This window comes from Lathyrus oleraceus, chromosome 1 (genome assembly GCF_024323335.1).
Source record: "Lathyrus oleraceus cultivar Zhongwan6 chromosome 1, CAAS_Psat_ZW6_1.0, whole genome shotgun sequence".
Lineage (NCBI taxonomy): Eukaryota > Viridiplantae > Streptophyta > Magnoliopsida > Fabales > Fabaceae > Lathyrus > Lathyrus oleraceus.
This window is the reverse complement of record NC_066579.1, coordinates 144,534,414-144,606,502: the sequence shown is the minus strand read 5'-3', so window position 1 is coordinate 144,606,502 and position 72,089 is coordinate 144,534,414. Positions and strand designations below refer to the sequence as shown.

General features: G+C 38.9%; 1 protein-coding gene and 2 long non-coding RNA genes across 4 annotated transcripts; all 3 read left to right on the top strand.

Moving 5' to 3' along the window:
- Window positions 1-10,668: 10,668 nt before the first annotated feature.
- On the top strand, window positions 10,669-11,523 carry LOC127096246 (uncharacterized). The gene has a single exon (XM_051034843.1). The coding sequence runs from the start codon at window positions 10,669-10,671 to the stop codon at window positions 11,521-11,523; it is 855 nt and encodes a 284-aa protein (XP_050890800.1).
- A 45,912-nt stretch (window positions 11,524-57,435) lies between these two features.
- On the top strand, window positions 57,436-69,976 carry LOC127122794 (uncharacterized). Of its 2 annotated transcripts, none has more exons than XR_007803545.1 (4): window positions 57,436-57,508; window positions 57,611-57,876; window positions 68,969-69,511; window positions 69,670-69,976. It is a non-coding gene; the product is annotated as an uncharacterized LOC127122794 (long non-coding RNA). The 2 variants fall into 2 exon arrangements; XR_007803546.1 differs by having other exon boundaries at window positions 57,611-57,901.
- LOC127122803 (uncharacterized) lies at window positions 57,990-58,987 on the top strand. The gene is made up of 2 exons (XR_007803547.1): window positions 57,990-58,522; window positions 58,681-58,987. It is a non-coding gene; the product is annotated as an uncharacterized LOC127122803 (long non-coding RNA).
- Window positions 69,977-72,089: the final 2,113 nt, after the last annotated feature.

The following is a 72,089-nucleotide window of genomic DNA, read 5'->3' as shown; positions in this document are numbered from 1 at the left end:
TGCGATTACAAACACCATTAAAGTCCAGTTCACCGTATGACACCCATCTTAAAGTTATCTCAAGCATCATCAGTGAGAATATTCAAAGTTCCAGTGATGTGCTGAAGCCAAAGATAATGCAGCAAGGACCCGAAGCTTCAAAGCCTGAAAGAAAGGAAGTGTGAAAGCTCGCATGGTCAGTCGTGCACTTAGCGGATTGTTTGAGTGACAAAAGTATTATAAATGTATAAGCATAACTCCAACGTTACTAAGGCAACTCATAAACTCACCTAAAAATGTTTTTTTGGGTCGGCCAAAGGCCTAAATAGCTTAAGTCCAACTCAACTCAAATCCACTACACTTGACCCAAGCTATAAAAGCCAATTCACACGGAAAGTAATGTACATTTTCTGATCTCCAAGGTTTACTATAATAATCTTGAATCTTGAATCTTGAATTGAATTGGGTGTTGGAGTTCTAACCATGCATGTATGCCCCACGTCGCTGCATTGGAGATCAACATTACCGATTCAGGATTCCTCACCACCTACTTCAACTATTTTTGATTCCAGTACGAAACAGTGGCGCCGTCTATGGGAATAAATTTCTGATTCCGGAAAAATTCCATGACCATATCATTCTCTATTTGGAATAAGATCTCCATCGAAAGCATATGAGGTAACAACACTACCTGAGTCAATCATGTCCAAGAGATGCATTCCATCCTTTGGTTTAGTTTCCACTAGTTATCACCGAGTAACGAATTCCAGAGTTCTGAGGTGTCCAATGCCTATCCGTCATCAGATTACTTTTGATAACGATAGATCCTAACATTCCTAAAAGTTAAGATCGATTGGAGTTAGGGTTTCCAGATCGTGAAAAGATCAATGGAAATTCAAACTTTGATTTTCCTCGGGTTCTAGCAGTCACCATTGCTAATCAAAACCTCATAGGATTCTTTGTTGATGATGAAAGCTCTTGCAACATCCTCTATACAACACTTTGGAGTTTTTAGGCCTCCAACAAATAGATCTGAATCCATATTACAAAGGAGATCTATTGGCTTTCAATGATTTAGTAATTCTCCCTTGGAGAATAAGATATCTGCCGCTGGCGAATGGATGAGAAATGCGTGATAGAAAGGTAATCCTTAACTTCCATAAACTGCGTAAGAACACTTTACAAGGTATGCTAGGAAGGTCCTTCTTAGGAAATCTAGACGTTGTAACGTCCCCTGTCCACCTGAATGTAGCCTACCGTGATAGAGAATGAAGGACAACCCTTATTAGTTCTGACACGGAAGAGGCAAAGCGGATCCAAAAGCTCGTTTAGAGGAACATTTTCGCGTCGGCATCAGGATTCAAAGGAAATCTAGGGTATACCAACATGTTATACCTAGACGTGTGTGCGGATGAAGTTAGGCCCACCCTGAATGGTGAATTTGAGTATATTTAGCTCAGTGATAATTCTTCTCGATCAATGAAGATAAGTTTCAGGCTTCCCTTAGAAGTAAAGACTACCCTAATTGAATGTCTCCAAGAAAACTCATACTTTTTCTATATCTCCTTGCATGAGATGCCTGACATCGACCCCAACGTGGCATGCCATCAATTGAATATGGATGCAGGCACCCATTATATATCCCACATTAGAGGAGACAATCCCCAGAGAAAGCCGAAGCTAGTGCTAGCACGGTGAAAGGCCTAATGGATGCCAAATTCATTTTTAAGGAAAAGTACACAAAATGGCTATCCAATTTCGTCTTGGTGAAGAAGGAATCAGTAAAATGAAGGAAGTGTGTTGACTACACTGACCTTAATAAGGCTTGTCCAAAGGATTATTACCATCTCCTGAACATTGATAAGCTCGTGGACAATTTGGTTGGGTATCAGTTGCCATCCTTCATGGATGTTTACTCGAGGTATAATTAGATACCTATGTTTGAATCGGATACCTATGCTTACTCGAGGTACAATCAACCATGAACATTGTTCATGACTGAGCATGCCAATTACCAATACAATGTCATACCCTTTGGGTTAAAGAATCTGAGTGCAACGTATTAGAGGATGATGAACAAAATCTTTTAAGAATAAATAGGGGAAACTCTAGAGGTGTACATGGATGACATGATTGTGAAATCTAGTATATAGGAGCTTCATGCTTAGCACCTCTAATGCGTATTTAAGAGGGTTCGACAATATAACATGAGACTCAACCCATAGAAGTGGACCTTCAGGGTAAAAGTTAGAAAGTTCTTAGGCTTCTATCTGATTGAGCGAGGGATCAAAGAAAACCTCGACAATGTGAAACATTGGTTCATATGAATTAGTTGACATCGAAGAAGGAGGTCCAACAATTGAACACTGTGTTAACTGCCCTGAACATGGTCATTTCGAAATCTACCCATCATGCTTTTCCCTTTTACAAGTTATTTATAAACAAGGTGGACTTTGGGTGGACACCAGATTGCAAGGATGCATTCAAATCTTTGAAGAAAACCCCACCCAGTCCCCAATTCTTACTCTACCACTTTTGGGGGAATCATTGTGCTTATATGTAGCGACCACAAAAGAAGCATGAATTCCTTCTTTATCAGAGAGTTAGACTCTGGCCAGAGCCCTATATATTTTATGTCAAAACCATTATCCGGGGCGGATACGTGGTACCAGAAGCTCGAGAAAGCATCTTTGGTGTTAATAAAGGCCTCATGGAAACTTAAAAGGTAGTTCCTTTCATATTCCATTATCATTCGAACAAATTTACCACTGAAGCAAGTGCTTTGTCGGCCTGACCTGGCCAGACGTCTGACGAAGTGGGTCGTAGAGTTGTCTGACTTTGAAGTGTCTTTCAAGGCAAGGAAATTGCTAAAGGCTCATCTGTTCACTAACTTCCTATCCAAAATGACCCTGACACCTCACGAGCCTGGTTATACTTAGGTGGTATTCACAGATGGGTCGTCGAATAGCCGAAGAAGTGGAGCAAGTGTAATTTTGGAGAACAACTCCCGTATGGTGGTAGAGGTTTCTTTGAGATCCGAGTTCCCAATCACCAACAACCAAGTTGAATATGAAGCACTAATTGTAAGGATCACCTTGTCTGAGGAAATGGGAGTCAATGGTATCAAGCTGAGAAAATACTCTCAATTGGTCATCTCTCAAAAAAGAAAAGCGACCATGCCAATGACCCGTTACTACAATGGTACCTCCAGCTAGCCATCAAAAAATTGGAAAAATTTAAGACGTTCGAGATTGATCATGTTCCACGAGAAAATGATGGCGGTGTATTATCCCAACTAGCTAGTACAAGGAGTCTGGGGATTAATCATTCATTCTTCCAAGAGACAAGGAAAGCACCAAGCATTAAACCCTAGGCAGGTGATGGAAATCGTCAATAGTATTGTCCTACCCTCCTGGATGACCCCGATTCAAAGGTACATTAAGGTGGAAGACCTTCCATCAAAGTCTTCTGAGGCGACCCTGGTAAAGAGAAAAGGTTACTGAATAAACCATGATCGGGGGAAAACTATATAAAAGAGGCCTATACATTATAAGGTTTTATGTCAACGAATTTGAGCCTTCCATCCTTCAATGTGTTATGAACCAAATCCATGAAAAGTATACATTATGAGGTTTTATGTCCAAGGAAATTATGAAATTTACGAAAACCTTTTTTCTTTCTTTGTTCTAACGATAAAGTTTTTAATCACTTAGGAATTACTATCTGGTCATTGGAAACCAACAAATCAAAAATCTCGTCACACTTAGTTACATCAAATGTTTAAGTATTTGTGATGAATTTTTCATTTTTTGGTTCTATGGGATTTTTCCCATTCGAAGGCTTCAATAATTTACATGTATATGGAGGCCAAGGCTTAAATTTGCCATATTGACCTTATTCTCTTCTAAATAGTCGCCATCTATGTCGGATAAACTATCTCTTTCATCTATCTCGACATAAGCAACTTTTTCTTTTTTATGGTACTTACTCGATCTGGATTTTTCAGCTTCAGGCGCTCGACCTGTCATACCTTATCTACTAGATGAGCCATGTCCCTAAGTTACTGGGTGTCTAATTTTTTCGTGATAGAATAATCTAGGCCAGCAACAGCCATTTCGACTAGCTCATGCTCAGGGACTTGTGTAAAGCATCTTGCTTTGAGAAGTCTAATCCTGTTCAGATAATCTTTTATCTACTCAGGCATTTTACGCCTAACGATGGTCAACTCCTTAAGGCTAATTTTTGATTGGCCCATATAGAACTGATCGTGGAACACTCTCTCTAATTGATTCCAAGTATGTATGGAATTATGGGGATGTGCGGTGAACCATGTAAAAGCGTTTTTTGTTAGAGAATTTGAAAAATATTTCATTTTCAATTTTTCATTATTGGCTATATCCTCTGCCTCAACCTGATATCTAGCCACATGTTTGACTGTCGACTCATTAGTTTCACCAGAAAAGTTAGTGAATTTGGGAACTTTCCATCCCCTAGGGAGTTCAGTTTGTTGAGCATATTCTGACAATATGGATATATAAGTAGGCCTATGAAGGCCAATATTAAGGCCAATATTGAGGCCATTTTGGGCCAAAATCTTCTCGACCACGTTTGTTATATTATATTATCCTGCAAGATTGTTCTGTTGGATATTTCTAAGTACCTGGTGAAATTCTGGTATTAGATATGAGATGTCGAAGGTAATGTCACGACACTAATATCTGAGTTATGCAAACAGGATAAAGATAAAGAATAGTAATGCAAGAGACACAAGCAATTGTTAACCCAGTTCGGTCAAACTCACCTACATCTGGGGGCTACCAAGCCAGGAAGAAAATTCACTAAAATAGAATCAGTTCAAAGACTCTCCGTACACTTCAACAAGTTACAGTCTTTCTCACCTAATCTCTACCCGTGCAATTTCTACCTAAGCATTCTTAGATATGAGAACCCACTCACTTCCCTACAATCACACCTGTGATCTTAAACAACAATCCCTTGAGAAAAGAAAACACTTTTCAATAACACGCTCTTGATTTTACTTCACAGTTTCAATCAAGAAGGCACACTCTTGATCTTGCTTCACAACTTTGATCAAGAAGACACACACTTGATCTTGCTTCACAGCTTTGATCAAGTAGACACACACTCTTGCTTAACAGCTTTAGGGTGACAAATTACAACCACAAATCAGTCCAATTCAATCATCAAAAGATGACTTGAATGGCTTACAAGTCTCACGACTAAAGAGACACAAACCCTAGCTCTCTCTCTATATTTCGCTCAGTATTGGTTGTGTGTTCAAACAGGTTTTCTAAGTCCCTTTTTATAGAAGCATCCAGCTGGGCTTGGACATCTTGAAAACCCTAAATCTATTTTCCAATCAAATCTTTTTATAACAGCTGGTTAGATCTCCTTGGAAAATAAGTAAATATGGTTGTAATCCATGATTGAATGCGCCAGCTAATCAGATCTTCAATCATACAAAGATTGTCATTAATTGTGCAATCACAAAACACCAGACATTCACACTGAATATTCTATGTACAGGATGTCATGACATCGGGTCTGACATCCTGAAAAAATCCTGCATAATCCAATAATTCCTTTTATAACTCCCAGCAGGTACAACCATATCAGATGCCATGACCTTGTGTATTTCATCTGAAACAATCCTGCATGAACATGTCTTTCATTTAAGCTCCAGCAGGTACATCCAATATCAGAAGCCATGGCATTGTATGTGACATTCTGAAACAATCCTGCATGAACATGTTCTTGAACTCCAGCAGGAACATAGGATATCTCATGTTAAGACATCACACATAACATCTTGTGAACATTCTTTGTTTTACCAAAATTGCTGCCAACACTTAGAATCAACACCTGGTCACATCCTAGTTTTTGGGTACATAAACTATCTCAGGCCCATTTTGGACTTGGTTCCTCTCGACCATCTCTGGAAGAGGTTGCTTGAATGGAACCTGGTTAACCACTAGAGGCACCACTAGCACAGGCGGCGCCCCAAAAAAGTCTGCAATCCTGCCCATTTGATGGGCTAACTGCTGGTTACTTTGGGTGGTATTTTGAATCAAAAGGTTAAACATCGTGCCTATTGCTGTGTCAACATATTTACCATTTCAAGATTACTTTCATCCATTTGATGCCTCAAGGTTGCTAAATAATTAGTAGTAAACATAAGCATAAGCAATATCGAAATCCCCCATGTGGTTGCTGATTCCGACCAAGATCGCTTACGGCATACCTTGACGCCAGATATGGATTAAAAGGTGACGCTATTGTTCCATCATTATCTTGAAATGTAGAACCATGGGTGTGTAAACCCGCCATCATGGAAGTTTTCATGCCATAAGGGTAGTCCATAGTCACTAAAGGTATAGTAAAACTTGGGAAATATGTGGGGTTATTTTCCCTAATAACTGTCGCAATTGGCCAGAGGGATACTGGTATGCTTGTTACTTGTGTCAAAGTAGCCACCACCCATGGCATCGACACCGGATGTAAAATAAGGCATGCAACTCCGATGGTATTCATCCTCGCTTTCGTATTAACGGTTATGGTAACTAGAGGTTATGAATATGGAGTGTCATTTCGACCTAGAGACGTGTTCTTTGGGTTAGCCATTGGTACTAAAATCTTGTCACTCCTTAAACGAGTGTGATCGCGGGCATTAAAAATTTTCCCACTCTTCAAACGCATACGTTAATGTACATTGAAAATGGTAATAACAGAGTAAACACTATGAGGGTCTTTTACAAATAAAAACAAATTTCCAAAAATAAAGTTCAAGAAAAACAAGTTTTAAAGAAAAAACAAAATTTCACAAAAACATGTGAGTCCCACTGGGCTTGACAATTTGTTCACAGGTGTTTTTAGCGAATAATCACAAGTTTGAAAGTCTTTGAGATTAACTAGAAAAATATAGAGATCGGTTTTGTGTGAAAAATGTGACTCTAACGTATGCGCAAGACGTAAGCAAAATTTTCGGATTGTAGACAGTGCGTGAATAGAATTTAAAGAAAATGACGTTTGAATTGAAGTAAAAAGAACTTGAAATAAACAACATTAAATAAGAATGCACTAAACGATAAGAAAAGTAAAGTTGTTTCAATTAAATAAACATAAAGGTATAGAAATAAAGAGGGACACAGACTCACACAATTCCACACAAACTATTTCGCTCTCTAGCTTGGGTAGTCCAATTCTATAGAGATTTTTTTGTGAAAACTTGCAAACCTTTTGGTATAACACATGAGTCTTCTATAAATACTACCTAGGAATAATTATCTTCGACAATTCTGACGCTATAGACACTGACACATCACTTGAATGCATGCAACTCCTTACTCCATGTTTTGCCACGTTGTTATGGCTTTGAAAACTGCTGAAGCCATTATCCCATGTTCTCTAACTCCTTAAAGGCTAGCAACAGTTCCATTGATAAATATAATTACTGAGTGCGTAAAGCTCTCTTCATCTCTGGTTTCCTCAATCTTCTAAGTATCCAAAATCTGTCGGAGAGTCTTCTCTTGACACAATGTCGAATACCCTCATAGGTCTACTCTTGAGACTCTTTCAACTCATTTTTAAATATATCTCTTTGAGGTTTCCCAAACTAACATCTTAAGATGCCATTCGAGAGCATCTGGTCGACATGCCATCATTGTCGAACCATGTTTATCATTTGTTACACTTAGAATTTCACCATATGCAAACATTGACTTGATTTTCCTCTTAGACAGAAAATCCCAGGTCAACACATGGCCCAATATCATGTGCCATAGTTATGTCTTTGAAACAGGTTTTGTGGAGGCAAAATCTGCTGATCCACTTACAACCTCAACCTCAAGGGTATATAAGCCTTGTTTCTTCAAGCCTCTCAAGACTTCCGTCGAATCCTTCATGACTCTTAGCTTACCTTGATATCCCTTGAACATATATCCTTTCTTGTCGAATTCATTAAGAGAAATCAAATTTCTCTTAAGGCCAGGTACATACCTGACATCAGTCAATAACCTTATTGACTCATCATAGAGCTTGAATCTCACATATCCAATTCCTGGAATTTTGCAGGTTTTGTTGTTTCCCAGCAGCACTGATCCACCATCTTGATCACATAATTCCTAAAACACATCTTTTTTTGGAGTCATGTGCCAAGTGAAACCTGAATTCATGATCCATTCCTTGCAAGAATTGATGCTCGAGACTACCAGGAGATCAGATGGTTCAAAGTTATATTGAACAATGGTTTTGTTTCCATTATCCTTACCTTCATGATTATTCAGGCGTTCAGGGTACACATTTCTTATGTGACCCTCCTTCTTTCATTGGTAACACCTAATTCCAAGAGTATCACCACCATAAGACTTTTGCTGACCTTTACCCTTCTTCTTCTCAAACCTGCCATCTTTCTTAAAGAATTTCCCTTTAACATACAAACCTTCACCAAGAGACGATGTCTTATGCTCCTTTCCTTTGTTCAAATCCTTAGAGTACAAGGTTGACTGGACTTCTTCAAAGGTTAGGGAATCTCTTCCATACAAGATAGTTTCTTTGAAATGAGCATGAGACTTAGGTAAAGAACACAACAATAACAACACTTAATCTTCATCATCGATACTAACCTCGATATTATCCAGATCAAGAATCAGCTTATTGAACGTATCCAACTGATATGTCAAGACTCTACCTTCACTCATCTTGAATGAATACAAAGCCTGCTTCAGGTACAGACGATTTACAAGGGATTTTGTCATGTACAACCCTTCGAGTTTTCTCTACACACCCGTTGTCTTCTTCTCTTTCACGACCTGTCGGAGAACCTTATAACCAAGGCTCGGTATGATGAAACTATGGGCTTTCTCGATCATCGTCGTCTTCTCTTTCTCCGTTAGGGAAACATCCATCTTCTCTGATCCTTTCAACGCTTATATCAAACCCCGCTGAACCGGTAAGGCTTGCATCTTCAAGCACCACAAACTGAAATCATCAACACCGATGAATTTCTCAATCTCATACTTCGTTGACGACATCTTGTCCACATTCACCACACTAATTTGTTATGATAAATGCCGCACCAGGAACGAATACAACTATGAGAAATATTGAATTTTTTGAACAAACACAAGAAACCTTTTTAGGTTTACGAAAGAGAGAGAAAAAGGAGAGAAGAAGAACAATAATTGGTTAAAACCTTTTTTCTATTCACTTTTTCAATTAGGGCAAAATGTTACAAGTGAATAACAACAATCAACACTTAACCCTCTCTCAACAACTTGAAAGAGCATCCTATTTATACACTACAAGCTAACTTAAACACTAAGCTAACTTAACCAACAAGATAACTTATACAACTGCATGCTAGAACTTGCTTCGATTATAACACACACATATTCGACTCCTGCATGCTTGAACATACTTCGACTACAACATGCACAAACCTTATCAAAACATGAAAATATCATTGTCGAGATTAAAGTTCGATCCAAAATACCACATACTCCATGATTTTTTTTTTTAATTTGTACTCACTTATCATACTTTTTTTTATACATTGTTTCTATCAAATCACTTTATGTAAATATTTGAGAAGATATAGAAACTAATCTATAAAAATGATATATTGATATGATTCAATGTATGTGTGCAAAGTTTTATATTAGTATAATAATTAATCTAAAAAGATATGTGAGATATGAAATAGTTTTTTAAAAATTTAATTAATCTTCAACTTAAACAAAAATAGATGGGCCAAAATATAATTTTGTTTTAATAGAAAGGCAAAAATACATTAAGCATATTTCGCTATATATTCTATTTATATGGAGTATTATCCATCATTCACATTTCTTGGTATCAAGCTCCGTTAATATAGTACTTGCAGTTTGTGTTTCATAAAGACCAAAAATGTATTCATAATTCTTGCATTCCTTAATTATGAGTATTTTTTATTTAAAAAAAATATTCTTATATATAAACCTTATTTAAAATATTACATATATTTTATTTAAATATGAATCTAATTAATATATCTATACAGACAAAATAATTGATTAATAGTTATAAGTAAAATGTACACGTTAATCACACAATTAATTTTATTATTTCACATGATATATATTTTTATTTTTTTTATCACAATTCTCTGATTTTTAGAGGAGAAAGGCTTTAGAAATATAAGTAAAGTTTTGTTAAAAATTGTTTGTCATAATACTTTTATATAGAGAGGTTATAAATACTTGCTATGCATTCAATAGGTAAGTTTTTTTCAACATCTAAATAAATATTATATGTCGTAATTTTTGATAGAATACATGTAAAAAAAGTTTTAATATATAATTATTAATCATTATTATATAAAACAATAATGAATTGATTAGGAATTAAAATCTGTAATATTAAAATCTGATTTAATGGCAAATCTTTTTGGGAGAAAATACTTTATTCAATTCTTCCTAAAATCATAACTTTTCCTCTTCCATATTTCAAGGTTTTTTTTTATATAAACGTTTCAAAGTTTATAACCCTTTTAGCTTGTATATTTGTTTTTCAACTTTAGGTAAATGTTTTCGTTATATAATTTTTTTTTCTTCATTTCTTCCATTGATTAGGTCTTTCTTTTGAGGTTTTGTTTAATTTCGAATTTTACTGTTACTTAATTTTCAGATGAAGATGAAAAGATCAAGTTCTGTGTCTAGTGATGAAGATAACTATGAGATGAAAATGAATGAAATCCTCGTTCAAGAATTAAAGCACAAGTGCAATATTTGTGGCAAAGCATATAGCAACGGAAAAGCATTGGGTGGTCACCGAAGATCTCACTTTATTAAGAAGAAAGTTAATCATCATTCACAAAAGGTGAAAACTCCTCTCTCAATTCAAGTTAGTAATAATAGAGCTAATTGTTTCTTTGATAATGATAAGTATGGTGAAGAAGAAATTGATGAGAAAAAAAAATTTAGTTGTTATATTTGCGATAGGAAGTTTTGGACAAACAATGCTTTGTATGGTCATATGAGATCTCATCCCGATAGGGTTTTTAAAGGAGTTAGTCCGCCTTCTACAAATAATTCTAATTCATCTGTTCGACAAAACAAAGAAGATGAGGATGAACAAGGTGACGATGATTGCTCTTTGCCGAGATGGCAAAAGAGAGATAAAAGAGGTAGAAAATGTATTGGCAGGGCCGAGGCGGCTGTCAATCTTCTACTTCTTCGATCTGATAAGTACTATTCTATTTTATCCAGTGATGAGTCAAAAACTCCTGAATTCTTAGTTTCTTGTCATAAAGAAGAATTGAAAAAGCCTGAGATGAAAAAGATTAAAATCTTTATAGGATCTTCATCGAAGATTGGAAACAAAAATAATGAGAATGATAATGAGATAGTTGAATCTGACGATTCGAAGTTAAAGAAAGGCAAAAGTTTATCTCGATCCTATGTTGACGAAGAGAAAGAAAGTAACCATTATGAAGAACAACATATATTGGATTTTGATTTGAATGAGCCATATGTTATGGAGGATTAAGAAAATTATTAAGAAAATTGTTAAGATGAATAATATCTATGTTTTCTTTTGGTATTCAACAGATGAATGTTGATTTTTGGACTGATTCAGCATGCTTGCTTTTCCTGCATTTTTTTTAATTTGAAAATTATATATTTGTTTGTTTCTTTTTCAAGTATTTAATTTAATCACTTTTTGAATCCTTTTATTAATTTCTTAGTTTCTGTATGCTATTTAACCTTGTATTTGGTATGTTCTTAAGTCTTTTGCAGAAAACCCTAGACTAATAAAATCATGGAATTACATATTGTTTATGATCTCAACCTTAAATTATGTATTTTTAGATAGGAGGATCCACATTAATTATTGTTGTATCCCAGTTATATATATATATATATATATATATATATATATATATATATATATATATATATATATATATATATATATATATATATATATATTGTATAAAGTTTCATAATATTAAGAGCTCATTCTTAAAATATAAAATTTTATTCTTATTGGAATTAAATGACATTTTTCAAATAAGTTAGGCTAATTTTAAACTTTTATTTTTTATAAGGTTGTTTGCAGCATTTGATTTTGAAAAATATGATATGGTGAGGAGATAATACTGTTTAACATTAGTAGCTTTCCATTGTGAAGTCCATAATATTTTTATAATGATTCGTAGAGTTGTGAGTATGGTGAAGTATAAGATGAATTCTTTATTGCAAAAGTAGCCATATCCAGTATTAGAAATAGAAGTACTTTAATCAATGGAAACTTTCAGATTAAGTGACTTAGAATTTTGTTATTAGTTCAGTAGTGGTCATTCATGTAAGTATCAAAAGACTTGGCACTGTCTAGTTGAGAAGTTAATTGATGGAGTGGAGGAATTGGTATTGGCTTATTGGAGATGAAGCTGGTTTGGTGAGACGAGGATGCAGTAGATTAGGGAAGTCAAGACACATAAAGTGAAACTCCTCAACAAATGAGAGATGTCACAAGATTTAGGGGTGAATCACACTCCAAAATGCTTGAAATGAAATTCATTTCACAAATTAATATGAAAAAGGAAAGGATAAGGGCCTGTTTGAAACACTTTCCAATTTTAGTTCTTAAAATTTTAAAAAACTATTTTTAAGAAGAAAATTAACAAAAAATTTGTTTGATAAAGTAATTTTTAAAAACTGTTTTAAAAATATGAAAATGAAAAAACTTGTTTGATAATCTAATCTTTTAAAATCACATTAATGTTATTAATGAAAATTATAAATTTTTTTATGTTTTTTCTTCAAATTTTATAATACTAAAAACCAAAAAGTGAGAAGCAAAACACAATTAAACTGTTTCACTTTTTTACTTTTAAAAACTGAAAATAGAAAAGAGTTTTTAAAAACACTTTTGCAAAACATTATATTCAAACAAATTTTTAAATTTTAAATTTTCAAAAACTAAAAAAGAGTTTTTAAGATGCATTTCAAACAGGCCCTAAATCTCCAACTCATCAAGGTATTTATAGAAAAGGTTTGAAACTAAAAAGGCATCTTTAAATGCTTTTTATTTATTTTAAAATGAAGATTTTTAAATATTAATTTTGATCTAATAATGGTCTCCTCAAACGATGTAAACTGATCATAACTAAACACTCGAACACCATTTATCTCTTAAATACACAAGAGAGTGAATGCCACATATCAACAAATGGGTATCTAAAATGAGTCATGCAGATAGCACACGATTTTCCAAAATTTCATATCATATCCAACAAATACTTGATTCTCAACAAACATCCCACATCCTTGATTTTATATGACACTCTTCACCAAAATAGATCTACTAGACTAGACAACTATTTAACAAGGTTTCATGTTAACAAAAAAAATCTTCTTCTATCGTACACATCCTCGACTCTTACTAAGAATCAACTACTTGACGAGTAGCTATTTTGGACCGGGCCTAATCCCTATCAAATTATCGGTAAGGTTCAACCAAAAGACCCAAATGCTAGGGATGACTCTATCCAATATTAACGTGTAAAGAATAAACAAATATCATCTAACAAATAAATACCCTTTGATATCCACCACACAATGATACAATTTGTACAATCTTTATTACAATATGAAACAAATTGTTCTGATTGGCCAGAACGACCCAGGAGGGAAAATTCCCAAATCCTAAGTCTCACCGAACATAGTAAAAATAGATTAAACCTCGATCCACAACAATCAAATGAAGGATAAGATAATTGGAGTCATCCAAGTAATCTCACGGCTTGCTGCGTTTTACGAGATTCCTTCTTAAATCAATAACAACAAAGCCCCTATATAAAAGAGAGAAAGGTGCGCGATTTGAAGGTAGCCATTTTCTCATTCAAAATTTCCTCCTTATTCAAATATTAATTTGGACGTTGGAATGCTAACCTTACAAGTTAGATCCATCCACCCCATCAGAAACAAGCTCTGCCGTAACGCCATATTCACCGCACACCGTTCAGATCTACATCTTATTCTCGCACAAAACATTGGTGTTGTAACACTCCAAATGATATGCATTTAAAATCATACTATTCAAAGTAATATAACACGGTATTGAGTAAAATCAAAAGAAACTAAGTGACATATGATAAAAGTATGACACTGGATCCATAATATAGTACATACTTAGGGTAGTTGTCTGATACAAAACCTTGAGTTGAACTACCTCAAATATTAAACATGGAGTGAGATACAACCATCTCAATGTAGTCCTAACTAAACCACAAGTTTGCTCGACCAAAGGGTTCTCTATTACTATCCTCATTTCACTATCACTACACTCACATGCTTGATAAGTAAAACAAAAGAAAACAAAGCATATTCGACTTCACACAATACGTGAAAACTGATACTCTATTTTCACAAGCCATGTAGAACTCATGAGGGGGTTAACATAATGAACGATCATAACAAACTACTAATATTTCCCACTAAGGAGATGTATTGCGGGATTACCTTCCCCTTTTTGCCTGGATCATGTCCACTAAGGCAAGGTATTATGGGTTTAACTTCTCCCTTTACTTGGGTCTTATCCTCCTAATATTGATCTACATTCACAACAAGCCATATGGTCTCAATCATTCATTAAACCCAATACACTTGATTATAACTGGAATCGATACTTACCAAAATTGAAGTTCCATTACACTTCTACTAAATGTTCCTTACCATGGAATTCCCACTCAACTCTTAGGGTTTTCTCACTTCGTATTTTTCCTCTTTGAGTTAACTAGGAACTTAGCATGCTATAAGTAAGCTCCACTCAAGTTGTAGTTGAACAACATGCTAAATCCTAACTATTTCTCAGTAAAACATCCTACACAAACAGGGTAAAGAATCAAAACATCAATTACACATGTTATGGTTTCCAAGAAAGGACAAAAGAATGGGTCATAGGTTTGCTACGACCACCCGTAGTGGCTGCTAGACCCATAGTCGAGCATATAGCCCTCCCACAACATTTTTCAGGGGCTTGCTACGGCCACCTATAGTGGCTTCTACGAACCATACATGTGTCCATGTCCCATTCCCATACACAAGTCAAGGTCTAACTACGACCACTTGTAATGGGTGTTACGGCCTGTAGTCGTGCCCATAATCTTTATTTTCACAATTTTGTGACATTTACCTACAAAACATCTCAAATTCCATTCCAGAAACTCAATGGAAATATGTTCAATCAAAAGAAAAAGGCCAAAGATCATGTCCACATGAACATGCATCAGTTCTTTTGTAGATAATCATGACCGTTCAAACAATTAACATATTATGAAGAATAATAAAGTAACTCATTATTCTCTCCAAATTTAACCTAATGAATCATGTTTCAGCATAAGGTAAAGACGAGAAAAACGAATCGAACAGAACATGCAATTTCAAGCATACAAAGTATTCACGCCCAAGAACAAACACATGATGAACTCAATCAAGACAAACACATTTTCATGAAATTCAACCCCATCCATCATGCATTTGATCCTAATAGATCTAAACCCAATCAATACCTAATAGAAGCCAACTTTTTCTTAAGAAACCTAGATTTATAAGAATGAATGGAGATGATGATTATGAATATTCCACTTTTCAAGCTTCTCTTTCAAGATTTTCAACTTGTTTATACTTCAATTTTCTCAAGGTTTCAAAATGAACTTGCTTTGATTAACAAATTCTATTATTTCCTCCCTCTAACTCACATCTCTCTCTCTCTCTAGTTATGAATTTGAAGTAAGAAGGAATGGAAGAACATGATTGTTTCCTTCACAATTTGATTTAAATACTTCTCATTGGAAAAGACCAATCTACCATTTCTTTAATAAGCTAATTGATAACCAATGCCATGGTTTCTATTTATGTATGCTAATCCAAGTCATCATGAGATTAACATTCTTGATCTCACTTAATTAATCACTTCATAATTTCACTATTTAATTGACACTAAGCATAACTAGGAGAGTGTGGATATTACACCCCCCTTAAATTGAAATTCATCCTCGAATTTAGAGATTACCTAAAAAGGTGAGGATAATTTACTCGCATTTCTGATGCTAGCTCCCAAGTGGCTTCGCCCAGATGAGATGCTTCTCACAACACCTTCACGAGGGGTATTTCCTTATTCCTTAGTGTATTGATGGTATAATCCACAGAGCGGATATGTATAGGTTGAAAGGAGATATCAACTCTAACTTCAACCGTATCGGGGATGATAGGTTAAAAATAATGTGGTATATACTTCCTGAGTTGAGATATGTGGAACACATCATGAAGTCTGAATAACAAAGGTGGTATTGCCAACTGATATGTCACTTCACATATCCTACTTATGATGTGATACAAACCAATATATCCCAGAATAAACTTCTTTGTCTTGAACGATCCCTTTATTCCTAGCTTCCAGGGTAACTTTCAAGAACACATTATCTCCCTCTTCAATATATAAATGCATTATACACCGACCCGCACAACTTTTTGGATGGCCTTGAGCCTTCTTCATCTTCTCTTGGATTATGTTTATCTTTTTCGTGGTTTCAGGGATTATCTTCGGTCCAAGAATCTATTTATCACCAACTTCCACCAAACACAATAACATCCTGCATTTCCTTCCATACAAGGATTCATACGGTGCCATTCAGATGCTTGAATGATAACTATTGGTATATGAATATTTAACTAAAGGTAACTGGTATTTCCAATTTCATCCACCTTCCAAGATACACGCCCATAACATATCCTCGATGGTTTAAATCGTTCTTTCCACCTGATTAAGGATGATTTTAGGTACTAAGGTTCAAATTTGTTCCCATTGCATGATGGAAAGCCTTCCAAAACCTAGAAGTAAGCTTCGGGTCTAGTCGAACATAATGTTAGTCTGTACACCATACAGTCAAACTATTTCCGCAATAAATAACCTTGTTAGGTAAATAATCTTATATGTAGTCTTAATAAGTAAGAAATGTGCCATTTGGTTAATCTACCCACAATTACCCAAATCAAACTGCGAGCGCCAAGTGTACAAGGTAAACACACTAAGAAGTCCATCGAGATACTCTCCCATTTCCATTTGAGTATATCCAAGGGTTGCAACATACCACTCGGTCTTTGATGCCCAATCTTGACATATTATAAATCTGGCTACATATTGTGCAATATCTCTCTTTATATCAGGTCAGCAAAAATTCTTCTTCAAATCTTGATACATTTTATAAGAACCAGAGTAAATGGTAAAATCACTATGATGGACTTCGTCTAGGATTTCTCTTTTCAATTCCGAATCACTCGACACATACATTCTGTAATTAAACAAAATAATTCCATCTACGGCTCAGGCAAAACCTAGATGGTCAACCCTAAATTGCAACTCGACATCCGATAACTGGCTTTGCCATATCTTTTCCCTAAAGTCACATGTGATACTAAAATTGTTGATTATAACTTCTTCCCGTGTCCATATGATTTGTAGGTCAAGGTTTTGAAATCTCTCTAACAGATCATGCTCTAACTGTTGGTGTAAGCCCTAGAGGCCAATACTTTTGGTACTTATATCGAGTTATTTATTAATAATAAAAGGCTTTTTATTTATTATGTTTGTTTAATAAAGTCCCTAGAATAGCTAATCCGTTTAATGTATCAAGTGTGACTTAATCATGAGATCCCATTAAACATAAGGACACTATTCTTAAAGTATTCGCAGTCGAGCTTTGTTGTGAAGTGGGATAACATTAAAGCATTAAGACTATTATGTATATAGACTGATGATCACATCTCATGGATAATGGATAAGGAGTTATCAAGTCTTAAACATAAGTATGAATATTGAGAGTAATATTTATATTGGATTGACCCGCTATGAGAATACTATATAGAATGTTATGCTAAGTGTCATAATTTATTCTCATGGTGATAATGGTGTATACCACCCTTTGACCTGAAACCACTATGTACCCTAGATGTAGAGTCGAGTGCCTTATTGCTGATCAAACATTGTCCGTAATTGGATGATCATAAAGATAGTTGATTGGTACTCCATGAAGCATGATGAGGGACATGAGTGACCAAGATGGAATTTGCCCATCCTGCGTAACAGGATAAATGTCTACGGGCCAAATATTGAACTGGACAAGGATGACACGGTCTATGCCTTGTGTTCAATATAGACATAAGGGAAAAAGGGTAATTATACACATAAGTATTATCACAAAAGGATTTGTCAGATCACATGACATTTTTGTGTATTCGGTAGCAGTGATGTGTTGCTAGATATCGTTCACTGTTTATTATGTTAAATATGTGATTTAATATAATTGTTAATGTCTCGAAAACCTACAGGGTCACACACAAAAGGACTGATTGTTAAGAGATAGAGAAACTAAGTTACACCATAAGGTACGGTGCACTTAAGTGAATTGTAGAACATCGTAAGGTACGATGTGCTTTAGTAGAATACGAAATATGGTAAGGTACCACACACTTAAGTGATTTTGGCATATCATAAGATATGGGCCACATACACTTAAGTGGGCTTTTTAGCTTGCATCCCACACAAGTGGTTTTATAAGTAGAACCCTTGTGCAGAAGCATTTGGGTAGTTGTAATTTCGTTTCTCTCTCTCTCTCTCTCTCTCTCTCTCTCTCTCTCTCTCTCTCTCTCTCTCTCTCACTCACTCAAAGTCTTCATTCATAGCAGCTAGCACTGAGATTGAAGGAATCCGTTCGTGTGGACTGAGTAGAGGCGTTGTCACCAATCAATGTTCGTGATCGCTCCGTATATCTGTATCAAAGGTTTCAATCGCCACAAGAGCTAACGATTCTATCACTGATCATGCCCATTCGTAAGGATCACTAAAGGAGAATTTTTTAAATTCCGTTGCATTTTGGATCGCTCGTCTCCTTCACTAACATCATTAGCTCGACTGTATGCATATCTTTCATGCTAAGTGCGTCTACCAAATTATTTGCTTTTCCCAGATGGTACATCGATTTGAAGTCATAATCTTTCATAAATTCCACCATATCCGCTGATGCATGTTTAGATCTTTCTCATTAAACAGATATTTTAAACTTTTGTGATCACTAAACATCTCAAAGTGTACTCCTTATAGATAGTGTCACCACACTTTAAGTGAAAATATGATTGTAACCAATTTAAGATCATGTGTCGGGTAATTTTCCTCATGGGTCTTTAACTTACAAGATGTGTAAGCTACAACTTGGCTATTCTGCATTAGAACACAACCCATTCCTTTCTTCAAAGTATCATAAAATACTTCATATTTCTAGTTAGGATCTGATATTACTAAAACGGGAGCAGTGGCCAACTTTTCTTTTAGCTTACGAAAACTCTGCTTGCACTCTGAATTCCAACTAAGCAAGACGTCTTTGCGAGCAATCCTAGCCAAATGTAATGCCAACTGAGAAAATACCATGATCAATTTTTGATAACACCCGACCAACCCTAAGAAGCTCCTAAATTTAGATGCATTCTTAAGTGGTTCCCAATTTATCACCACTTCTACCTTTGAAGGGTCTACCGCCACACCTCCTTGAGAAATCACATGCCCAAGGAACTTGAATTCTGACATCCAGAATTTGCACTTGTTGAATTTTGCGAAAAGTTTCTTCTCTCGCAAAATGGATGGCATAATCCTTAAATTCTCTTCGTACTCTAGTGGAGCACGAGAGTAAATTAGGATATCATCTCTGAAGATCACCACAAATTAATCCAAGTATGGTTAGAGCACCCGGTTCATGTAATCAATAAAAATAATTGGAGCATTTTTCACTCCAAAAGGAATTACAAGGAACTCATAATGTCCATACCGCATATTGAATGCAGTCTTTGGTGTGTCGGAACTCTTCACTTGAATCTGACGGTACCCAAAGCATAGATCAATCTTCGAGAACACACTGTCTCCTTTCAATCATCTAGGAGGTCACCGGTCTGAGGCAGAGGATACTTATTCTTGGTAGTGACTTTATTCAATTGATGTTAATTGACGCATCAACACATACCACCATCTTTCTTTTTCACAAACAAGATAGAAGCACCCCATGGAGATACACTTGGGTGAATAAAATGATTTTCTAATAATTTATCTAATTGGTTCTTTAACTCCCTTAACTCAACTGGAGACATACAATATAATGCGATGGAAACTGAAGCAGTTCCCAGAACTAGATCTATGGAGAATCCCACTTCTCTTTCAGGAGGTAAAGAAGTGACATCCTCTAGAAACACATCAGGGAATTCACACACTACTGGAATTAATGAGGTATCATTTTTATCATTCAAATCCATGGTGAGAGTAAAGAGAAAATCTTCATCTTGCTCAAGAAGGCAACTGATTACATTGACGATACCTTCCAATAGTATGGACATTACATCATTTAGGGTAGCTTCTTCGGTAGGTATGAAAATATATTTCTCCTTAGAAAAAATGTATACTAAATTGGTAGAAAGCCAATCCATTCACAATAGCACATTGATCCTTATAAAAGGAAAGCATATCAAGTCGATCAAGAAAAAATGATCATTCATAGACATCGAGCAATTCTCACACACCCATTGAGTTTCTACATTGTTATTTTTTGCGGTGGTGACTACCATCAAGGATGGCAGAGGGATCACTTCTAACCCAAGTCTTTGTACATACTTGTTTGAAATTAAGGAATGTGATGCTACACAATCAAACAGGACAAATAAAGGTTGGTGATGCGTATAACACCTACCAGCTATCAGGTCGCTCTTACCATTGGCTTTCTTGGCATCCAAGGTATACTCAACTTGCTCCTCTTCCTGATGCTTCTTGAACTCCCTGATTTGGATAGACCTTTTCAATATGACCCATCTCCTAACAACGATAACAATTCGATGAATCACTCTTACACTTTCCAAAGTGAAACTCCTCACATATGCTGCATTGTAGAGTTGCACTGATCTCGTACCATGAGCTTGCTTCCCTTTGGACATATATCCTTTAGGCTTCAACTGATGGCTAGCCCTATTGTGATCCTTCTGAATCTGCTTTGCTTTCTCCCTTTGGTCTTGAATCTTCTTCAAATTCTTCTCAACAATGTAGCATTGTTGCAACAACTCTACATTAGTGTCAAACCGTTATTGGGTGATGATATGCTCAATCTCTCCTCTAAGTCCAAACTTAAACTAGTTGATCTTACACCTTTCATTAGGGGCATATATAACTTGGTTGGAATAAGCTGCCATATCTTCAAATTTTTCCGCGAACTAAGCCACTGACATATTTCCTTGATGCGAATGTTGAAACTCTAGCTACTTTTAAGCCCTTAGACTATTTGGAAAATGCTTATCCAGAAACACAATTTAAAATGTTCCCAATCCTTCGGAACACCCTGAGTGGTCATATGAGTTGAGGCACTGGTCCACCACCTTGTTGATGGACATTTTAGCATATGAGTTACAAATGTTACTTTCTCATCCTCACTGCATGGTGTCACATGGAAGATTCGTTTTATGCCAGTAAGCCGGTCATATGCCAAGAGCGGATTGAGACTTCCTTCAAATTCATGTGGGTTTATTTTGTAGAAATCCCGGAAACTCCCCAACACTCTAACGGGTAGGATGAGGTTGTGCATCACCTTTCATTTGTTGCATCATTTGCATCATAAATTCTTGTTGTTACTGATGCATCTGCAACTGGCGTTGTTGTTGTTGATGTATCATATGAACCCATTGGTTTCCATTATTTCCAAACCCTTGGTATGGCTCCATATTCTGAGCACGAGTACCTCTAGGCCTTTCACGTCCTCCTGGTCTCTTAGCCATGATATTATCCATCACACATATAGACATCAAGTTGACCAAGCCTAAAACTACATATTATGATAGTAACTATCATGTCGGGAATACACACATATGAGTAAGAAAGAATTGACTAATTACATCTCATAGATGGGTTAAGAATCGACTTGATCTGATATCAAACGTAACACCCAAAATAATATGTATATGGAATCATACTATTAAAAATGTTATAACATGGTATTAAGTACAATAAAAATCAACTAAGTGGCATCTAATACAAGTGTAACACTAGGTCTATAACATAATACATACATAGGGTAGTTGTCTGATACAAAATACTACAGAGAAAATGCATTGTAAAAAATCCAAAATGGATAACAGGTCTTCAAATCCTTCAGGCCACCTTGCCCTTTCCTTTACCTTGAACTGAACTATCTGAAATATTAAACATGGGGTGAGATACAACTATCTAAGTGGAGTCATAACTAAACCACAAGTCTGCTCGGCCAAAGGGTTCTCTATTACTATCTCCGTTTCACTAGCACTACACTCACATGCTTGATAAGTAAAATAAAATAAAATGAAACTTATTCAGCTTCACGCAATACATGAAAATTGATACCCTATTTTCACAAGCCATGTAGAACTCATGAGTCGGTTAGCATAATGAATGTCCATAACGAACTGCTAATCATGCCCATTAAGGTGAGGTATTACGAGATTACCTTCCTCCCTTTACCTGGATTATGTTCACTAAGGCGAGGTATTACAGGTTTACCTTCCTCCCTTTGAATGGGTCTTATCCTCCTAATAATGATCCACATTCACGACAAGCCATATGGTTCCAATCATTCATTAAACTCACTACATTTGATTCTCTCTGGAATTGATACTATTAGTACTTGCCAAAATCAAAGTGTCATTACACTTCTACGAATTGTTTCTTACCATGGAATTCCCACTCAACTCCTAAGGTTTTCTCACTTTATATCTTTCCTCTTTTATTTAACAAGGAATTTAGTGCACTATCTATAAGTTTCATTTAAGTTATAGTTGAATAACATGCTAAATCCTAACTGTTTCTCAACAAATATCATATACAAGTAGGGTAAATAATCAAAACATCAATTACACAAGCAATCGTTTCAAATAATGGATAAAAGAATGGGCCAGGGGGTCTGCTATGACCATATGTAGTGGTTGCTACGACCCATAGCCGAGCACAAAGCTATCCCCGTGCATTTTTCAAGGGCCTGCTACGACCACTCGTAGTGTCTTCTACGACCCGCAATCATGCATAGGCCCTCTTCCCATACACAAGTCTGAGGCTGTTTACGACCACCCGTAGAGGGTGCTACAACCCATAGCCGAGCCCAGAATCCTTGTTTTCACAATTTTGTGACTTTTACCTGGAAAACATCTTAAATTACAGTCCAAAAACTCAATGGAAACATGTTTAAATAGGAGAAAAAGGCAAAGGATCATGTCAATAAGAACATGCATCAGTTCTCTTATAGATAATCACGATCATTTAATTAATTCACATATTATGAAGAATAATCAATTAACTCACTCTTCTTTTCATCTTTAACCTAATGAATCATGTTTTAACATAGGGTAAAGATGAGAAAAACGAATCTAACACAACATGCAATTTTAAACATATAAGGTATTCATGCTTAAGAATAAGCAATTAATGAACTTAAGCAAGGCAAACACATTTTCATGAAATTCGACCCCACCCATCATGCACGTGATCCTTATGGCTATAAACCCCAACCAATACCTAGTAGAACCCTATATTTTCTTAGGAAAACATGTATTTTTTAGAAGGAATGGAGATGATGTTGATGATGATGATGATGGAGATTATACTTTTCAAGCTTCTCTTTCAAGGTTCTAACTTGTTTCTACTTCAATTTTCTCAAGGTTTTAACATGAACTTGCTTTATCAAAAAATTCTCCTCTCTCTGTCCCTCTCTCTCTCTCTCTCTCTCTCTCTCTCTCTCTCTCTCTCTCTCTCTCTCACACACACACACACACACACACACACACACACACACACACACACACACATACACACATAAATTTGACTTAAATACTTCTTATTGGAAAAGACTAGTCTACCATTGCCTTAATAAGCTAATTGTTAATCCATGCCATGTTTTTTATTTGTGTCTACTAATCTAATTCATCATGATATTAACATTATTGATCTCACTCAATTAATTACTACATCCCAATTTCACCATTTAATTGACACTAAGTGTGGCTCGGAGATTGCGAGTATTATAGGCGTCATCTGCGGGAATCGATGATGGAATCCTACAATTGTCATAATTCCTTGATTTCATACATAGATCCAGTTCGATCAAGATGCAAATATATGATCCTTGTCAATGTTGCTAAATTTGTAACCAAATTCTATTTCACCAGAACTTAAAAGTAATGTCACCACCAAAGGTCACTCGCTCCACCACTCAAGTCTTGGTCGCAGAAGTCGCAAGCATCACAAAAATTCGTCCTCCATCCACTCTTCCCCCACAATAACAATTTCTAACACAACCTGAAACTACCCATGGAGCACCTCAGCCTCCTCAATATGTAGTGAATCCTTAGAATTTCCTCATAGGGGAACCTTCCATCCAAGCGGAGGCACCTCCTGAGGCGATTGGACGTGATTCACTTCCTAGTTTTCAACTTCTAGAAGTTAATTTAGAACCCAAAGCCACTCACAAGTTATTAAACGACATGCTCATAATGATCCAACAACAAAATACTTTGGCCATTGATAGAAGACTCACTCATATAGAGGAGAGTCTACAAAATATTGTGCCAAGAGACTGCACCGTCCAAGAAGCAGCCTCACAAAAAGATGCACTACTTCCAATGATAATTCACAAAAAAAATCTATTGAAACAATTTATCGAACATCTAGTGTGCAATCAATCTTGTTTGGAATTTATATGGTATTGTTGATCTTAAAATCCAATCACAGCCTAAACGATTATGATCAAATCAACAACACCTATTAAAAATGTAATAAAAAATATTATCTAAATGAATTGATCGCACGATCAATGAAATCAACAATTTGCAAACCGAAAATAAAAGAGAGATAGAGAGAGAGAGCACGCAAGGATTTGTTTAGGTAGTTCCCCAATCGACCTTGCTATGGGTACGTCTGTCCTCAATTTGAACTCGAGTTGAGATAATGAAATTAACCTTACTTTTCAAATGTATGTATACAAGATAGATGTAGCAATCCAACTCTACAAATCCTAAGTTTGATGTTGATTCTGATACCTTCTCTTCCCTTGATCGAAGCTTGATCAAGTAACCCAACAATGCCGATTTGAACCACCGTCTCACGCTACTTCATTGAAAGAAACCCCTTATTCTTTAAAGCTTTTTCACTCGATCAAATCCAAAATGAACAGTTGTTGTAACCCAAGATTTACCAACGCGATCCATCATCCCACGCTATTCCTTTGCATGAACCTCTCGTTCTTCAAAGACTTCACTTGATCGGATATGGATTGCATAATATTATCCAAAACCTTCAAACCCTAAATGGTCTTGAAGGAAAACCCCAACTCGATTTTCTTATTTGAAACCCTCAAAGATCTTAACCTAGTTTATAGTACAATCAACCTAAATTGGACGTTATCAACCATAATTCTAGGTGGAACCCAAATAAGGAATGATTATATGTAGTTTGTTTGTGTGTATGCATAAAATCATGTTAAAGATGATGAGAATGCTTTTAAATCCCGATTTCGTATATGTTTTACTCTCTAGAAACCTTATTAGAAATGATGCATGTACCAAGTATATATATATATGTAAGCAAGTATGAATCAAAAAGAATGAAAAAGGTATAGAAAAAATGCAAAATTTCAAGATTTTTAATGTATGTGTCGACCTATGCAAGTCATGTATTGACACATACGATGCATTTGACAATTTGTAGAAGCAATGCGTTGACCTGTAGAGGAGGAACATCTAATAGAGCCTACATGCTTTAAAATTAATACACGAGTTGACCTATAAAAAGTATGTGTCGACCTGAAGAAGAGATTTCCTTCTATGTGTCGACCTATAATGTGTATGTGTCAACCTTTAGGTTGTTTCTCACATAAAAATGAGTTTTTGATGCATACAATATTTTCTTGATGCATGAATATTTTCTAAACCATTTCCAAACATGTTGTCATGCTTCCTAGTGCTAAAATGCACAACTAGACTAAGATGATACCGTCAAATGTACATAAACACTAAAGTATCCTAATTTTGACATCATACAAAATACATCTAACGGAAAGTTGCACTAACATACTCCCCATTTTTTATGATGGAAAAACTTGAGATGATGTGTTTCGTGTCCATGAAGGCTCCCCCGTAATGTATGCATAATAGCTGCATAAGCCCCCACCCCTTTGACAACATCAAAAAGAGACAAAGCAATCTATTAGTAGTATCACATAGATACAACTGATCACATATACAATATACGATACATAAGCATTTGCAAAGACAAGAACATTCACTCACATATACGCAACGTACATGAAGATACAAAATGGAAATAAACACAACATTAATAACAAAACAACAACATCACACAATTATCATCCAAGGCAATACACATAGTAAAACCATTGTCTCATATTCAAACAAATTAGTAATATTGTCAATACATAACAAGTAGCAAAAAACAAACCAATAAAAAAGAAGAATGCATGATCACTCAAAGTATGACTCGAAGGAATGCACCACAAAACATGAGACTCAAAGACACAACATCACAGTATTTCATCGTCTTTCACGGCCCCTAGCCATTGGTCTCACTCCCTTATGCCATCCATGTCCATCATTACTATATTTATAATCCAAGAACTTACAAATTTCTCGATAAAACTGAGCATAATGATGATGATTCTCATTCTGATCTGAGATCATATGGTTAATCCTAGCAATCGTAGCTGTATGATTCATATCTATCCCACTCTACATAGACACAAGACTTTATGTAACATAAGAAGCAAAAGCTTCAAAATTTGCATCATGTGAAGCCACATGTGTCGCATTACGCGAAAAACCGGCGGGAAAACAAGAACAACAGAGCCGCCACCGTGCGTTATTTATCCCAAAAGAGGGAAAGGAAACGCTCAGAGTAAACCTGGAAAAAGCATGGTCTCGCGACCAAAGAGAATGGGATCGGGAGTCGGTTATGCGAAGGGAAGGTATTAGCACCCCTACGCATCCGTCGTACTTGACGGGATCCACGCACAATAGGAAGGAAAATGGTTGCTACAACACTGCTCAAACACACACACACTGGCTGAAAGAGACACAAGAGACAAACAAGACTGACTCGGCAGGATACCGCATCCTAGGCCTACTTAGTCTATCAAACATAGACATCAGAGTCTAAGTAGTTCGGACTGGGGAAACAACACATGCTTGCTAGGATGTCGCATCCTATGCATACGTATCTCCTTGGACGAAGGAGAATCAGAGCATTCGTAGCTCGGCTGACACGCACACAAACAAACACAGGCAAAGGCAAACGTGGAGCCTGAATGCCAATCACTGGACTTACATCAGCATCCGAACCAAAACACACACAAGAAAGGCAAACGTGGAGCCTGACTGCCAATCACTGGGCTTACATCAGCATCCGAACCAAACGAACACAATCAGGATACAGACAGCCAATCGCTGGGCTTATATCCATATCCTGACACACCAGAGGAACAAACAGACAACAAGTTACTAAGGAGTCGGGAACTCGAGCCTAGCAACTGTCAAACAAACACACACAAAAAGGAAAAAAGTGCCCGGAGAGACCTCGCACGGTCTCCTGCCTACGTACCTCATCTGGTATGAGGATCAGGGCGACGTAGTTCCCCTAAACAGGGGAGAAAGACTAGCCAGAAACCAAGGGAAGACACACTACCAGGGAGCTGTACTCGAGCCTAGTGTTATCATGCATCATTGCCCTATGTTATGGTTTCTACCTACTCGCACAACAGCAAGCTAACCCTATCCAGGAAGAAAGCAAGCATGCAAGCATAAACAAAACAAAGCATTCATTTCAAGCAAATATTCACATAGCACACACTATATCCAGTCAAGTGAGGCTCAAACAAAGGGTTCGACTGCCTAAGCAAGTCATTTGTACAAGGGTAGTGTTAGCTCTTAACCTTGCCATTAAGGGGCTAAGGTGAAGCTGATGAAAGAAGAGTGAAGATAAGACTTCACAGCTCTTATCCCTGGCCAGGGAGAGCTTATAGACAAAGGAGCGTGGGTTCAGAAAGAGGGAACCCTTCTACGCTCAAGACTCTGACACAACTGTACATTGTACAAGATCTTGGGTTTGTGTCCCAATGCATCAACACAGTGGTGTGAGCAAAGGGACTACTCAACAGAATAGCGGGGGATAGATTGCATATCCCTTGGGTTCCGCCAATTGCCTTAATCAAGGACTTTCCCTGCTTAGCACAAATGTAAACAAACACAAACATCGCCTCTTAAGGAGGACTTCAGACAGTTGCCTGGCCAAGTAACAGGCCAGGTCTTCCAGACTACATGGAGACAAGAATGTTATACCTCAGTGCAAATTGCTTATCAAGCAAAGCAAAGCAATATTAGCAACTAATGTACCTGAAATCAATCAAATATCATCAGTATACTAATCACACAACTAAACAGCAAATGGTTTACAATTAACTATAAACAGACAACACAATCCAATGCACCAAAGTGCAAGCAACTCAAAAGCCAAACATCCTACAAAACAAAACAAGTTAGTGTACAATGTCAAATGACATCTCAATCAAAAGTGAATCCACCTCCTTAAGGTATTTTGCCTCTTAACCTGAAAATCACATTCAAACATGAGATACAAGACCACTAGGACAAGCCTAGGGTCAAAAAGAAGGAAAAAAACCAAAACAGCAAGTGAAACATGATCAACATCAACATTAATCACATACAAAGAGAATCCAATTGGTCTCATGTCCAAATCATACACCAAATTAATTTCATGCACAAATTAGATCAAGCTAGGCAATTATGAGTCATATATGAGCAAACAGAAAGATCACACTCAATCAAATACCTAAACAGCTCAATAAATTCCACAAAAATTCCAGCCTAACCAGGACACATTCAATGAGCTACATATCAATTTTCATGCAATTTGGATAACAGGAAGTAGGTCAATGAAAATCAAAAAGTCAGCAGACATCCAAACAAGTCAACACATGGTAACGAAATGAGCATCAACTTCAATCACATGCCAAACAGTGAAAACAATTAAGAAATTAATGGGACCCAAGCCAAACTACACCTAAACATGTTATGAATCACTCCATCAAATTTCACATTCATATGATATGGTATGAGCATTCAACAACACATGTAAAGTTTGTTACACAAGAAACAACCCAAAGATGCTAAACAGCAATCAAAAATCCAAATCAATTAGAAAATGGACCAATTAAATCCACAAAAAATCATGTTGAAAGTTATCATACATATTGTATCTCATGCAAAAAATCAAAGCCATAGGCCTAATGGAAGCATGGTAAATTAATTCATGAACTCAGCATATCATAGTGTGACACATATTGTCACACTCAAAAAGAAAAAATCATATCTACAACTCCAGAGATCCAAAAATCACAAATGATATACCAAAATCTCCAGAAATGTGTCAAGAATCACCATATGAAATTTCATTAATTTTGGATAATGTATGAGTATTTGGTGATTAAAATGGCAAAACATACAATTATGTCACACATGATGAACATCCCCATGCCAATTAAAATTTCCACCAGGCACAACTTATACTACTATGCCTAAAAAAAAGTAGATAAAATTTGGAAACTAACAAAAAAATCCCACCTAATTTGGACTAATATTGAATTTTTTATGAATTTTTTAAGTTTGTAATATTTATTGGAATAATCATTTAATGTTATACGAATTAAATATATAGCAATGGCAGTTTCGTAATAATGTGCAGCCAGCCAAAATGCACTGTAGCGTTTTTAATGCCGTGGCAGCTCGCGATTGGTCCAAATTGGTGGTAAACAAGAAATTGAAAAATGCCAGGCGAAGAACGGATCTGCTGCGGAAATTTTCCAGATTTTTGAAGCTTCTTCGCATGCGTTCATCATCCTTCATCATTCCAGCTACGGTTACGAACAAATTGCACCGAAAATACACATGCTATATACCGTTGGAACCGGTGTTCGACGTAGATCATGAATATGCTAACGAAATCATCCGGAAGTTAACGCACAAAAAGATTCGATCAAAAGAAGTTTTGACGTGCAAACTAAAAATCAAGATATCTCGATGATTACTCGATGAAATCGCATGGTTCAAGCATCATTACACTCTACATTCAACGCACTACAAGATGCATATAACAATTGCGTGAATTAACGAGTTCGAAATTTCACCTTCTTGGAGTGGCAGTGTGGAATCTTTGTGTGTTTTGATCCGATTCTCGAAAACAGAAGGAGGATGATGATTATGAAGGTGTTTGGTGAAGAATTCGCAGCTCAACCGTGCATGATCATGAAGAATTTTCCACTTGCCATTGATGGAGTGAATCTTGGACAGTTAGAATTTTCACGTATTCTTGCTTCAATTATCAAAAACAGCAATCCTAAAACACCTGCAAATGAAGAATTGACAAAGAAATTGCAAGAACAATCAAAGATTCTTGAGAAAAATTGGAAAAAAGTGAATGTGAAAAGTGTGAAAATTGAGAGAATTTGGTGAGGTTTTTGGCTTGGATCTGAAAATGTGATTAGTCGTTCGTGAATACAGTTACAATTATCTATTTATACCTCTCCCTAATCCAAAATTAATTAAGATTAAGCAAAATTGGAGAATTAGTGTTAATGTGCAATTTCACCACTTTTGGCCAAAATGCCCTTGGTTAATGCAGCTGATTTTCTGTCCAAACTTGGCTCCAACAGGTCACAAATGACATTTAGAAATTGTTGTAAAAAGTCCCATGCCAAAATTCCAAATATTTTGAAAGTTGGACCATTTTGCCCTTGGATTTTAATTAGTGCACTTGAAAAATGGCCTTTTTATGTGAATGCTTTTGGCAAAATGTGGTGATGGATTATGAAAGTACACATCAAATGTGATTTGCTCAAAGAAAACCCATCCAATTTGGCCACTCCATGTGAGAGTTATGCCACTTCGAATTCGGGCATTTTTGGAAAATGACTGGACCATATCTTGCTAACCACACATGGGAATTTCAAGTTCTTGGACTTTTTGGAATGGTGAGATCAAGATCTTCAACTTTCATGTTGGACAAAACTCCATTTGAAGCTTGTATGATGAAGTAATTTTGGGGAGAAAAACTTTCCCTTTTGGGCAGCTGAAATTACAGGTCACCTGCCATTTTAGGAAACTTCTTGTCTGACCTCCAAATCTTCAACCTTGATCTTTGATATGTCAAATGAGACTTGTATGGACATGAATGAGGCCTTTCAAACCATCTCACACCTTCCAATCCATAAAATCAGGCACAGTTGACCACAGTTGACTTTCTATGGTTCCAGCTGAAATTCAGCTTGACTGATGACTTCTGAGCCTCCAATCTTGGGCCAAACCACTTCAAAATAATCCTTAGACCATATGAGCTTGATAAATCAATCCCAGGGCTTTGTCTCAATGAAAATAGCACTTGCTTGCTTGATTGACTGATTCTCCTGATCAGTTTGACCCAATTTGTCAGTGGGCTTGCACTTGGGCAAATGGACAATGCAATGTTATGCAGTGGACCATGTTATGTTATGACCTAATATGAAATGAATGTACAATGGTAGGGTGCAAATTTTGAGGTGTTACAGCTGCCCCTATTCAATCCACTGTGAACCTGTCGATATGAATAGCCTCGGCTTTCAGATGATCAGGATGAAGAGTGATTGAATACCAAGAACAGACGAACAATTTGCACTCTGATGGGAACATAATTAACAACACCTGTCAGAATCGGCGAAGAAACAACCTCTGAACAAGAAATCCGTCTGGTACGGAAAAAGCCGGCCTGATCACCGAAATAGGAACGTCGACCTGGATACCAAAACAAATGGTAACGCAGGGATAACCATGGCCTGAACACCACTCATCCGCTCGGGATTATTATTCTTTCTTCTTTTTTCTGTTTCTTGAACCCCGAAATTTTCTTTATTTTTTGCTTTTTTTTCATTTTCTTGAACCCCGAAATTTTCTCTTGCGCAAATGATCCTCAGATCACCGCATTTGAACCCCACTTTCCTGTTTGCCAAAATAATGAACCCCATTCTCCAGTTTGAACCCCAGTCGCCTGACGATAACTTGTGATCGCCATTGTGAACCCCATCTCCAAAAAATGCCGCAACATCTCCCTTTCTCCATTTGAACCCCATCTCCAGAAAATGCCTCAACATCTCCCTTTCTCCATTTGAACCCCATCTCCAGAAAATGCCTCAACATCTCCCTTTCTCCCTTTGAACCCCGATCTCCAATCTCTCGTGATAATTCCGCTGGCAACGTCGGAAATAACACCAAACACCACTCTGAAGGCGACATGTCAGAGGGTATACCTTCACAAAAGGAAGGTAGCATGTGTATCTCTTCCTCAGAAGACACCTATAACGACCTCCATTGGCCTCAGCCAGAGTCTAAGGTGACACATGAACAGAAGATAATCCTGAGGACCTCATCCCGGATATAATCTTCATCTCTAATCTCCATTTGAACCCCAGAACATGCCTCAGCATTTCTTTTTCTCCATTTGAACCCCGAAATCGCGCTGATCGCGTAACGTCCTCTGATTTTATTTCCATCTCTGTCTGACGGAAACGCAAATCTCCTCCAGTATCGCACTACTGGGGAATATCTTCGATTCAATCATACGGCTAAACTCCTCGGAGTAACCCCTCCACTGCCTGGCAAAAACCACTTCTCAAACGGTAACCACGGCTTGAGACTAGCTTATGCTTGCAATATGATGCATGACTGATTTTTCTGCGTAATGCTCCATAATCATGGAAATGCTACGCGATTTTATTTTTCTGTGCAACATGCTATGCTATTCTACATGATGAATGCATAAAAAGTATCCCCCTCAAGGGACTCTTCTGGGGAGCACGAGACACTCTGCTGAGGAACTCATCATTGCTTCCGATTCCACCCTGCTGGGGAATAACACTGCTGCTGGGAAAAGGCAACCCTTGCTGGGGAAGAACCTTCTTTGCACCCAATCCGCTCGGGAAACGACTGGGGATAAGCACCGCCAACACTCCGTGGGGATACAACAGTTTTTGACTTGCTGGGGATATCAATCCCGACTCTGCTTTGGGAAACCCTCACAGAGACCCGGTGACTTCACTGGGGAAATGCTTACAGATATTCTGCTGGGAAAATAGCAACCTCCAGGACTGGTGACTGGGGAAGCATCGATTTGACACCTGCTGAGGGATAACCACCCTGACCCTGCTAGGGAAGCGAATGCCACTCCGCTGGGGACAACCCATGCAATCCACAGGTAGAATCAACTCAGCTGGGGATGCAGATATCAGTCTGCTACGGAAACTCATCCAATCCACTGGTAGGATGAACACTGCTGGAGATATATTTCATTGAAACCCGCTCCACTCGGGGAATAGCAACCTTCATGCCCGGCTGCTGAGGAAACACCGTTTACCTGCCGGGGATAACCATCCTGACTCGGTTGGGATCCCCAGACCTTGATCTGCTAGGGATTTGGTCCTTTAATTCTGCTTGGGGATCTCGCTGGGGAAATGAGAAAAGTTGGTATAGAACACCCGTCGACTCGTCGAACCATGGTATCCACCTCCCAATCTCGTATCAGCTTTCCACTTTTGAGAATTCCCAGACTCGTCTGGACCTTTTCTGCTCCATCATCTTGTATTCCAAGGTCGCGCCGCGCTCGACGAAAAGCGTACTCCTGGGATTTATACATACTTTTCAATTTTCCGACTTTGAAGAGTCTTCTTGGTTAATTCCAAAGGTCGTCGGACGCCCGACGTCGTCTCCATCGTTCCTCGTCCCTGACTGGACCCCGTGGGGAATTTCTACAGACTTTCCAATCTTCCGATTTTGAAGAGTCTTCTTGATATCATTCAGGGATCGTCGTACGTCTCAACGTCTCTTCGTCATCCTTTCCTTCATTCGTTCCTGAGCGAACTCTCTGGGGATTCGTTACAAAGCTTCCACATCACAACCTGCGAGTGAGTGAAAATATCTAACAATTCCTGCAAAACAGACCGTTAGCTAAAATCGTGCCCCTGGCGTGTCAAGATTTCAACACTTAGGTCACCCAACCTTCCAAATAAAATTTCAAGCTTTCAATCTTATAAACATGCATCGGAAGGGACCTGTATATCTTAAAATGCAAGATTCTTTATCAAAATAATCGGATGTTTTTGCAATCAAAGGGGTAATGAAAAACAAAAACAAAATTATTTGACTGAATATGCATTTTATTGATTGGAAAAGTGTGTGGCTCAAATGAGCAATACAAAGGAAGCAATTCCTGAAAAGAGGTAATTGCGCAAAAGGAAAAATCTATCCTAATGGCAATGTGAAACCCGTGATCTCATCGAGTTCCAACTCGGTTACACCCCATATATCCTCAGACTCTCCGTACTTCTGCCTTCTGAACAAGACGCTTCTGATCGATCCCTACCGGGTATTATCCATGATGCTTTAACCAAAGCGCAAACGATCATGCTGGACGCAGTTGTTCGTTTCAATCCCTCCTTTGCCTGGACCGCCCTTTCGGGTTTTCAGTCCACCGGGATACCCATTTTTGCCCAAGTCGCCTTTCCAGGTTTTCGACTTGCCGGGTGTACATTTTTTCCACTTTATCCCTAATTTTTGCCCGAACCTTTTCTTTCTGTTTTTTGGTTCGCCGGGATGCCCATTTTTGCCTGAACTATTTTGTTCTTTTCGTCCAGCGGGTCTCTTATACGAAGTATTTTTTAACTGCGTCCGCATTCACAGGGGATGGAAAATCCTCGCCATCCATGGTCGTTAACAACAAGGCTCCACCAGAGAAAACCTTCTTGACCACGAATGGACCTTCATAATTAGGTGTCCATTTGCCCCTTCGATCGTTTTGAGGAGGAAGGATCCTTTTCAGCACCATATCACCCACGTGATACCCGAGGTCGTACCTTTCTGTCAAAAGCACGCTTCATCCTTTGCTGGTACAACTGCCCATGACAGATGGCCGCTAGCCTCTTTTCTTCTATCAGGCTCAACTCTTCATACCGAGTCCTTACCCATTCAGCCTCTTGCAACTTTACGTCCATCAGGACTCTTAAAGAGGGAATCTGAACCTCAATAGGTAATACAGCCTCCATTCCATATACCAACGAGAAAGGAGTTGCCCCAGTAGATGTACGCACCGGAGATCGATACCCAGGATACAAGCTTCCTACTCAATCACACCATCGGTGTATTCAAACGTTATCCGGGAAACAAAAGCTCATTCACCTTAACCTCCCCATCAAACATCAGAATCCGTTCGGATTCAGGGTCAGGCCCCTCCTCCGGGATCGGTCACTCTCAATCTTTCGATTAGAGCACCTCAAGATGTCCTCATCAGGGAACTCAAACTTCATCGGTTGATCATCCTCCACGAGTTGCTGGGCGATGTAATCAGACAATACACTCCCCTTGATTGCTTTCTGAGAGGTATACTGAATATCATATTCAATCAAAATCATTGGCCCTTTCGCAACCCGTCCGGTCATTGCTGGCTCTTTCAGAAATCTACCTGATCAGATCCATCTCGAAATCCACAAAGTGGTATGAATCAGCATATACTGTCTCAGTCGGCGAGCAGCCTATGCCAAAGTACATCAAGTTTTCTCGAGCAGTGAATATCTTGTTTCACAGTCGGTAAACTTTTTGCTAAGGTAGTATATGGCATGCTCTTTTCGACCAGACTCGTCATGCTGCCCCAATACACACCCCATAGACCCCTCGAGGACCGTCAGGTACAGAATTAACGGTCTTCCCTCCACAGGAGGCATCAGAATCGGAGGCTCTTGCAAATATTCTTTTATTTTTCAATGCCCCTTGGCAATCATTATTTCACCTGACCGTTTGATCTTTTTTTTCAACATCTGAATACGAGTTCACCCGTGGCTGTTAGATAACATGTGAACCATGACATGTAGTTCAATCTTTCTAAGAAACCACGAACCTCTTCTTTGTTCTCGGTTCAGGCACTTCTTGTTTTTTTTTTTTTTTTTTTTTAAGCAGGACCAACCTCGATTCCTTTTTTCCAATGAACCCCAACACCTTACCGGACTGCACTCCGAACGTGCACTTGTTCGGATTCAACCTCAGTCTGAATTGTCTCAGCTGGTCGAACAACTTGGCCAAATCTACCAAATGCCCCTCTTCCGTTTGGGACTTTGCTATCATGTCATCAACATAGCATTCAATTTCATGATGAATCATATCATGAAACAAAGTCACCATGGCCCTCTGATAAGTAGCACCGGCGTTCTTGAGACCAAATGGCATCACCTTGTAACAAAAGGTGCCCCACGGTGTAATGAACGTTGTCTTCTCCATATCATCTGGCGACATTTTGATTTGATTATAGCCAGAAAAGCCATCCATGAAGGAAAACACCGAGAACTGAGCTGTATTATCTACCAACACGTCAATGTGAGGTAATGGAAAATCATCCTTCGGACTAGCCCTATTCAGATCTCGGTAGTTCACACACATTCTCACCTTCCCATCTTTCTTCGGGACTGACACAATGTTCGCAACCCATGGCGGATAATTAGTAACAGCAAGGAAACCAGCATCCCACTGCTTCTGCACTTCCTCTTTGATTTTCATCGCCATGTCAGGTCGTGTTCTACGCAATTTCTGCTTCACTGGAGGACAATCTGATCTCAACGGTAGCTTGTGCACAACAATATCGGTATCCAACCCTGGCATATCTTGATAAGACCAGGCGAAGATGTCGGCATACTCTTTCAACAATACTACCAATCTGCTCTTTACACTTTCCTCCAAAGCAGCCCCGATTTTCACTTCTTTCTTGACCTCGTTGGTACCCAGATTCACCACTTCAATCGGCTCTTCATGCGGCTGAATCACCTTCTCCTCTTGTTTCAACAACCTGGCTAATTCCTCCGGCAATTCACAATCTTCTTCGTCTTCTTCCTCAGCAAGATAGATCGGATTGTCGAAGTCATATGAGGGTGTAACAGGATTGTTATCAATGAGATCCGGAGAAGAATCGCATCTGCATGAATGTTGATTCATGCATTGCTTTAGAACCGGTACGAGTCAAATCGAAAAAGAAAAATGAAAGCATTGCCATTTTTATTTTATCTTTATTTTTAAACTGCAAAAATAAATGAAAAACAGGGAACACCGCTTTTAATTGAAAAAACATCCTTTTATTAATGATGCAAATTTGCAAATTTATGAACATGAGGTGGCCCTTACAATGGACCATTACGTGTCGGGCAACACGTATGGCTTTCATGCATATAAGACTAAAACAAGAAAAATATTACTCTTCCAGCAGAGTGACCCGGATGATCTTTTCAGCCTTCCAGTTCTGGATTCCCATCCCTGGTGCGCACGACTTTATCCACCGGTCCATGTCACAGTCGCTATCAGCATCCTCACTCATCATGCAGATGTGATCCGGATCCAGCATTCCGGCACTTGTGAATGTGACTGACGTACGACGTCCTCTGCCCTGTCCTGAGCCTCGGCCCGGCTGGTACCCCACTCCGAAGCGGTCTTTCTTAGCAGGGACATCCATCATTCTACCCCAACCAGGAGCCTCTCCACTCTTCACCACCTCAGTGGCCTGTTTGTACGAAGATATGGACGGTTTCTCTTCCCCCTTGGCAAAAAGAGCATTCTCCACCTTGATGGTTTCGAATGCCTGACTGGGCGTCTCCCAGATCTCGCCATCCATCTCCACATATTTAAACGAGGACAGGTGGCTGGCAAAGATGTCCTCCTCTCCGCACACAGTGACGACTTGGCCCTCCCAGATATACTTTAGCTTCTGGTGCAAAGTCGAGGTAACTGCTCCCGCAGCATGGATCCATGGCCTACCCAACAAGCAACTGTATGCCGGCTGAATATCCATGACGTAAAAAGTCGACTTGAACACCTCTGGGCCTATCTTCACAGGCAGCTCTACCTCTCCAAACACGGCCCGCTTTGACCCATCGAATGCTCTCACAATCAAATCAGTCGGAGTGAGAATCAACCCATCACAGTTAAGCTTCGCCAGAGCCTTCTTTGGCAACACATTTAAAGAGGAGCCGGTATCAACCAGCACATGCGAAAGCACGGCTCCTTTACATTCCATAGCAATGTGTAGCGCCCGGTTGTGATTCCTTCCATCCACCGTCAAGTCCATATCAGTGAAACCCAGCCCATGGCTGGCATGAACATTGGACACCACAGTTTCCAATTGATTTATTGTAATCTCCTGAGGAACATAGGCTTTCTTCAAGATTTTCAATAAAGCCTCCCTATGCCCCTCTGAGCTCAGCAGCAATGACAGAATGGATATCTTGGACGGAGTCTGCTGCAAATGGTCCACCAATTTGTACTCTGACTTCTTGATAATTCGTAAAAATTCCTCAGCATCATCATCAAGTTTTTCATCCGACCCCGCAGGCGCCGGTGTCACATCAGGAGTACCACTATTCACCACAGCTTTTCCTTTTGCCCTGGCTAAAGCCTCGGCCTTTTCTTTTTTCTCTTTTTCTCCCTCTCCTCCCCTCAGGGCCTCCGGAGCAAATAATCTGCCACTGCGAGTGAAACCGCTGGTACCGGCATTATCCACCTTTGAAATAGTGGTTTCACTTGCAGTCTGGTCCTCCACTTTCTCCCCATTGCAATATACCTCCCCACCATAATGCCAAGGCACGGCATCATCTTTGTCGTATGGAATCGGTCCAGGTACGGTGATGGTAACTGGAGCCGCTTCAGCAAGGTTAGACAAATCCACCGGATCAAAGTATATAGTTATGGTGGAGACTTCCCCTTTTCCCTTACCAGCCTTCTTCTCAATAATAATATCCCCATTGTCCATCAGACCCTGGACATCCTTCCTCAGAAGCTCACACCCATTAACAGAGACGATGCACTCAGCACACTTATGGCCACAGCCCGGATAAACCCCATTCTTCAACAACAGACCCTTGACCTCAGCCAACGGAGTCTTCAACTGATCAACAGACAACAGCCCGATCCTGTTCTCTCCAGAAATGGCATTCACCCCCCTCTGACCATGCGCGGGCATGGGATTAGCGTTGACGTTGGGAGATGGCGCGAAGTTGATTGCTTTCGAATCCACCAGGTCTTGAACTGTGTGCTTAAAAGCTTTACAGTTCTCAATGTTATGTCCGGGCGCTCCTGAGTGGAACTCACACTTTGCATTTTCATCATAGCTGGCTGGCCTTTGATCAGGTCTCAAAGGTGCCAGAGTCCTTGTCTGCACAAGCCCCAAATCTGTCAATTTCTTGAACAGGAAAGAATAGGTCACCGGAGGCCTATCAAACTGCCTGTCCACTGCTTTACCCCTGACTTGGTACCCAGCCCTCTGAGGCCTCTGCTGGAAGGGTTGTCTCTGCTGTTGTTGAGGTTGTTGTTGCGGTTGTTGTTCAGCAGGAATAGTTACCGCAGCGGTGTGCTGGAAGTAACAATCCCTACTGGGTCATCGTTGAGCATACACAGCGCTAGTATCGCCCTCTTTTTTCCTCTGGCCACCATTACCAAACGGCTTCTTCGACCCAGACGACGAAGAAGAAGCAGCACCCTGAATTTTCCCGAGCTTCAGCCAGCTCTCAATTCTTTCCCCTGCCACAACAATATCAGAAAAGTTGGTCACCGGACAACCAACCATTCTTTCAGCAAACGCCCCCTGCAGGGTTCCCATGAACAAATCAGACATTTCCCTGTCAACAAGAGGAGGTTGCACTCTGGCAGCCAACTCTCTCCACCGTTGGGCATACTCCTTGAATCCTTCATTATTTTTCTGAGACATACCCTGCAGCTGGGTACGACTCGGAGCCATGTCAGCGTTGAACTGATACTGCTTGAAGAACGCGTCCCCAAGATCCTGCCAGTTCTTAATTTCTGAGGACTTTAGCTTGGTGTACCATTCCAAGGAGCCTCCGGACATGCTGTCCTGGAAGAAGTACATCCACAGCTTCTGATCCATGGTGTACGCCGAGATCTTGCGGACAAAAGCTTGCAAGTGCGTCTCAGGACAAGAACTTCCATTGTATCGGTCAAAAGTGGGCGCTTTAAACTTCTGCGGGATCACAATCCCCTCGACAAGCCCCATATTAGACATATTCACCACCCCAGGAGTGGCATAACTTTCCAACACTTTAATCTTTTCAGCCAGCAGCTGAATCTCCTTGTTCTGAGGCGGAGCACTATAAGGAACAAACGGTTCATTATGCATAGAGAACTGATCAGCCTCTCTGTCTTCCTCTCTGTCCTCATCAAACCCGTAAAACGGAGGCAACAGACCATCCTTCAGATTCTGACCCGGCCCAGGCTGACCACCGGCACCACCAAAACCAGCAGCATTATTTACCACACCAATAGTTGTCCTCTTACCGCCGTCACGAGACCCCAGCCCCTGGTTGGAGACACCATCCAGGTTTACACCACTATTTGCTGCAGAAGCCCGCTCGAGCTTCTCGACCTTGTCAGCCAACGCCTTCTGACCAACTGCAAATCCTTGCATGATGTTGATCAGCTCGTTCATTTTGTCCTTCAGCTCGAGGATATCTGTATTTGGAAGATCCATCAGCCTGGGAGTGTTGCGCCTTGTGAAGTATCTGTGCGGTCGGGTTGAGTGCAAAGGTACCGTTCTGCGAGCACGAGCAATGATTCCTGTATCAATCAAGCACGTTAGTAACATATACCTGCAAAATAAAACACAGGTTATTATGATCAATGCATGAATGCAGTGTTTATCCACATGAGGAACACTTTTTCTCTCGATCCTGGCATCATCGAGACAATTAATAATCCGGCATCAATATTTTGTTATCCAGCATTTGATTTTATCGTGCAGATCGGAGATATATGATTTAGCAAGATACCCCCAACCATGTGTGTGCTTGTGTGAGTGCATACGGTAAAGCAAATAAAGCTTGAAGATTGATCACTGAATGAAAATCAACCATCACATAACAAAATGCACAAAAAGTGCCATAGTCATACATCAAATCAGATACAAATCTCCAGAATCGAGAAAGAAATACAAGCAAACGAATTCCGTCAACAAGCCTGACGGTAATCCAACACAAATGAAAGATCTAGCTGGATGAGGGTCCCACAGATGGCCCTATCTCATCTTCCATCTTCGCGAACTCGACGGCGAACCTGAGCTCGGTGTTCTCCTGCTGCAATCTCCCCACTTCTTTCTGATGAATCTTCATCTGCCTGAAGTAGTGATCTCGCTCAGCAATGTAATGATCCCTCTCGGCTATACAGTGATCTCTCTCGACGACAATCTTCGCTTTCTCCGCTTCCTTAACCTTCAGCTTAGCTTCCCACTCAGCAATGAGAATTCTGACTCTGTCGTCTCTCTGATCCTTCACGAGAATCTGCCTCCTCTTCTGATCCTCAATAACCTTTGCAGCTCTGGCTAGCTTCTCCTTAGTGATGTCGTGCTCTCTGGTAGATGACGCTAGGGCTTGGTTAACTTTCCCATAATAGGCAGTGTCTATCTCAAAACGCTTCGCCTCTAGGGCATGTCACTTGTCTTGATCTTCCATCTTCGCTTTGATCTCCTGGTTGGCTATCTGAACCCGAGCAACAATCATCTCCAACTCCGCTTTCTCCGCAAGCAACTGATCTCTGGCTCTCTTCATCCCGAGGAATTCTTTCATACTGACAGAAGAACTTGGACCCTCAATCATAGGACACCCAAGATCGCCTCCAGGAAATGGCAGATGTGTAATCTCAATTCTCTTCCGCAACCAATCATCAAATAGAGGAAAATACCGACAATTGACTTTGCCATAAGGAACTTTGCCCTTCCTCTGAATATCATGCCACTCATCCAATACTTGCCTCAGCTTGGCCTGATTGCCATCAATCGGGAAGTAAAAGGACTCCTGAATCTCCCGCCCGAGAGGAGGGCCCTCTACAGCAAACCCCATCTGTCTCCTAAGAAGCGTCGGGTTGTAATTGATGCAACCCTGAACTCCCACAAGAGGCACATTGGGTAAACTCCCGCAACTGTATATAAAATCCCGTCCAGCCAGACCATTATGAGTCCATGCTATATCATCAGCCCGCAAACCCATCAACCTGAAGGACCACTTGACAGAAGGATCAAGATGAGCAAAAGCACCTCTGGAAGGCAAATACCCCATAAACCACCTGAAGAGTAACTGAGCACAGCACCTGATCAAACCCCCACGCCGCTTCTCGTTCCTGTTATGAACCGAGTAGTAAACATCTCCGATCAGAGTAGGAATAGGGTTTCTCTGCAGGAACAACCTGATAGCATTATGGTCCACAAAGTTCTTCTGATTAGGAAACAGAATAATCCCATAAATGCTCACAGCAATCAAAGCACAAACCGTCTTCCAATTACCCATCGCAGCATGTTCCTTGGCATTAGCTTCCAAGAAACTCAAATGAAAACCAGGTAACTTCCCCTTTTCCTTCAATCCTTCCTTGACCATTTCCGGACTCAAATAAAGAGCACGTGAAATCCCAAGGACATCTGGCTCCGCCCTAGTGACATGGAAAGGAATCTGATCACGGATCTGCATACCCAGAATGCTAGCATAGTCCTCCATCAGAGGTCCCAACAGATAATCTGGAAAAACAAAACATCTCAGCCCAGGGTCATAGAACTGGAGAAAAGTATGAATGGCACTCCTGTCGCTGTCAGTGAGTCTAAAAACCATCTTCAGAATACCACCGTATGCCTCTCTGAACATCCCCACATGGTCGGGAGTAATCAATGCTATCATATCCTTCAGCACACCAATCTCAGGATCGAAGAAACTGTAGGCAATGTTGTCTTTCAGACCGGTCCTCATATCTGAACAGGAAGTCTCTCAACCAGGCTCTTGATCAAAAATGTCCCTGCATATGGATAAACATGTGTTAGATGCAATTAATGCAAGATGTAATGATATTGATGAATGAATGCAATGCGTTGCCATCCTCCAAGCCATCTGATCATTTGCACTGAAACCTGGTCTCTGAACTGATCATAACCATCTGAGGGAAAATGTACCCACAATTCCAACTCAAGGGATTCCGAAATAAATGGAACTACAAGATACATCATCATCATCATCAGAGATCCACTGAACAAATAACCACAACCTCTGAATCGGCCCAGGGAATCCTGAAATAAACGGATCCCCACCGATAGATAAATCGGACAGCACTCCGGCGTCTCGGCAATAAATGACCATAAATCCGACTTATAAATAGGACTCTGATCCACGGAACAAAAAATCACCATCTGAGTCACCACCTGAACATGCATCTGAAAGAATCACCCTCCCCTCACAGGTATATTCTAATCAGGTCATCCTAAGGCGGATAATAGTCTCGACAATCGGGCAGAGATACTCAATGGGTTTGCCCTTTCGGGTGTGCCATTGTAGCTCTCCTGAGATCATCTAAACCAAAGATCCGGGAAATGATCGGTCACCAGAGTCAACAGTTCAGATGAAGTAACTCAACCAAAGTGGAATACCCACAGAGGCAAGCACTATCAAATGAACCTCGTCCGGCTTGTGGTACATCATGCTGCCAGGCACATATTGACTTAACATGAAAGAGGCAACATGAGACCACACTAATCCTAGGTGTATACTCGGGCCTGGGTTTTAGCCCCACTCAGAACACCCACCCCAAAACAGAGGAACCACCTGCACAGAGGATAGCAACATGATAGTATGATGCATGCAAATATTTATGCAAATATATACACTGGTTAGAATAATAAATGCAATAAATACAACATCACAAGCAACCTAAACTATCTTAGAACGCTAGGAAGGACTCGCTTAGGGAAGATGGACCAGCACAGGTCAACATCATAGATAGGTCCCCAACAGAGTCGCCAGCTGTCGCATCTGCGAAAAAACAACCGGCGGGCTAAAACAAAAACAAACAGAGCCGCCACTGCGCGTTATTTATCCCAAAAGAGGGAAAGGAAACGCTTAGAGAAACCTGGAAAAAGCATGGTCTCGCGACCAAAGAGAAAGGGTAAGGGAGTCGGTTACGCGAGGGGAAGGTATTAGCACCCCTCACGTCCGTCGTACTCGACGGGATCCACGCTCTAAAAGAAAAAAAAGGTTGCTAAACAAACACATCACACACACACACCGAAGACAACACAGGTGGGGTTAAGAGGAAGGGAGCTCGCTAGGACATCGCATCCTATGCCTACATATCTCGTCTGGAACGAGAATCAGAGCTACTGTAGTTCGGCTCACGCACGCCAAACAACACAAACAAACTCAGACAAACAGGGAACCCGACAACCACTCGATGGAATTACGTCAGCTTCCGAACCAAACAAACACAATCAGGATACGGACAGCCAATCGCTGGGCTTACATCCATATCCTGACACACAAGAGGAACAAACAGACAACAAGTTACTAAGGAGTCGGGAACTCGAGCCTAGCAACTGTCAAACAAACACACACCAAAAAGAAAAAAAAGTGCCCTGAGAGACCTCGCACGGTCTCCTGCCTACGTACCTCATCTGGTATGAGGATCAGGGCGACGTAGTTCCCCTTAACAGGGGAGAAACTATCTCCTAACCAGAAACAAAGGGAAGACACACTACCAAGGAGCTGTACTCGAGCCTAGTGTTATCATGCATCACTGCCCTATGTTATGGTTTCTACCTACTTGCACAACAGCAAGCTAACCCTATCCAGGAAGAAAGCAAGCATGCAAGCATCAACAAAACAAAACCAGCATTTCAAGCAAATATTCACCAAGCACACACTATATCCAGTCAAGTGGGCTCAAACAATGGGTTTGACTGCCGAAGCAAGTCATCTGTACAAGGGTAGAATGAGCTCTTAACCTTGCCATTGAGGGGCTAAGGTGAAGCCAGATGAAAGGTGAGTGAAGATTAGACTTCACAGCTCTTATCCCTGTCCAGGGAGAGCTTCAGACAAAGGAGCGTGGGTTCAGAAAGATGGAACCCTTCTACGCTCAAAGACTCTGACTCGACTGTACAAAGTACAAGATCTTGGGTTTGTGTCCCAATGCATCTACACAGTGGTGTGAGCAGAGGGACGACTCAACAGAATAGTGGGAGATAGATTGCATATCTCTATGATCCACCAATTGCCTTAATCAAGGTCTTTACCTGCTTGGCACAAAAAGTAAACAAGCACAAACATCGCCTCTTAAGGAGGACTTCAGACAGTTTGCCTGGCCAAGTAACAGGCCAGGTCTTCCAGACTACATGGAGAATAGAAGTTCTACCTCAATTGGTTTACACAACCAAGCAGCAGCAAGCAAGTTCTCAAGGAACTGTAAGCAACTAAATGTACCTGAAATCAATCAAGTATCATCAGTACTCAGACAAACCAACAGTAAACAGCAAATGTTAATCAGTTAATCTGTACAAGCAACACAGGTTAAGGCACATAAATGCAAACTATAAGCTCAAGCTCAAGCATCATAACCTACAAAACAAAATCAAATTAGTTCACAAGCATCAAACAATCTCAATTTAATTGACTTGAAGCATTCTCCTTAAGCCTTTTTGCACTTTTAACCTGAAAAGTCAAACCAAATGTGAGAAACAAGACCACTAGGCCAAGCCTAGGGTCCAAAAGGGATAAAAAATCCTCAACAGCAAGTGAAACCAATCCAAAATCAAATTAAAACAATTCAAAAGCAAATGCAATTGGTCTCATGCTTATACCAATCACCATCATCATTTTATGACCAAAACATGTCAAATTAGGTCAAATGCAACATCAAATGTCCCAACAGAATGACTTCAATCAAAAGCATACCAAAACAACTCCAAAAATCCTCAAATAATTCACACCTAAACAGGACACATTCAACAAGTAGCATGTCAATTTTCAGCTCAATTGGACAAGAGGAAGTAGGTCAAGGAAAATCAAGAAATCCAGACACAATTATTCAAGCCAAACCAAGGCATCAACACAAGCATTCACTTCAATAATTCATAAAACAGTGAAAACAATTAAGAAATGAATGGGACCAAAAGAATGATGTCCTATAATGTGTCTAGCATCAACATACCAAATTTAATCTTCATCCAATACCTTATGAGAATTTCACAAACAATATACCAACATGTGTCACACAAAGTTGCACAATGAACCAACAGAGAAGAAAAATATCAATCAAATTGGAAACTCGACCAAAAATTCCAGAAACAATCACATGTCATCTTGACATATCAATGATCATTCATGCAAAATTTCAACTCAATCCAACAACCCTAGGTCATGCAAATAAATTCATGAAGTTGACCTAGCTAGGTGTGACACAAATTGTCACACCTAGATTCAAAAAATCATAACTAATCAACCAAGTACTCAAAAATCACAAACTTTACATGGAAATCACCATCAACATATCCAGAATGAGCACAAAAAATTTCAATCATTTCTTTAAATGTATGAGCATTTCATGTTAAAAATGGCAAAACATGCAAAAAATGTACACAAGTCAAAGATCAATAGGCCAGGTCAACATTTCTCCAAGCACAACTTATGGTACCATGCCTATAAAATTCTAGAGAGGATTTGGGATCTATCAAAAAAAATCTCACTATTTTTGGATTAGTAATTAATTTTTTATGATTTTTTAAAGTTTTGTTAATTTTTGAAATAATTATTTAAGTGTTTTAATTAATTAAAATGATCCAGTGGCACATCCGTAATTAACACCAGCCATGCCAAAACGCAGGCGTTTCATTAATCCCTTGTCAGCACGTGATTGGTTGGATTTTGGCGCTAAACACATTTCGAATTTGGCCTTGCACTTCAACGGATCAAACACACAAAAATTTCCAGAACTCCTTCGTTCTTCTCCATCTTTTTCCAGAAATTCATAAGATCCAAGAACATCGAATCTCAACAAAAATTAACATGCTTATAGTCATTGGAAAGGTCTAAGTGTGTAGATCACAAATATCATCATCAAATCATCCAGAATTTCACGTATATTACGAATCGATTGAATTAGGTTTTGTCATCAAATCTTAAAATCAAGATGTCTCGACCTATAGTTCACTGAATCAAAAACTAATTACATCATAGTGTTCTACATTGAAAGCACTTCAAAACGCACATAGAAATTGAAAGAATAATGACATTCGAACTTGCACCTTAAATCGATGGCAGTGTTGAATTTTGCTGTTACAAGGCGTGGCTGGCAAAAACAGATGAAGCACGAAGCTCAGGAAGATGATTGGAATGCTTAGCTTGATCCAATGTTGATCCAAGTGCAAGAAATTTCAATTCACCATGGATGCACACACTTTGAACAGTCACGAACCTTGAGTTTTTGGCCAATGAAATGATGAAACAGTTGCAGTTCTTGATCCAATGAAGATGAAGCAACAAGAATTTCGTGAATTGGTGGAGAAATGAGGAAGTTCCAATGAATCTTGCTCTTGAATGTTCTTGATGAATTTGGAGAATTGGAGGGAAAAGTTGTTAGAGTTTCTTGTGATTTGTGATTCTGATCCAAAGTTAGTTATGATTAGGCTCTTATACTTCCACTTAATCACACTCTTAATCATGAATTAACCAAAATGAAATGTGCTTAGCAAAAATGCATTTTACTAAACAAGGGCAAAATGGACTTTTCACCCTGGGGCCCATGACAGCTGTATGACAGCTCACACACTCTCCAAATTCCATTTGTGATGTGTTGCAACTTGTCTCATGGCAATTGGTTTTGTATTTTTCATTTTCACCATGTCATGCCAAATTGTGTAATTTCAAGTGAAGTTCAAAAGTGACCTAGCCAAATATTGGACCTGGAAATGTTATGGCAGTTCAAACCATCTCTAATTGGCATATGTGAGGTGTTGCAAAAACTCCCATTCCAAAATTCCAATTATTTCTCAAGTTGGACCATTTTGCCCTTGGATCTTTAACTGTACACTTGAAAATTGACTTTTTGCATTGACCATTTTTGATGAATTCCAATTATGCACCATGAAAGTACATGTCAAATGGAGTTTGCACATAAAAAGATCACTCAATTTGGACACTCCATGTGGAAGTTATGCCACTTTGATTATGGGTCATTTTTGAAATTGAATGGACCATAACTTGCCAACCATACATGGGATTTTCAAGTTCTTGGACTTTTTGGAAAGGTGAGACCAAGATCTACAACTTTCATGTTGAACAAATTTTCATTTGAAGCATTTTTGGACACGTAATTTTGAGGTCAAAAACTTTCCATTTTTGGAAACTTCCATTACAAGTCACTTTCTATTTTTGGCAATTTTTGTCCTGACTTTATTTTCTCCATTCTTGAGCTTTGACATGTCAAATAACACTTGTTCCAACATGAATGAAGTGTATCCAACTCTCTCCCACCTCCAAATCCATAAAATCAAGCACAGTTGACCACAGTTGACTTTTTCAACTGATAGATGAATTTGGCAATGCACTGATCAAATTGAGCCCCAATCTTCTGATGAAATGGCCCAAGGATGAAACCCTAGCCTTAATAATCCCAATAAAACCATGGGATGATCCCCATATACATCATAGACCCCATCTCCTGATCATGCCCTGATTGGCCCAATGCAAATGATTAGGGTTGACCAGTGGTCAAAACCCTAATCTCAAAGAATATGCTTCAATCTCCTGATGATAACAAGACCCTAATTTGGACCTCCACATCCTCAGATGATTAATGACCAGTCCAACGAAACCCTAGCTTGCGCATAATCTCTTCATCTTCTGATCAAGACTTGGGAAGATGACTTGCACAATGTAACCACATGATATGCAATATGCAATGCCTAATGACCTAAAATGATATGCAAATATGTTAAGCTAATCCCAAGAGAGGAGGGCAAATTTTGAGGTGTTACACGTTGTCATCGTTCAACGTTCGTGATCACTCTGTGGATCTGCATCAAAGGTTTTGATCGTCACAAGAGGTAAATATTCTATCACTAATCATGACCATTCGTAAGGATCTCTAAAGGAGAAAATTTTAATTTCCGCTGCGTTTTGGATCGCAATTCTCCTTCAGTGGTATCAGAGCCACTTACGAAACCATGAATCGGATAGCTGTTTAATTTCTGTATTAATATGATTAAAAGACAGAATGAATCAATTAATTAAACAAGTAATTAAATTTGGCATCATGAGTGTACGAGTTGGATGATTGATGTTGACTATGCTTCGGTACCGACATTAGTATGGTGAAGCAGCGATACATCGATCGTCCATAGGTTACGCAATTGAGACCGATCAACTTATATATGATATAAGTAATCCTAATGCAAAGTACGGTATATGTGATATACTGTTTCTGTTTCGTTCATTCAAACACTAAGTGGTTATTTTCCTTTGAGCGATCAATGGTCATTTGCTTCGGAATCCGACATTAGTATGGTGAAGCAATGACCTGTTGATCAATCATACTGAATCAACAATCGAGGTGTGTTTGACGGTCTGAAATTGGCGCATTATGGTTGGTGACGACGCAAGGGTTGTGCCGTCAAAGAGTTGTGAATTTAGGGCTTGTTGGAACACGTCTGCTGACTGTTTCAAAGTGCTGGTTTTTGACCGCGTCACGATCGCCATGGACTTGTGACGATCGTAACAAACTGGGTGTGACGGTCGTCATGGACGTGTGACGAGCGTAACAAGCTGGACGTGACGGTCGTCACGTGCTTTGTGACGGTCGTCACATTCACAAATCCAAAATTCTAGGCGTTTCTGTTTTTGGCCGCGTGACGTTCGTCATGGGCCTGTGACGGTCGTAACAAGCTTGTGACGGTCGTAACATGCTTGTGACGGTCACACTCACAGAGTCAGAATTCTTGGGGTTTTCAGTTTTGTGACTACGCAAGAGTTGTGTTGATGCAAAACAATGTCCATTTCAAATGAATTGTTCATTAAAATTTTTGGACAAGGTAGTGTGATCGGTCGCCAAAATTTAATTTGGTTTTAATTAATTAAAGGAATTAAAAATTAATAATAATAATAATGTGTTTGTTATTATTGCCTTGTGGTGATCAGTTATGGCCTTAGTTGTCCTTTATTTTGTTTTGGGTTTTAAATACGACCTGCGTGTCGTGCCTCTCCTTTTAATCTCTTAATGTAACTTCTTTTCTCATCTCAATCCCTCGTATGTAAAACGAGTTTCTTCTGTAATGTAATGAAGAAAGAAAAGAAGACAATGTTATGAAGATAGAGAGGAATTCAATATCAAAGGAGGACAACCTTGAAGATCTTGCTTAGAGAAGCTTAGAGAAGAATTCAATATCAAAGGAGGACAACCTTGAAGATCTTGCTTGGAGAAGCTTGGATCGTTATTAGGTTAACTTAGGTTCTCTCATTGGCTTGGGAGAACAATTGCGCTAGGGGCCATAACTGTTTCATTATGTATGTTGATGCATGTGTATGTATGTTGATGCATGTGAATATATGTTGATGCATGTGAGAGACGATTTATATGATAATTAAGTCGGTGAGATCAGAACAATTGCAATTCCCTCAAATTAAATATTAAGTTTATGCTTTCCAAGTTTTAACACTCATCAAGACTAGTAATGGATAATGTAGGTTTCGCCTACGCGAGGTGCATGATCTATTTATTAGTAAGGTGCGATGAGATAATTGTAATATCCAACTGTTAAAACAATGGGTCAAACTTAACTAAACAAATTATAATAAGATTATATATATGTTTAGAAGCAAGAGTTGGGAATAATCCATATGATGGATTGGAATAAGGAGTTATTCACCCAACTGAAATTTTCGAGAGTTGTATGAGATACAACTGGAAGGAGTTCCTACCTAAATAACCTAGTTTTGTGTAATCCGCCTACGCGGACTTAGAACGAAGTGAAATACGGATCTCGACCCACTAGAAAATCTTCCAACGGGATTTTCTGAATCAAATGATGAGGGTCATTTGTTTTGAGTAAAATAGTGGGAGCATATTTGATTAAAGGCCTAATTAAATATGTCAATGATACTTATATTTTCTTAATCCTTATGTAGATAACCATGATAGCAAACACCTCTAACAACATCTTGCGATCAATCCTTGACAAGGAAAAATTGTCTGGGACAAATTTTCTGGATTGGCACCGAAACCTGAGGATTATCCTCAAACATGATAAAAAGCTGTATGTCTTGGAGACACCTGTTCCTGAAGAGGAACCTCCTAGTTCTGCACCTAAGGCAGAAAGAGATGCTTATAAGAAGCATGTCGATGATGCCAATGAAACTACTTGTCTCATGTTGGCTACCATGAACTCAGAATTGCAAAAGCAACATGAGAACATGTCAGCGTTCGATATGATCGAACACTTGAAGATGCTCTATCAAGAGCAAGCAAGGCATGAGAGGTTTGAAGTTTCAAAAGCCATTTTTCAAAGCAAGTTAGCTGAGGGAGCCCCTGTAGGTCCCCATGTACTCAAGATGATTGGGTATGTGGAAAACCTTGAGAGATTAGGTTTTCCCCTCGAAAAGGAACTTGCGACTGATTTGATCTTGCAATCGTTGCCAGATAGTTTCAGTCAATTCGTCCTAAATTTCAATATGATTGATATGGACAAATCTCTTCCTGAACTTCTCCATGTTAAGAACTGCCGAGCAGAATCTGAAGTCAAAAGGGAAGTCCATTCTGATGATCGGAAATGGAAAGAAACAGAACAAAAGGCCCACCAAGCAGGGTGATAAAGGGAAAGGCAAGGAAGTTGCCAAACCCAGACCCACTGTTGCTGCTTTGAAGCCTAGTGGAGGCATAGTAAAGGCAGGCACCTGCTTCCATTGCGGTAAGACCGGACACTGGAAGAGAAACTGCCCAAAGTACCTGGAAGATACGAAGAATGGAGGAGAGACTTCAACTTTAGGTATTTTTGTTATTGAAATTAATTTATCTACTTCTGCATCATGGGTATTAGATACTGGATGCGGTTCTCACATTTGTACAAATGTGCAAGAACTAAAAAGGAGTAGAAAATTGGCAAAAGGTGAAGTCGACCTACGAGTTGGTAATGGAGCAAAGGTTGCTGCCTTAGCCGTAGGAACTTATGAATTGACTTTACCTAGTGGTTTAATAATTCAGTTAGAGAACTGTTATTATGTACCAGCAATTAGCAGGAATATTATTTCCATTTCTTGTCTGGACAAGTTTGGTTTTTCATTTATAATAAAGAACAATTGTTGCTCATTTTATTTGAATGATATATTCTATGCTACTGCACAAATGAGCAATGGACTTTGTGTCCTTGATCTCGAAATGCCTATTAATAACATTAATACTAAAAGGGTGAAACCTAACGAGTTAAAACCAACTAGGTAATAATATTAAAACTCTTCGATCAGATCGAGGTGGTGAGTATTTAAGCCTAGAGTTTGATGACCATCTGAAAGAGTGTGGGATCCTATCCCAACTTACTCCTCCTGGAACACCCCAATGGAATGGTGTATCTGAGAGAAGAAATCGAACCCTGTTAGACATGGTCCGATCCATGATGAGTCACGCCGATCTTCCAAACTCCTCTTGGGGACATTGACAGTAGCTTACACACTTAACCGTGTTCCATCCAAAAAGGTTGAGAAGACACCATATGAGATATGGAGTGGTAAGAAACCACATATGTCTTACATAAAGATTTGGGGTTGTGAGGTTTATGTGAAACGACAAATTTCAACTAAGCTTGAGCCCAAATCTGACAAATGCTTATTTGTGGGGTATCCTAAAGAAACAAGAGGGTATTACTTCGACAATCCCTCTGAGGGCAAAATGTTTGTCGCTCTAACTGGAGTTTTCCTGGAAAAGGATTTTATTTCCAAAGGAATCAGTGAGAGGAAAGTAGGGCTTGAAGAAATTCAAGAATCACAAAGCATTGATACACCTATGGAGGAATTAGAGCAGGAAACACAAGTAGTTGTGGAAGAGCAACCTGCTCAAGTAGAACAAGACCAGCGTAGGTCAGGCAGGATACGTCACCTACCTGAGAGATATGAATATCTCATAACTGATCAAGGTGATGTATCACTCATGGATCAAGAATGAATATGAGCCTTGTGTCTACAAGAAGGTTAGTGGGAGCATGATCGTTTTCCTGGTATTATATGTAGATGACATATTACTCATTGGAAACGATATCCCTAACCTGCAACAAGTAAAGTCTTGGGTGGGGAAATGCTTTTCTACGAAGGACCTAGGTGAAACAGCCTATATATTAGGAATTAGAATCTATAGAGATAGATCATAAAATGCTTGGCCTAAGTCAGAGTACATAGACAAGGTGCTGAGACGCTTTAATATGAATGATTCCAATGGTTATGTGTTTTGCTGAAATGGTGGCGCTGTGAGCTTGAAAAGTTCAAAGCAAGATACAGTTGCTGATTCTACAACCGAGGCTGAGTATATTACTGCCTCAAATGCAGAAATGGGAGTTGTTTGGATCAAAAAGTTCATTAGTGAACTTGGCATAGTCCCTAGCATTGTCGATCCCATTGGTCTCTATTATGATAACAATGGTGCTATCGCACAAGCTAAGGAGCCTAGATCTCACCGATGATCCAAACACATACTCAGGCGTTATCATCTCATTCGAGAGATAATAGATAGAGGAGATGTGAAAATATGTAAAGTACCTACACTTGACAATATAGTTGACCCACTGACAAAGCCTCTTGCGCAGCAGAAGCATGATGGCCATACTAGATCAATGGGCATACGGGGTATGCCTGATTGGCTCTAGTGCTAGTGGGAGATTGTTGGTGTAAGCCCTAGAGGCCAATACTTTTTGGTACTTGTATCGAATTATTTATTAATAATAAAAGGCATTTTCTTTATTATGGTTGATTAATAAAGTCCCTGGAATAGATAGTCCGTTTAATGTATTAAGTGTGACTTAATCATGAGAACACATTAAACATAAGGACACTATTCTTAAAGTATCCGTAGTCGAGCTTTAGTGTGAAGTGGGATAACATTAAAGCATTAAGACTATTATGTTTGTAGACTGATGATCACATCTCATGGATCATGGATAAAGAGTTATCAAGTCTTAAACGTAGGTATGAATATTAGGAGTAATATTTATACCGGATTGACCCGCTATGAGAATACTATATAAAAAGTTATGCAAAGTGTCATAAGTTATTCTCATGGTGATAATGGTGTATACCACTCTTCGACCTGAAACCACTATGGACCCTAGATGTAGAGTCGTGTGCTTTATTGCTGATCCAACGTTGTCCGTAACTGGATAACCATAAAGACAGTTGATGGGTACTCCACGAAGCATGCTGAGGGACATGAGTGACCTAGATGGAATTTTCCCATCCTGCATAACAGGATAAATGTCTATGGGCCCAATATTGAACTGGACAAGGATGACACGGTCTATGCCTTGTGTTCAATATAGACATAAGGGCAAAAGAGTAATTATACACATAAGTATTATCACAGAAGGAATTGTCATATCACATGACATTTTCGTGTCTTGGGTAGCAGTGATGTGTTGCTAGATACCGCTTGTCGCACCTCGAAAAAAATGGGGATACGACTTCAAAGCGAAGCGCGATCGCACGCCCGCAATGATGGACTGAACAGAGTCGCCACCGAACTTTATTTATTCCTAAAAAGGAAAGGGGAAATATCGATAAAACCCAAGACAAATGAAAGGATAAGATATGGTCATCGCAACCAATATCAGGGTTCGGGAGTCGATTACGCAAGGGGAAGGTATTAGCACCCCTCACGTCCGTTGTACTCAACGGGAACCATTAGGTCAGTTGTGTGCATTAATGTTAGTTTGAAGTGTTAGGTTTTTCAGTTATTAGGTGGGAAAGAAAGAATAGAAGAGAGAAGAAATGTTTTTGGATTTTTGACGAAGGACTAAACCTAAGTTTTTTATTAGTGGGCCTGACAAGATTTATAAATCCTGCTCCTACGTATCTCAAAAGAGAAATCAAGGCTTACGTAGTTCTGGGTAGAAAAATGTTTGTTTGTTGGTCGATTTTAGCGAAAGCTATACTGTATTAATCGACGAAAACATTGTTTTACCCAAAACAGATGAGGAGTGGACGCATACCACACATCGAACGGATTTATAAATCTACATTCGGAAAATCGTCATTTATCTCTACTCAACAATCGTGGTCGAAACATTGTTTTGTATCACTTAAGACAATATATCTTTCATTTATGAAAAAGGTTTTTGATTAATCGCACGGCGGCGAGAAAAAAGTTTGATTGGTTGGAGGTATTTTGAGTGATGGCGAGAACTTGGATGAGCGAGATATACATCTCGAATCCTAGCCTCAGGAGTGCACGGTATACACCATGTTCCATTTCCATCTTTATTGAAAGAAGTTAAAATAGGAATTAAGTATTTTGGAATTTGATTGAGAAAGGGTTTGAAGAAACCGCATTGACAATTTTAGACGATGGCGAGAGTTAAGATTGGCGAGGCATACGTCTCGAATCTTAACCTCAGGAGTGCATGGTATACACCATGTTCCATTTCCACCTTTATTGAAAAAGTGTTTAAGTAAGAATTAGGTGTTTTGAGTTTTGTTGTGAAAATGACTTGACCTAGATCAAGTATTGATGGACGTTTGAGAAATTTGAATGAGTGTTTGAGAGAAAACCAAAGTGGATAAACTTGGATGATGGCGAGAGTTAGGATTGGCGAGATATACATCTCGAATCCTAGTCTCAGGAGTGCGTGGTATACACCACGTTCCACTTCCACATTTATTGAGAAAAGTGTTGAATATGAATTAATACTTTTTTTGAGTTTTTGATTATGAAAAATGGCTTGACGTTGGATCAAGCATTTGATGAAGGTTTGAAAGAAACGGAATAGAATAGGAAGGAGAAATAAGTTGATTTGTTTTTTTTTTTTTTTGAGAAAATACTCGACGTTGGATCGAGTCATATTTTTTGTATTTTGAAATTGTTGATTTTATTCTTGTGTTAGTAGCTAACTAAACAACCAAGCAATAAAGAAATGAAACAGTACAAGATTATTACACATCGGGGGAATGGGGTACATTTTGTCAAATGGGGATTAAAACAATCATGAAATGATTAAATCAGACCCAAATAAATAATGCATGAGTGTAAGTGCAAGAGGACCGGCTCATTGTAAGAAAGCCCAGGAGTAAGCTATGTGAGGTTGACGGCGATGCTTAAAAAAGCAATCGACTTACAAGGGTGTGAAAAAGGGGCTCGATGTTAAATCGAGAAAAGTATGATTTTTTTTGTTTTAAAATGGTGTCGAATATATGATGAAATTAATAAAGAAACATGAACATAAAAAATATTACAAGAAACAAAATACTAAAAGACAATAAAATAATAAAAAATAAAATCTAAAAGAAAAATGGAATACCAAAAAAACTAAAGAAAAAGAAATACTAAAAAAATGTTCTTCACATGAGTATCGAACTCACTCCACCTAAGGCTATGGAACTATCCCCTCTCCACCAGGCCATTCACCAATTAGTTGTTATCTTAGCACTAAACTTAAATATATAAACTAAGGTAAATTAAAAGTATGAATTAAAATAAAAATAAAAAGGGATGATCTAATAATGGATGATTAATTAAACTAAATGGGGAATCCCAAACGCAACCCTAGCCGCCTGGCTGTTGGGTGGGGAAGCGTTAATCAACACCAATACCAATAGTCCACAGAATTAAAAGAAATACCTAGGGGAACCAAAAGGTAAGTAATTTTTAATTAGGCTTTAAGTATTATTCCTGAAAATAAATAAAAGAAAACAAAGACAAAGACACGTGAAACAGCACTAAAGTCGTTCGTCTTCTTCACGAAAGACTTACTCTCACTCGCGCCTCTCAAGCTCGCATCTCTCTCTCGTCCTCTCCATCTCTCTCAAAAACCCAATCGCTCACGATCGTCTCCCCATCACTCTCTCTAGTTTCGTTCAAACTCACTCTCTCTCGCTAACCTCACTCAATCGCTTTATCACCACCGCGTCTCTGAATGTGAGACCGTGACGTTAAAACAAACCAGCAAGAGCGCTTACCGGTGCAATTGATTCTTCAGAAAGCTTCCCTTTGATATTAAACCTTTGCTCCTCCGAACTATTATTCTTCAATCGCAGGAGGCGGCCCTCTTTGGTGAGTGAATATTATTGTTTTTTTCGTTGCCGTCGAAAAAATTTTAGGGTTTATCTTGGCCGCCTAGCTTCTAGGGTTTTTTCGAATTTTTTCCTCTCCTTACTGATCTCTGCTTTTTCTATTTATCCTTGCAAATTAGGGTTTCGGTTGGTGTAGAAAGGCTCAAAGGAGAAAGCTTTCAGAAGTGCTTTTCATGCTCAGAAGCGAGTTTGTCCTCTTTGATCATTGGACCCGGAAAGGTAATCTGAACATAACCTTTCTTCTTGAACTTTGTCTTGATCCCATTTTGGGATATTTTCTGGATTTTAACGATTTGACAATCATTTTAACTTTTACTGCAGGTTGGGATTGGCTTTGATTCCTTATCTGAACTGTTTGCCTTTTGATCATGAACTGAATCTGTGTTTTCTTCTGCTTCTGTTTGATCCATGGAATAGATAGGTACAACACCAGAAGGATTTCTCAATGAAGACTGAAGAGTTTCCAAATATCTAGTGTCGCAGGAACGCTTTGATTGACCAACTGAAAACTGTTGAACCCTTCTGATTTCGTTATTATCGTGGTTAGCAGCAACTCTATAGGAAGCATGTGCCCCTGGTTGTAGCTGGTGTGCATTCGAAAGCTTGTTGTCGGTTTGTTTCATGGCTTGAGTTCTGATGAGGAGTTTTGTTTTGCTTCCTTCCAGCTTATGGTCTTCTTGCACTCTTGCAGGTTTTTAGCTTGGTCAATTGCTGTAAGTTAGTGTGACATGGTAAAGCAGGTTAAAGTTAATGCAGGTTTTGGCTTTTCCGCTTTGTTCGCTGTCATTTGCAGTCGGCATCTGCGGCTTCTCTTAGTATCCTTTGCCTCAATGAAGTTACTACCATTTATTGATTCTGATTGCACAACAACATCATTCCAAGATAATATGCTATCTGGAGCTTCCGCATCTATTTCCTTGGTTATGCCGATGATGTCTTTGGATTGTACCAACTGCGCTTGGCATTGCCTTCATGGCTTGACTTGCAGCTGGATTGTATCTGCGGTGTCGTTGTTCGGCCTTGGCAGCTTGGAATTGTAGCGCACAGCTGGGAGTTTTGGAAGTGTTGATGCCGTTTTTGGATTGTTAGCTTAAGTTTGCAGCTTGAAGTATTGGCTCACGCGGATGTCGCCGTTGTGGAGTTCTTTATTGGCTTAGCTGGGAATGCAGCTCACGTGCTACCTTGGGTGTGTTTTCGTGCCATTTCTGTTTGCAGCGTTGCAGGCCTTTGGAGGTGTCTTACTGCTATGCTGTTTTCTGTTTCAATTTGCATTGCAGTTTTGTAAGTTGGTAGCTATAACAGTTGTTTCCGTTACCCTTTCTGCTTACTTTCACTGCAGCTTGTTGTTTGGGGCTTTTGTAAATGAAACCGGGACTGCTGTGATATTGCAGGTTGGATAGAATTGACCGCACCGCCGAAGGCTGCATAGCAGATGACGCTTGCATGACTGATTTGAGAGGTATTCGACGGGTTTGGTTGCAGAAGGCTCCGCTGTTGTTGTTGCGGGACTCGGATAGACTTTTTCATTTGAATTGCTCATGATGTATGCCATGAAGTTTGATGTATGTAGCATAAAATGTATATGAATAACCAATGAGGCATAATGTAATGCTTATGTAAAATGCTTGTTTTAATATGTAAAATGTGCTTATGATATGTAAATATTAATGGAATGAAGTGTATGAGAATGTAGCATTACGTACCATGCTTTTTTATATTGCCTTTTTTATGGATATGCAAATGATCATAAAATGTGGATAATTGAGAAGTTGGTTTATAAAATGGAAAGGACTTTTAGGCATAATCCAAAACTAACTTAAATATCAATTTAAATAATAATAACAAATCAGTAAAAAAACCAAATTAAAATCAAATTAATTTATAATTCATTTAAAATTACTTGGATATCAACTCTAACATTCATTTGGAAATAAAAATCGATTAGAGTTTTAATCGTTAGTAAAAATAAACAATTAAGATTAAATTGACAATTGGAATTAAACTTAATTTGAAATTAAAATCAAATTAAAAATAAAAAGGAGTCAAGATATTAAAATCCATTTTATACTGATGAATGTATGCAAATGCAAAAATAAAAGAAAAAAATGGAAAGATTTCAGGATCAAAATCGGGGTATGACAGTTGCCCCTATTTAAGTATCTTCAACTTGAGAATATGAAGCAGGACACTCTTCATATGATCATAGTGGGAGATGGTTAAATACTAAGAAGACCCGGATTTTGATCCTGAATCCCCATGACATGATGTAATATGATATGATATGATATGATATGCATGGATGAAGGACTCTATATTTTTTGTGATTTTTTTTCATCTGCTAGGGATATGGTGGACCCTTAACAGGAGATGCTAATAGACAGACCAAATTGGTGGGGAATATTGATGGTTCACAGGGAGACAGACAAACGGGGTAAAAAAACAACTTGCTGGGGAGACAGTCCTGCTGGAGAATCAGACACACACTGGGGAGTATTCAAAGTGAGATTTGATAAACGGCACTTAGAATACAACCGAATAAAGAAAAAGATGCTATAACAGGTTCATATATGACCTGACAACGCTGGGGAATAATCAAGGAGAAAACTCTTCAGAACAGGTTCATGTATGACCTGACACCGGAATAAGGGTTCAACAACAGGTTCATACATGACCTGAATAGGATTGAACAAAAAATCTTCAGAGCTGGTTCAAGTATGACCGGACCCCGGAACAGAAGGTTCAACAACAGGTTCATACATGACCTGAATAGGATTGAACAAAGATCTTCAGAGCTGGTTCAAGTATGACCGGACCCCGGAATAAAAAGGTTCAACACCAAGTTCATACATGACCTGAATAGGATTGAACAAAGAATCTTCAGAGCTGGTTCAAGTATGACCGGACCCCGGAATAAAAGGGTTCAACAACAGGTTCATACATGACCTGAATAGGATTGAACAAAGATCTTCAGAGCTGGTTCAAGTATGACCGGACCCCGGAATAAAAGGTTCAACAACAGGTTCAAACATGACCTGAATAGTATTGAACAAAAGGATCTTCAGAGCAGGTTCAAGCATGACCGGACCCCGGAATAAAAAGGTTCAACACCAAGTTCATACATGACCTGAATAGGATTGAACAAAGAATCTTCAGAGCTGGTTCAAGTATGACCGGACCCCGGAATAAAAGGGTTCAACAACAGGTTCATACATGACCTGAATAGGATTGAACAAAGAATCTTCAGAGCAGGTTCAAGTATGACCGGACCCCGGAATAAAAAGGTTCAACAACAAGTTCATACATGACCTGAATAGGATTGAACAAAGATCTTCAGAGCTGGTTCAAGTATGACTGGACCCCGGAATAAAAGGTTCAACAACAGGTTCAAACATGACCTGAATAGTATTGAACAAAAGGATCTTCAGAGCAGGTTCAAGCATGACCGGACCCCGGAATAAAAGGTTCAACAACAGGTTCAAACATGACCTGAATAGTATTGAACAAAAGGATCTTCAGAGCAGGTTCAAGCATGACCGGACCCCGGAATAAAAGGTTCAACAACAGGTTCAAACATGACCTGAATAGGATTGAACAAAGAATCTTCAGAGCTGGTTCAAGTATGACCGGACCCCGGAATAAAAGGTTCAACAACAGGTTCAAACATGACCTGAATAGTATTGAACAAAAGGATCTTCAGAGCAGGTTCAAGCATGACCGGACCCCGGAATAAAAGGTTCAACAACAGGTTCAAACATGACCTGAATAGGATTGAACAAAGAATCTTCAGAGCTGGTTCAAGTATGACCGGACCCCGGAATAAAAGGTTCAACAACAGGTTCAAACATGACCTGAATAGGATTGAACAAAGAATCTTCAGAGCTGGTTCAAGTATGACCGGACCCCGGAATAAAAAGGTTCAACAACAGGTTCAAACATGACCTGAATAGGATTGAACAAAGAATCTTCAGAGCAGGTTCAAGCATGACCGGACCCCGGAATAAAAGGTTCAACAACAGGTTCAAACATGACCTGAATAGTATTGAACAAAAGGAAAAAACTCTTCAGAGCAAGTTCAAGTATGACCTGACCCCGGAATAGCAACAATTGGACTTTGACCGTAAGCAATGGACTACAACCAGCTTTTAACGGATTTTGCCAACTATAATTGGACTTGAAAATGACCACGAAAACCGGATGTTGGTTTAAGGATACCAAAGACAAACTGGAATTAGAGGTTCAAAGACATAGGATTGACACCAAGACCTAGGTCAATGCACAATGAGCACGAAATACCTTTCGGCTATGCATGATTTGAATTTTTTTTTTGATGTATGAATGATCATGATTATGCCGACACTTGGTAGACTGGGTGTTTGTAGAGACAGAGATTCTGATTCATCAACACCAAGAACTCAACCAAATATTTGTGATAGATGTTGTCAAAGGAGAATTCTATCCAGCTTGATAGCCACAACTTAGCCAATGAGATCCTTTTGGAGGATCAACGAATCGTGCTAGCATAGTTTTCGAGCACTCGTCTTAAACTCAATAGTTGTTGACGTATGGCAGAATTTGTTTGAGCAGTTTGAAAGCACGAAGAAAGAGGTTCTGCCCCTCTGTGGTTCATCTTGCCCCAGTTTGTTGGGTCTTTGGAAATGTTCACCTTGAAAATGGGTTTGGAAACAACTTGTCATGAGATTACCTCGAGATGGCTTGCCCCAAGTGTTTGTAACCTGTAGTAGTCTGAACTTGACTAACCAAATGTTGGAATGGCAGACTCTTGGTTGACTTTCCTTGAATAGTTGGACTCATTGAGCTCTAAGGTGGCTTGCCCCAGTCTAAGTCTTGAAGCAATTTACTCTTGGCTAACTGAACCTTGGAGTGATTGGACTTACTGAGCTCTGAGGTGGCTTGCCCCGGTCTGACTCTTGAAGCAGATTACTCTTGCCTTGAGGACCCTTAGAGTGATTAGCTCGAATTAACTGATGCTCAAAGTGATTTGCCCCTGACTAGACTTCTTTCACTCCATCAAGTTCTTCAACTGTAAATTGTTGGAATTTCCTTGATGCTAAGCGTTGACTTGCAAATAAGATTGTGAATTCAAAAATGGTAATTTTAATGCAGTGTTTATGCAAAAATTTGAAATCAAAATTTATTGATATGAACGGGTGAAATACAGTGAACGAGTCGTTGATAAGAACACAATGGTGATCAAGTCATTCGCAGTATACAAGTTGGTGCTATCAAATGATTAACAAAAATCGTTTGGAGTCAAGTTAACACAACCTTGTTATAGTATGCTTTCAAAATAAACCCTGCCTCAATTAGGTCTTTTAAGGGTTGTAACGTGGTCTGGTTCACGGTTTTTTGAAACAAAAGGATATAAGGCTCAAAATTTATTTTTACCCACCCCTTCTCCTTGATGATCTCCAGTTCCTACGTTCAGTTAATTCGATACACGTATTCGACTTCCAAGAGGGTTCGAAGGTGTGATGGGGATTCAAGACGAATTTTCTTGAAATGGCAGTCCCCTTATTTTATTTTTGTTAAGGATTTAATGACCTCTTTTGATTGATTTTCTTTATTCCCTAATTTTTCTTAGACTGCTTCTTTGAAGCTTTCGGTCCATCGGGATGCCCTAACTTTTGCCTAAGTCATTTTGTGGTATTTGACTTAGCGGACTTTTTTCTGTGTTTTTTTTTTAAAAGGTGTTGACTGCCATATTATTGGTGGATAAGGATCAACCAACACTAATTTTAGCTTTTCTCAACTTCTTCGACACTTTAACACGTGCGCGAAGGATAACATGTGGTTGAACCTAATTGGAGGGTGTTCATATGGACGATTTTTTGAAAGATCGGACTGCATGATCAAACTATCTGAACACAACTACCCTGCCCCAGGTTAAGATTAAGGGTTTTAGATCCGAAATAAACACCAACTTCTAGGCTCAAAGTGGTTGTCTAGGGATTAACATCCTTATCACTCCAGTGTTTGGGGATTTGAAACAATGCCTTACATCATCGACAAGGTTTTACTCAAAAGCATACCACAACAATTTTAGGTGTTTCGTTTTCATCATCCTCCCTCCAATCTTTGTTAACACAACAGTTTGATAAACAAAAGTGAATGAGAGGAGAATTTTTGTTTTTTAACATAAATGAAAAACGAGTGAATACGAATGGATCAATTCAAAAGATGCATAAACATTTCATTAATCTTACCAATTCAAATAAAACAACAATGTTTAAAAGCAAATAACAACCAACATGCAAAGGAACTACAAAAGAAGTGTTGAAACAACCAAATGATTGCCAGCTTTAGGGAATTGATTTCTTCAAACTTGAAGATTGGGATCAACCAGCTTTTTGACATGATGATCTTCAAATTCTTTTCTTTCAATCTCATCGTCGAACGCAACCCTCTTGGATCCACTACTCACTTCTCCTTTTCTTTCATTGGTATAGGTCGTGACATTGGAAATCCAAGGCGGTATCTCAATGCTCTTACCAGGAAACAATGATAGCTCACTAGCCATATCCCTGACATCTTCCTTGTGGTACAAAACCTTGAGGGGTCTCAAGGGTCCTTTCCCTTTCTCATTATCTGGCCCAGAAATCAAGGTATATGTACCTGAGCCTTCCTCCTTGAGTGTTGGTGACCCTATGTTAATCAATCCTTGCAGCTTGAGCTTAAAACTTTTGCATTCCTCGATGGAGTGCCCCATTGTTCCAGTATGGTATTCGCACTTGATCTTCGGGTGATCTTCTTCAAAGACTAAACTCTTCTTGTTAATCAGTCCTCGTACCAAGGCTTTTAGCGCACAGCAAGAATCTAGGTTATGTCCCAATGCTCCTTTATGGAATTCACACGTTGCATTTGGATTGTACCATGGTAGGTATGGTGACACGGGCGTGAGAGCTCGAGGTGTCACCAAAGCATTTTGGATCAATTGCGGGTAGAGCTTGCTATATGGCACCGGAATCGAGTCATTGTGATCCTTGTTCCTCTTGTTCTGATTCTGATTTTTGTTTTGAACCTGGTTTTGGTGACTTTGAGGAGCAATAGCCAGAGGATGTTGATGATGACGCCTTGAGGGAGGTCCATATACTGGTAAATGAGGAGTTGCCACATAACATTTCCCTTGACTTGGGGTGACACCAGATGGATGCGGGGTAGTAACTCTCTTTGTTGCAGCAGTGTATATTGGGTGACCCTCTTTTCTCAACAAGACTTGCAGGGTTTCCAAGACCCATCTCATTTGGCTCTTCAAAAGATTAAGTTCCTCCTTCAGCGCTTCTTGGCTTTTCCTTAGCTCGTCCATCATCTCCTGGGACATGGTTCTTTGTTCTAAACGCGTGTTGAGAATCACTTTACTTCACGGACAAAAGATGGATGAGTTTTTTTTTTGGTATTTTGTCTGGAGAATGACATGCATTATGATGCGATGCAAATGCAATGGAATGCAAATGAATGCAATGCAAGCCATGCACATTTGTTTTTTTTTCATTTCATACACGGGTTCAAAAGTCTGAGGTACTGGTGAATCTGATTGTTTTCCAAGAATAGGTTCTCACCGGGTAAGATCTAAGGTTTTGTTACAAAGGATTCCCAGAGTCATTGATTCACAAGAATGTTTGACGCTTACGGGAAATACTTTTCGGTCGTCAACTCCATCAAGGGAATCTATTCTGGGTGAGGTTCTCGTACCGACTCTTACGAAGTATACACCTCGCGAGTCCGTACTACGCAACCATCGACTGGGTTCTAGACAGGATACTCAGAGTCATGGATTCAAAAGACTGTTTGACGCTTACGGAAAATACTTTCCGGTCATCAACTCCATCTGGAGAATCTATTCTGAGCGAGGTTCTCGTATCGATCCTTACGAGGTATCCACCTCGGGAACCCATACTACGCAACCATCATTTCTAGTTGGCCAAAGGTTTAATGTTCTAAAAGGTCCTTAGAGTCATGGACCCCTTTGAAACATCGCCGCTTACGAGGTATACACCTCGGGCGACAATATTTGCAAAAGGATCTACTCTAAGTGAGGTTCTCGTACTGACTCTTACGAAGTATACACCTCGGGAGTCTGTACTACTCAACCATTGTCCTATCTTATGTTATTTCACTCTAGACTCGGGTGTAGAGTCTTTCCCACATGGTTTGCAATCAAAATCCAAGTACCAACACATTGGAACCAATATACAACAAATATATCAATATAATAATAAAGATAATAGAAAGCAATAAATAAGAAAAAGCCACACAATTAAACAAACAAAGGCACATAGACGTCCTAACTAGGCTTGACTCGCTTAGGATTTAACTATCCCCAACAGAGTCGCCATCTGTCGCACCTCGAAAAAAATGGGGATACGACTTCAAAGCGAAGCGCGATCGCACGCCCGCAATGATGGACTGAACAGAGTCGCCACCGAACTTTATTTATTCCTAAAAAGGAAAGGGGAAATATCGATAAAACCCAAGACAAATGAAAGGATAAGATATGGTCATCGCAACCAATATCAGGGTTCGGGAGTCGATTACGCAAGGGGAAGGTATTAGCACCCCTCACGTCCGTTGTACTCAACGGGAACCATTAGGTCAGTTGTGTGCATTAATGTTAGTTTGAAGTGTTAGGCTTTTCAGTTATTAGGTGGGAAAGAAAGAATAGAAGAGAGAAGAAATGTTTTTGGATTTTTGACGAAGGACTAAACCTAAGTTTTTTATTAGTGGGCCTGACAAGATTTATAAATCCTGCTCCTACGTATCTCAAAAGAGAAATCAAGGCTTACGTAGTTCTGGGTAGAAAAATGTTTGTTTGTTGGTCGATTTTAGCGAAAGCTATACTGTATTAATCGACGAAAACATTGTTTTACCCAAAACAGATGAGGAGTGGACGCATACCACACATCGAACGGATTTATAAATCTACATTCGGAAAATCGTCATTTATCTCTACTCAACAATCGTGGTCGAAACATTGTTTTGTATCACTTAAGACAATATATCTTTCATTTATGAAAAAGGTTTTTGATTAATCGCACGGCGGCGAGAAAAAAGTTTGATTGGTTGGAGGTATTTTGAGTGATGGCGAGAACTTGGATGAGCGAGATATACATCTCGAATCCTAGCCTCAGGAGTGCACGGTATACACCATGTTCCATTTCCATCTTTATTGAAAGAAGTTAAAATAGGAATTAAGTATTTTGGAATTTGATTGAGAAAGGGTTTGAAGAAACCGCATTGACAATTTTAGACGATGGCGAGAGTTAAGATTGGCGAGGCATACGTCTTGAATCTTAACCTCAGGAGTGCATGGTATACACCATGTTCCATTTCCACCTTTATTGAAAAAGTGTTTAAGTAAGAATTAGGTGTTTTGAGTTTTGTTGTGAAAATGACTTGACCTAGATCAAGTATTGATGGACGTTTGAGAAATTTGAATGAGTGTTTGAGAGAAAACCAAAGTGGATAAACTTGGATGATGGCGAGAGTTAGGATTGGCGAGATATACATCTCGAATCCTAGTCTCAGGAGTGCGTGGTATACACCACGTTCCACTTCCACCTTTATTGAGAAAAGTGTTGAATATGAATTAATACTTTTTTTGAGTTTTTGATTATGAAAAATGGCTTGACGTTGGATCAAGCATTTGATGAAGGTTTGAAAGAAACGGAATAGAATAGGAAGGAGAAATAAGTTGATTTGTTTTTTTTTTTTTGAGAAAATACTCGGCGTTGGATCGAGTCATATTTTTTGTATTTTAAAATTGTTGATTTTATTCTTGTGTTAGTAGCTAACTAAACAACCAAGCAATAAAGAAATGAAACAGTACAAGATTATTACACATCGGGGGAATGGGGTACATTTTGTCAAATGGGGATTAAAACAATCATGAAATGATTAAATCAGACCCAAATAAATAATGCATGAGTGTAAGTGCAAGAGGACCGGCTCATTGTAAGAAAGCCCAAGAGTAAGCTATGTGAGGTTGACGGCGATGCTTAAAAAAGCAATCGACTTACAAGGGTGTGAAAAAGGGGCTCGATGTTAAATCGAGAAAAGTATGATTTTTTTTGTTTTAAAATGGTGTCGAATATATGATGAAATTAATAAAGAAACATGAACATAAAAAATATTACAAGAAACAAAATACTAAAAGACAATAAAATAATAAAAAATAAAATCTAAAAGAAAAATGGAATACCAAAAAAACTAAAGAAAAAGAAATACTAAAAAAATGTTCTTCACATGAGTATCGAACTCACTCCACCTAAGGCTATGGAACTATCCCCTCTCCACCAGGCCATTCACCAATTAGTTGTTATCTTAGCACTAAACTTAAATATATAAACTAAGGTAAATTAAAAGTATGAATTAAAATAAAAATAAAAAGGGATGATCTAATAATGGATGATTAATTAAACTAAATGGGGAATCCCAAACGCAACCCTAGCCGCCTGGCTGTTGGGTGGGGAAGCGTTAATCAACACCAATACCAATAGTCCACAGAATTAAAAGAAATACCTAGGGGAACCAAAAGGTAAGTAATTTTTAATTAGGCTTTAAGTATTATTCCTGAAAATAAATAAAAGAAAACAAAGACAGAGACACGTGAAACAGCACTAAAGTCGTTCGTCTTCTTCACGAAAGACTTACTCTCACTCGCGCCTCTCAAGCTCGCATCTCTCTCTCGTCCTCTCCATCTCTCTCAAAAACCCAATCGCTCACGATCGTCTCCCCATCACTCTCTCTAGTTTCGTTCAAACTCACTCTCTCTCGCTAACCTCACTCAATCGCTTTATCACCACCGCGTCTCTGAATGTGAGACCGTGACGTTAAAACAAACCAGCAAGAGCGCTTACCGGTGCAATTGATTCTTCAGAAAGCTTCCCTTTGATATTAAACCTTTGCTCCTCCGAACTATTATTCTTCAATCGCAGGAGGCGGCCCTCTTTGGTGAGTGAATATTATTGTTTTTTTCGTTGCCGTCGAAAAATTTTTAGGGTTTATCTTGGCCGCCTAGCTTCTAGGGTTTTTTCGAATTTTTTCCTCTCCTTACTGATCTCTGCTTTTTCTATTTATCCTTGCAAATTAGGGTTTCGGTTGGTGTAGAAAGGCTCAAAGGAGAAAGCTTTCAGAAGTGCTTTTCATGCTCAGAAGCGAGTTTGTCCTCTTTGATCATTGGACCCGGAAAGGTAATCTGAACATAACCTTTCTTCTTGAACTTTGTCTTGATCCCATTTTGGGATATTTTCTGGATTTTAACGATTTGACAATCATTTTAACTTTTACTGCAAGTTGGGATTGGCTTTGATTCCTTATCTGAACTGTTTGCCTTTTGATCATGAACTGAATCTGTGTTTTCTTCTGCTTCTGTTTGATCCATGGAATAGATAGGTACAACACCAGAAGGATTTCTCAATGAAGACTAAAGAGTTTCCAAATATCTAGTGTCGCAGGAACGCTTTGATTGACCAACTGAAAACTGTTGAACCCTTCTGATTTCGTTATTATCGTGGTTAGCAGCAACTCTATAGGAAGCATGTGCCCCTGGTTGTAGCTGGTGTGCATTCGAAAGCTTGTTGTCGGTTTGTTTCATGGCTTGAGTTCTGATGAGGAGTTTTGTTTTGCTTCCTTCCAGCTTATGGTCTTCTTGCACTCTTGCAGGTTTTTAGCTTGGTCAATTGCTGTTAAGTTAGTGTGACATGGTAAAGCAGGTTAAAGTTAATGCAGGTTTTGGCTTTTCCGCTTTGTTCGCTGTCATTTGCAGTCGGCATCTGCGGCTTCTCTTAGTATCCTTTGCCTCAATGAAGTTACTACCATTTATTGATTCTGATTGCACAACAACATCATTCCAAGATAATATGCTATCTGGAGCTTCCGCATCTATTTCCTTGGTTATGCCGATGATGTCTTTGGATTGTACCAACTGCGCTTGGCATTGCCTTCATGGCTTGACTTGCAGCTGGATTGTATCTGCGGTGTCGTTGTTCGGCCTTGGCAGCTTGGAATTGTAGCGCACAGCTGGGAGTTTTGGAAGTGTTGATGCCGTTTTTGGATTGTTAGCTTAAGTTTGCAGCTTGAAGTATTGGCTCACGCGGATGTCGCCGTTGTGGAGTTCTTTATTGGCTTAGCTGGGAATGCAGCTCACGTGCTACCTTGGGTGTGTTTTCGTGCCATTTCTGTTTGCAGCGTTGCAGGCCTTTGGAGGTGTCTTACTGCTATGCTGTTTTCTGTTTCAATTTGCATTGCAGTTTTGTAAGTTGGTAGCTATAACAGTTGTTTCCGTTACCCTTTCTGCTTACTTTCACTGCAGCTTGTTGTTTGGGGCTTTTGTAAATGAAACCGGGACTGCTGTGATATTGCAGGTTGGATAGAATTGACCGCACCGCCGAAGGCTGCATAGCAGATGACGCTTGCATGACTGATTTGAGAGGTATTCGACGGGTTTGGTTGCAGAAGGCTCCGCTGTTGTTGTTGCGGGACTCGGATAGACTTTTTCATTTGAATTGCTCATGATGTATGCCATGAAGTTTGATGTATGTAGCATAAAATGTATATGAATAACCAATGAGGCATAATGTAATGCTTATGTAAAATGCTTGTTTTAATATGTAAAATGTGCTTATGATATGTAAATATTAATGGAATGAAGTGTATGAGAATGTAGCATTACGTACCATGCTTTTTTATATTGCCTTTTTTATGGATATGCAAATGATCATAAAATGTGGATAATTGAGAAGTTGGTTTATAAAATGGAAAGGACTTTTAGGCATAATCCAAAACTAACTTAAATATCAATTTAAATAATAATAACAAATCAGTAAAAAAACCAAATTAAAATCAAATTAATTTATAATTCATTTAAAATTACTTGGATATCAACTCTAACATTCATTTGGAAATAAAAATCGATTAGAGTTTTAATCGTTAGTAAAAATAAACAATTAAGATTAAATTGACAATTGGAATTAAACTTAATTTGAAATTAAAATCAAATTAAAAATAAAAAGGAGTCAAGATATTAAAATCCATTTTATACTGATGAATGTATGCAAATGCAAAAATAAAAGAAAAAAATGGAAAGATTTCAGGATCAAAATCGGGGTATGACACCGCTCACTGTTTATTATGTTAAATGCGTGATTTAATATAATTGCCAACGTCACGAAAACCTACAGGGTCACACACAAAGGACAGATTGATGAGAGATAGAGTAACTAAGGAATACCGTAAGGTACGGTGTACTTAAGTAGAATACGAAATATGGTAAGGTACCATGGGCTTAAGTGATTTTGGGCATATTATAAGATATGGGCCAAAATACACTTAAGTGGGCTTTTAGCTTGAAGCCCACACAAGTGGTTCTATAAATAGAACCCTTGTGCAGAAGCATTAATTGCGGTTGCATTATTTTCGTTTTCTCTCTTTCTCTCTCTCTCTCTCTCACTCAAAGCCTTCATTCGTACCAGCTAGCACTGAGATTGAAGGAATCCGTTCGTGTGGACTGAGTAGAGACGTTCTCATCGTTCAACGTTCGTGATCACTCCGTGGATCTACATCAAAGGTTTTGATCGTCACAAGAGGTAAATATTCTATCACTGATCATAACCATTCGTAAGGATCTCTAAAGGAGAAAATTTTAATTTCCGCTGCGTTTGGATCGCAATTCTCCTTCATTTCTAGCCAATAACATGAAAACACATAAATGTAAGTATGAAATAGTAAAAATATAACACATGTGAAGATATTTTGAATGACGCCACTATAAACATGTTAAATGAAACATACAATGGTTATCATTTGAAATTTTTGGAAATAAACACTCATAACATGTATCATACACAAAATATATCACATACGTTTGACAAATAAACAGGTAAAAGAAAGAACTTACTTATAAAGCAAGAAAAGGATTGAAACAATATTACCTCACCAGATGAATGACGGAGGATGCACTTGCATTCCACAAGGAACTTTCGAACAAAAGTTGGAATAAATGCAACACGTACCACAAACTCTTTTGAAATCAAACTCTCTTACAACTTTCCCTTTGGAGAAGTACTTGAAAGTGTGATTAATAATGTATCCAAGAATATTATTGACTTGATAATCATCCTTTATGATTGGACTTTCAATCTTGTCCAATCATGACAATTATCTTGCTCCTCCGCAGGTTTCATCGTCTTAGGTTGATCAGTCCCTAATTTGATACACTTGAGTATGTCTTGTTGAAGATAAACCTACACCATGAAATACAATACCTTTTCCGACACTTCTCGGATAAAAAACATTAATAATAATCAACACACTTTTACCAATTAACGTAACACTAAATCTTGACCTCCTTGGTAACACTATCCTTATTCCTTGCCACAAAGTCAGAGAAATAATGAGATATCACCCGTATCATGTCTTGAGCCTCCACAAACGAGATCACATACTCTCTTCATAGAGCCAAGACATTTATCCTGCAACATCAACGAAAAGTGCTAGGTATCCAATCTTCACTGGATCCTTGAGGATTAATGAAACCTTGGTTGCATTTAGGCAACCATTCAAAGGCACCTGTAGAACAAAAAGTCTCCTAAACTTTCACTTTGTAATAGTATGACCCTTCTTGCAACAATGATGACAAAATAAGTTGTGAGAAGACGTGCTTTTGCAGTTATACCCCTTTTCAACAAAGTTATACCTTCTATAAGGATTATGAGAAGGCATCTTATATTTTGAAGTATCAATAACAAAAGTAACCTTTGGTTGTAATTCCATATCCAACTTAGCT

What these genes read in the sequence shown, in the direction of transcription:
- LOC127096246 (XM_051034843.1), top strand. Translation starts at nt 10,669, where the DNA reads ATGAAAAGATCAAGTTCTGTGTCTAGTGATGAAGATAACTATGAGATG.